The sequence below is a fragment of the Pelodiscus sinensis genome, chromosome 31 (assembly GCF_049634645.1).
Source record: "Pelodiscus sinensis isolate JC-2024 chromosome 31, ASM4963464v1, whole genome shotgun sequence".
NCBI classification, from domain to species: Eukaryota; Metazoa; Chordata; order Testudines; family Trionychidae; genus Pelodiscus; species Pelodiscus sinensis.
In genome coordinates this window covers 2860871-2932228 of record NC_134741.1, presented here as the reverse complement: position 1 = coordinate 2932228, position 71358 = coordinate 2860871, and the positions used below count along the sequence as shown (strand labels likewise).

At 48.1% G+C, this 71358-nt stretch overlaps 4 pseudogenes; all 4 read right to left on the bottom strand.

The window, feature by feature from the left end:
• Nucleotides 1-61594: 61594 nt before the first annotated feature.
• Nucleotides 61595-61767, bottom strand: LOC142821702 (U2 spliceosomal RNA; annotated as a pseudogene).
• A 1960-nt stretch (nt 61768-63727) lies between these two features.
• LOC142821699 (U2 spliceosomal RNA) lies at nt 63728-63901 on the bottom strand (annotated as a pseudogene).
• A 4-nt stretch (nt 63902-63905) lies between these two features.
• LOC142821705 (U2 spliceosomal RNA) lies at nt 63906-64047 on the bottom strand (annotated as a pseudogene).
• A 1195-nt stretch (nt 64048-65242) lies between these two features.
• On the bottom strand, nt 65243-66965 carry LOC142821470 (uncharacterized protein T26G10.4-like; annotated as a pseudogene).
• Between the last annotated feature and the right edge of the window lie 4393 nt (nt 66966-71358).

The window sequence follows — 71358 nt, the reverse complement described above, 5'->3', positions numbered from 1 at the left end:
TGAGGGATCATGGAGGTAAGGTACCGCCAATACCGGATATCATTTTTCTCCATGTACGACATTCCCAGCTATAACGTCTAGTTCAACAGCCTTGCTTCCTCTTCGAGAACATGTGGCAGGTTTTTCACACATTTCAGAGGCAGTACAAGACATGGACTCCAAAAGCGTCTCAGAAGCACGAGTGCCACGTTGTCTTAGCTGTTTCTAGCTAGGCACAAGTGGTTTCTGTCCCATAGCGGTAACTCCCATCCAGATTGCTGGAATTCTCGCAAAGAGGCATCATGGAGGTCTGGTGCAAACTTTCCTGTTAGCGCCAATGACGGATATCATTTTTCTTCATGTACGACAGTCCCAGCCATATCATCTAGTTCAAGAGCCTTGTTTCCTCCTCAAGAACATGTGGCTGGATTTTCACACATTTCTAAGGTAGTAAAAGCCATGGACTCCAAAAGCGTCTCAGAAGCAAGAGTGCCACGGTGTCTTAAGTGTTTCTAGCTAGGCACAAGTGGTTCTGTCCCACAGCGGTAACTACCGTCCAGTTTGCTGGAATTCTCGCAATGCGGGATTATGGAGCTCAGCTAGGGCAAATGCCGGTAGCGTTTTTCTGCATGTAGGACGGTCCCAGCAAAATCATCTACTGCAGCACCCTTGTTTCCGCCTCGAGAACATGTGGCAGGTTTTTCACACATTCCTGAGGCAGTACAAGGCATGGACTCTAAAAGAGTCTAAGAGGCAAGAGTGCTGCGGTGCCTTAAGCGTTTCTAGCTGGGCACAAGTGGTTTCTGTGTCGTAGCGGTAACTACCTTTCAGTTTGCTGGAATTCTCGCAATGAGGGATCATGGAGGTAAGGTACCGCCAATACCGGATATCATTTTTCTCCATGTACGACATTCCCAGCTATAACGTCTAGTTCAACAGCCTTGCTTCCTCTTCGAGAACATGTGGCAGGTTTTTCACATATTTCAGAGGCAGTAAAAGACATGGACTCCAAAAGCCTCTCAAAAGCAAGAGTGCCACGGTGTCTTAGGTGTTTCTTGCTAGGCACAAGTGGTTTCTGTCCCATAGCGGTAACTACCTTTCAGTTTGTTGGAATTCTCGCAATGAGGGATCATGGAGGTATGGTGCAAACTTTCCTATTAGCGCCAATGACGGATATAATTTTTCTTGATGTACGACCGTCCCAGCCATATCATCTAGTTCAAGAGCCTTGTTTCCTCCTCAAGAACATGTGGCAGGTTTTTCACACATTTCTGAGGTAGTAAAAGCCATGGACTCCAAAAGCGTCTAAGAAAGAAGAGTGCTGCGGTGCCTTAAGTGTTTCAAGCTGGGCACAAGTGGTTTCTGTCCCATAGCGGTAACTAACGTCCAGTTTGCTGGAATTCTCGCAAGGCGGGATCATGGAGGTCAGGTAGGGCCAATGCCGGTAGCGTTTTTCTGCATGTAGGACGGTCCCAGCAAAATCATCTACTGCAGCACCCTTGTTTCCGCCTCGAGAACATGTGGCAGGTTTTTCACACATTTCTGAGGCAGTACAAGACATGGACTCAAAAAGCGTCTCAGAAGCACGCGTGCCACGTTGTCGTAGCGATTTCTAGCTAGGCACAAGTGGTTTCTGTCCCATAGCGGTAACTAACGTCCAGTTTGTTGGAATTCTCGCAATGAGGGATCATGGAGGTAAGGTACTACCACTACCGGATATCATTTTTCTCCATGTACGACATTCCCAGCTATATCGTCTAGTTCAACAGCCTTGCTTCCTCTTCGAGAACATGTGGCAGGTTTTTCACACATTTCAGAGGCAGTAAAAGACACGGACTCCAAAAGCGTCTCAGAAGCAAGAGTGCCACGGTGCCTTAGGTGTTTCTAGCTAGGCACAAGTGGTTTCTGTCCTATAGCGGTAACTACCTTTCAGTTTGCTGGAATTCTCGCAATGAGGGATCATGGAGGTCAGGTAGGGCCAATGCCGGTAGCGTTTTTCTGCATGTAGGACGGTCCCAGCAAAATCTTCTACTGCAGCACCCTTGTTTCCGCCTCGAGAACATGTGGCATGTTTTTCACACATCTCTGAGGCAGTACAAGACATGGACTCAAAAGCACGAGTGCCACGTTATCTTAGCGGTTTCTAGCTAGGCACAAGTGGTTTCTGTCCTATAGTGGTAACTACCGTCCAGTTTGCTGGAATTCTCGCAATGAGGGATCATGGAGGTTAGGTAGGGAGAATGCCGGTAGCGTTTTTCTGCATGTAGGACGGTCCCAGCAAAATCTTCTACTGCAGCACCCTTGTTTCCGCCTCGAGAACATGTGGCAAGTTTTTCACACATTTCTGAGGCAGTACAAGACATGGACTCAAAAAGCGTCTCAGAAGCACGCGTGCCACGTTGTCTTAGCGGTTTCTAGCTAGGCACAAGTGGTTTCTGTCCCATAGCGGTAACTACCTTTCAGTTTGATGCAGTTCTCGCAATGAGGGATCATGGAGGTAAGGTACCGCCAATAACGGATATCATTTTTCTCAATGTACGACATTCCCAGCTATATCGTCTAGTTCAACAGCCTTGCTTCCTCTTCGAGAACATGTGGCAGGTTTTTCTCACATTGTTGAGGCAGTGTAGGACATGGACTCAAAAAGCGTCTCAGAAGCAAGATTGCCACTGTGTCTTAGGTGTTTCTAGCAAGGAACAAGTGGTTTCTGTCCCATAGCGGTAACTACCGTCCAGTTTGCTGGAATTCTCGCAATGAGGGATCATGGAGGTCAGGTAGGGCCAATGCCGGTAGCGTTTTTCTGCATGTAGGACGGTCCCAGCGAAATCTTCTACTTCAGCACCCTTCTTTCAGCCTCGAGAATATGTGGAAGGTTTCTCACACATTTATGAGGCAGTACAGGACATGGACTCAAAAAGCGTCTCAGAAGCAAGAGTGCCACGTTGTCTTAGCGGTTTCTAGCTAGGCACAAGTGCTTTCTGTCCCATAGCGGTAACTACCTTTCAGTTTGCTGGAATTCTCGCAATGAGGGATCATGGAGGTAAGGTACCGCCAATACCCTATATCATTTTTTCCATGTAACACATTCCCAGCCATATCGTCTAGTTCAATAGCCTTGCTTCCTCTTCGATAACATGTGGCAGGTATTTCACACATTTCAGAGGCAGTAAAAGAAATGGACGCCAAAAGCGTCTCAGTAGCAAGAGTGCTACAGTGCCTAAAGTGTTTCAAGCTGGGCACAAGTGGTTTCTGTCCTATAGCGGTAAGTACCGTCCAGTTTGCTGGAATTCTCGCAATGAGGGCTCATGGAGGTTAGGTAGGGAGAATGCCGGTAGCGTTTTTCTGCATGTAGGACGGTCCCAGCAAAATCTTCTACTGCAGCACCCTTGTTTCCGCCTCGAGAACATGTGGCAGGTTTTTCACACATTTCTGAGGCAGTACAAGACATGGACTCAAAAAGCGTCTCTGAAGCACGAGTGCCACGTTGTCTTAGCGGTTTCTAGCTAGGCACAAGTGGTTTCTGTCTCATAGCGGTAACTACCTTTCAGTTTGCTGGAATTCTAGCAATGAGGGATCATGGAGGTCAGGTAGGGCCAATGCCGGTAGCGTTTTTCTGCATGTAGGACGGTCCCAGCAAAATCATCTACTGCAGCACCCTTGTTTCCGCCTCGAGAACATGTGGCAGGTTTTTCACACATTTCTGAGGCAGTACAAGACATGGACTCAAAAGCACGAGTGCCACGTTATCTTAGCGGTTTCTAGCTAGGCACAAGTGGTTTCTGTCCTATAGCGGTAACTACCGTCCAGTTTGCTGGAATTCTCGCAATGAGGGATCATGGAGGTTAGGTAGGGAGAATGTCGGTAGCGTTTTTCTGCATGTAGGACGGTCCCAGCAAAATCTTCTACTGCAGCACCCTTGTTTCCGCCTCGAGAACATATGGCAGGTTTTTCACACATTTCTGAGGCAGTACAAGACATGGACTCAAAAAGCGTCTCAGAAGCACGAGTGCCACGTTGTCTTCGCGGTTTCTAGCTAGGCACAAGTGGTTTCTGTCCCATAGCGGTAACTACCTTTCAGTTTGCTGGAATTCTAGCAATGAGGGATCATGGAGGTCAGGTAGGGCCAATGCCGGTAGCGATTTTCTGCATGTAGGACGGTCCCAGCAAAATCATCTACTGCAGCACCCTTGTTTCCGCCTCGAGAACATGTGGCAGGTTTTTCACACATTTCTGAGGCAGTACAAGACATGGACTCAAAAAGCGTCTCAGAAGCACGCGTGCCACGTTGTCTTTGCGGTTTCTAGCTAGGCACAAGTGGTTTCTGTCCCATAGCGGTAACTACCTTTCAGTTTGATGCAGTTCTCGCAATGAGGGATCATGGAGGTAAGGTACCGCCAATAACGGATATCATTTTTCTCAATGTACGACATTCCCAGCTATATCGTCTAGTTCAACAGCCTTGCTTCCTCTTCGAGAACATGTGGCAGGTTTTTCTCACATTGTTGAGGCAGTGTAGGACATGGACTCAAAAAGCGTCTCAGAAGGAAGATTGCCACTCTGTCTTAGGTGTTTCTAGCAAGGAACAAGTGGTTTCTGTCCTATAGCGGTAACTACCGTCCAGTTTGCTGGAATTCTCGCAATGAGGGATCATGGAGGTTAGGTAGGGAGAATGTCGGTAGCGTTTTTCTGCATGTAGGACGGTCCCAGCAAAATCTTCTACTGCAGCACCCTTGTTTCCGCCTCGAGAACATATGGCAGGTTTTTCACACATTTCTGAGGCAGTACAAGACATGGACTCAAAAAGCGTCTCAGAAGCACGAGTGCCAGGTTGTCTTCGCGGTTTCTAGCTAGGCACAAGTGGTTTCTGTCCCATAGCGGTAACTACCTTTCAGTTTGCTGGAATTCTAGCAATGAGGGATCATGGAGGTCAGGTAGGGCCAATGCCGGTAGCGTTTTTCTGCATGTAGGACGGTCCCAGCAAAATCTTCTACTGCAGCACCCTTGTTTCCGCCTCGAGAACATGTGGCAGGTTTTTCACACATTTCTGAGGCAGTACAAGACATGGACTCAAAAAGCGTCTCAGAAGCACGCGTGCCACGTTGTCTTAGCGGTTTCTAGCTAGGCACAAGTGGTTTCTGTCCCATAGCGGTAACTACCTTTCAGTTTGACGCAGTTCTCGCAATGAGGGATCATGGAGGTAAGGTACCGCCAATAACGGATATCATTTTTCTCAATGTACGACATTCCCAGCTATATCGTCTAGTTCAACAGCCTTGCTTCCTCTTCGAGAACATGTGGCAGGTTTTTCTCACATTGTTGAGGCAGTGTAGGACATGGACTCAAAAAGCGTCTCAGAAGCAAGATTGCCACGGTGTCTTAGGTGTTTCTAGCAAGGAACAAGTGGTTTCTGTCCCATAGCGGTAACTACCGTCCAGTTTGCTGGAATTCTCGCAATGAGGGATCATGGAGGTCAGGTAGGGCCAATGCCGGTAGCGTTTTTCTGCATGTAGGACGGTCCCAGCGAAATCTTCTACTTCAGCACCCTTCTTTCAGCCTCGAGAATATGTGGAAGGTTTCTCACACATTTATGAGGCAGTACAAGACATGGACTCAAAAAGCGTCTCAGAAGCACGCGTGCCACGTTGTCTTAGCGGTTTCTAGCTAGGCACAAGTGCTTTCTGTCCCATAGCGGTAACTACCTTTCAGTTTGCTGGAATTCTCGCAATGAGGGATCATGGAGGTAAGGTACCGCCAATACCCTATATCATTTTTCTCCATGTAACACATTCCCAGCCACATCGTCTAGTTCAACAGCCTTGCTTCCTCTTCGAGAACATGTGGCAGGTATTTCACACATTTCAGAGGCAGTAAAAGAAATGGACGCCAAAAGCGTCTCAGTAGCAAGAGTGCTACAGTGCCTAAAGTGTTTCAAGCTGGGCACAAGTGGTTTCTGTCCTATAGCGGTAAGTACCGTCCAGTTTGCTGGAATTCTCGCAATGAGGGCTCATGGAGGTTAGGTAGGGAGAATGCCGGTAGCGTTTTTCTGCATGTAGGACGGTCCCAGCAAAATCTTCTACTGCAGCACCCTTGTTTCCGCCTCGAGAACATGTGGCAGGTTTTTCACACATTTCTGAGGCAGTACAAGACATGGACTCAAAAGCACGAGTGCCACGTTATCTTAGCGGTTTCTAGCTAGGCACAAGTGGTTTCTGTCCTATAGCGGTAACTACCGTCCAGTTTGCTGGAATTCTCGCAATGAGGGATCATGGAGGTTAGGTAGGGAGAATGTCGGTAGCGTTTTTCTGCATGTAGGACGGTCCCAGCAAAATCTTCTACTGCAGCACCCTTGTTTCCGCCTCGAGAACATATGGCAGGTTTTTCACACATTTCTGAGGCAGTACAAGACATGGACTCAAAAAGCGTCTCAGAAGCACGAGTGCCACGTTGTCTTCGCGGTTTCTAGCTAGGCACAAGTGGTTTCTGTCCCATAGCGGTAACTACCTTTCAGTTTGCTGGAATTCTAGCAATGAGGGATCATGGAGGTAAGGTACCGCCAATACCCTATATCATTTTTCTCCATGTAACACATTCCCAGCCATATCGTCTAGTTCAATAGCCTTGCTTCCTCTTCGATAACATGTGGCAGGTATTTCACACATTTTCAGAGGCAGTAAAAGAAATGGACGCCAAAAGCGTCTCAGTACCAAGAGTGCTACAGTGCCTAAAGTGTTTCAAGCTGGGCACAAGTGGTTTCTGTCCTATAGCGGTAAGTACCGTCCAGTTTGCTGGAATTCTCGCAATGAGGGCTCATGGAGGTTAGGTAGGGAGAATGCCGGTAGCGTTTTTCTGCATGTAGGACGGTCCCAGCAAAATCATCTACCGCAGCACCCTTGTTTCCGCCTCGAGAACATGTGGCAGGTTTTTCACACATTTCTGAGGCAGTACAAGACATGGACTCAAAAAGCGTCTCAGAAGCACGAGTGCCACGTTGTCTTAGCGGTTTCTAGCTAGGCACAAGTGGTTTCTGTCCCATAGCGGTAACTACCTTTCAGTTTGCTGGAATTCTCGCAATGAGGGATCATGGAGGTCAGGTAGGGCCAATGCCGGTAGCGTTTTTCTGCATGTAGGACGGTCCCAGCAAAATCTTCTACTGCAGCACCCTTGTTTCCGCCTCGACAACATGTGGCAGGTTTTTCACACATCTCTGAGGCAGTACAAGACATGGACTCAAAAGCACGAGTGCCACGTTATCTTAGCGGTTTCTAGCTAGGCACAAGTGGTTTCTGTCCTATAGCGGTAACTACCGTCCAGTTTGCTGGAATTCTCGCAATGAGGGATCATGGAGGTTAGGTAGGGAGAATGCCGGTAGCGTTTTTCTGCATGTAGGACGGTCCCAGCAAAATCTTCTACTGCAGCACCTTTGTTTCCGCCTCCAGAACATGGGGCAGGTTTTTCACACATTTCTGAGGCAGTACAAGACATGGACTCAAAAAGCGTCTCAGAAGCACGAGTGCCACGTTGTCTTCCCGGTTTCTAGCTAGGCACAAGTGGTTTCTTTCCCATAGCGGTAACTACCTTTCAGTTTGCTGGAATTCTCGCAATGAGGGATCATGGAGGTCAGGTAGGGCCAATGCCGGTAGCGTTTTTCTTCATGTACGACAGTCCCAGCCATATCATCTAGTTCAAGAGCCTTGTTTCCCCCTCAAGAACATGTGGCAGGTTTTTCACACATTTCTGAGGCAGTAAAAGGCATGGACTCTAAAAGCGTCTAAGAGGCAAGAGTGCTACGGTGCCTTAAAGTGTTTCAAGCTAGGCACAAGTGCTTTCCGTCCTATAGCGGTAACTACCTTTCAGTTTGCTGGAATTCTCGCAATGAGGCATCATGGAGGTAAGGTACCGCCAATACCTGATATCATTTTTCTCCATGTACGACAGTCCCAGCCACATCGTCTAGTTCAACAGCCTTGCTTCCTCTTCGAGAACATGTGGCAGGTTTTTCACACATTCCTGAGGCAGTACAAGGCATGGACTCTAAAAGAGTCTAAGAAGCAAGAGTGCTGCGGTGCCTTAAGCGTTTCTAGCTGGGCACAAGTGGTTTCTGTGTCGTAGCGGTAACTACCTTTCAGTTTGCTGGAATTCTCGCAATGAGGGATCATGGAGGTAAGGTACCGCCAATACCGGATATCATTTTTCTCCATGTACGACATTCCCAGCTATAACGTCTAGTTCAACAGCCTTGCTTCCTCTTCGAGAACATGTGGCAGGTTTTTCACATATTTCAGAGGCAGTAAAAGACATGGACTCCAAAAGCCTCTCAAAAGCAAGAGTGCCACGGTGTCTTAGGTGTTTCTTGCTAGGCACAAGTGGTTTCTGTCCCATAGCGGTAACTACCATCCAGATTGCTGGAATTCTCGCAAAGAGGCATCATGGAGGTCTGGTGCAAACTTTCCTGTTAGCGCCAATGACGGATATAATTTTTCTTCATGTACGACAGTCCCAGCCATATCATCTAGTTCAAGAGCCTTGTTTCCTCCTCAAGAACATGTGGCAGGTTTTTCACAAATTTCTGAGGTAGTAAAAGCCATGGACTCCAAAAGCGTCTAAGAAGCAAGAGTGCTGCGGTGCCTTAAGTGTTTCAAGCTGGGCACAAGTGGTTTCTGTCCCATAGCGGTAACTAACGTCCAGTTTGCTGGAATTCTCGCAAGGCGGGATCATGGAGGTCAGGTAGGGCCAATGCCGGTAGCGTTTTTCTGCATGTAGGACGTTCCCAGCAAAATCATCTACTGCAGCACCCTTGTTTCCGCCTCGAGAACATGTGGCAGGTTTTTCACACATTTCTGAGGCAGTACAAGACATGGACTCAAAAAGCGTCTCAGAAGCACGAGTGCCACGTTGTCTTAGCGATTTCTAGCTAGGCACAAGTGGTTTCTGTCCCATAGCGGTAACTAACGTCCAGTTTGTTGGAATTCTCGCAATGAGGGATCATGGAGGTAAGGTACCACCAATACCGGATATCATTTTTCTCCATGTACGACATTCCCAGCCATATCGTCTAGTTCAACAGCCTTGCTTCCTCTTCGAGAACATGTGGCAGGTTTTTCACACATTTCAGAGGCAGTAAAAGACACGGACTCCAAAAGCGTCTCAGAAGCAAGAGTGCCACGGTGCCTGAGGTGTTTCTAGCTAGGCACAAGTGGTTTCTGTCCTATAGCGGTAACTACCTTTCAGTTTGCTGGAATTCTCGCAATGAGGGATCATGGAGGTCAGGTAGGGCCAATGCCGGTAGCGTTTTTCTGCATGTAGGACGGTCCCAGCAAAATCTTCTACTGCAGCACCCTTGTTTCCGCCTCGACAACATGTGGCAGGTTTTTCACACATCTCTGAGGCAGTACAAGACATGGACTCAAAAGCACGAGTGCCACGTTATCTTAGCGGTTTCTAGCTAGGCACAAGTGGTTTCTGTCCTATTGTGGTAACTACCGTCCAGTTTGCTGGAATTCTCGCAATGAGGGATCATGGAGGTTAGGTAGGGAGAATGCCGGTAGCGTTTTTCTGCATGTAGGACGGTCCCAGCAAAATCTTCTACTGCAGCACCCTTGTTTCCGCCTCGAGAACATGTGGCAGGTTTTTCACACATTTCTGAGGCAGTACAAGACATGGACTCAAAAAGCGTCTCAGAAGCACGAGTGCCACGTTGTCTTCCCGGTTTCTAGCTAGGCACAAGTGGTTTCTTTCCCATAGCGGTAACTACCTTTCAGTTTGCTGGAATTCTCGCAATGAGGGATCATGGAGGTCAGGTAGGGCCAATGCCGGTAGCGTTTTTCTTCATGTACGACATCCCAGCCATATCATCTAGTTCAAGAGCCTTGTTTCCCCCTCAAGAACATGTGGCAGGTTTTTCACACATTTCTGAGGCAGTAAAAGGCATGGACTCTAAAAGCGTCTAAGAGGCAAGAGTGCTACGGTGCCTTAAAGTGTTTCAAGCTAGGCACAAGTGCTTTCCGTCCTATAGCGGTAACTACCTTTCAGTTTGCTGGAATTCTCGCAATGAGGCATCATGGAGGTAAGGTACCGCCAATACCTGATATCATTTTTCTCCATGTACGACAGTCCCAGCCACATCGTCTAGTTCAACAGCCTTGCTTCCTCTTCGAGAACATGTGGCAGGTTTTTCACACATTCCTGAGGCAGTACAAGGCATGGACTCCAAAAGAGTCTAAGAAGCAAGAGTGCTGCGGTGCCTTAAGCGTTTCTAGCTGGGCACAAGTGGTTTCTGTGTCGTAGCGGTAACTACCTTTCAGTTTGCTGGAATTCTCGCAATGAGGGATCATGGAGGTAAGGTACCGCCAATACCGGATATCATTTTTCTCCATGTACGACATTCCCAGCTATAACGTCTAGTTCAACAGCCTTGCTTCCTCTTCGAGAACATGTGGCAGGTTTTTCACACATTTCAGAGGCAGTACAAGACATGGACTCCAAAAGCGTCTCAGAAGCACGAGTGCCACGTTGTCTTAGCTGTTTCTAGCTAGGCACAAGTGGTTTCTGTCCCATAGCGGTAACTCCCATCCAGATTGCTGGAATTCTCGCAAAGAGGCATCATGGAGGTCTGGTGCAAACTTTCCTGTTAGCGCCAATGACGGATATCATTTTTCTTCATGTACGACAGTCCCAGCCATATCATCTAGTTCAAGAGCCTTGTTTCCTCCTCAAGAACATGTGGCTGGATTTTCACACATTTCTAAGGTAGTAAAAGCCATGGACTCCAAAAGCGTCTCAGAAGCAAGAGTGCCACGGTGTCTTAAGTGTTTCTAGCTAGGCACAAGTGGTTCTGTCCCACAGCGGTAACTACCGTCCAGTTTGCTGGAATTCTCGCAATGCGGGATTATGGAGCTCAGCTAGGGCAAATGCCGGTAGCGTTTTTCTGCATGTAGGACGGTCCCAGCAAAATCATCTACTGCAGCACCCTTGTTTCCGCCTCGAGAACATGTGGCAGGTTTTTCACACATTCCTGAGGCAGTACAAGGCATGGACTCTAAAAGAGTCTAAGAGGCAAGAGTGCTGCGGTGCCTTAAGCGTTTCTAGCTGGGCACAAGTGGTTTCTGTGTCGTAGCGGTAACTACCTTTCAGTTTGCTGGAATTCTCGCAATGAGGGATCATGGAGGTAAGGTACCGCCAATACCGGATATCATTTTTCTCCATGTACGACATTCCCAGCTATAACGTCTAGTTCAACAGCCTTGCTTCCTCTTCGAGAACATGTGGCAGGTTTTTCACATATTTCAGAGGCAGTAAAAGACATGGACTCCAAAAGCCTCTCAAAAGCAAGAGTGCCACGGTGTCTTAGGTGTTTCTTGCTAGGCACAAGTGGTTTCTGTCCCATAGCGGTAACTACCTTTCAGTTTGTTGGAATTCTCGCAATGAGGGATCATGGAGGTATGGTGCAAACTTTCCTATTAGCGCCAATGACGGATATAATTTTTCTTGATGTACGACCGTCCCAGCCATATCATCTAGTTCAAGAGCCTTGTTTCCTCCTCAAGAACATGTGGCAGGTTTTTCACACATTTCTGAGGTAGTAAAAGCCATGGACTCCAAAAGCGTCTAAGAAAGAAGAGTGCTGCGGTGCCTTAAGTGTTTCAAGCTGGGCACAAGTGGTTTCTGTCCCATAGCGGTAACTAACGTCCAGTTTGCTGGAATTCTCGCAAGGCGGGATCATGGAGGTCAGGTAGGGCCAATGCCGGTAGCGTTTTTCTGCATGTAGGACGGTCCCAGCAAAATCATCTACTGCAGCACCCTTGTTTCCGCCTCGAGAACATGTGGCAGGTTTTTCACACATTTCTGAGGCAGTACAAGACATGGACTCAAAAAGCGTCTCAGAAGCACGCGTGCCACGTTGTCGTAGCGATTTCTAGCTAGGCACAAGTGGTTTCTGTCCCATAGCGGTAACTAACGTCCAGTTTGTTGGAATTCTCGCAATGAGGGATCATGGAGGTAAGGTACTACCACTACCGGATATCATTTTTCTCCATGTACGACATTCCCAGCTATATCGTCTAGTTCAACAGCCTTGCTTCCTCTTCGAGAACATGTGGCAGGTTTTTCACACATTTCAGAGGCAGTAAAAGACACGGACTCCAAAAGCGTCTCAGAAGCAAGAGTGCCACGGTGCCTTAGGTGTTTCTAGCTAGGCACAAGTGGTTTCTGTCCTATAGCGGTAACTACCTTTCAGTTTGCTGGAATTCTCGCAATGAGGGATCATGGAGGTCAGGTAGGGCCAATGCCGGTAGCGTTTTTCTGCATGTAGGACGGTCCCAGCAAAATCTTCTACTGCAGCACCCTTGTTTCCGCCTCGAGAACATGTGGCATGTTTTTCACACATCTCTGAGGCAGTACAAGACATGGACTCAAAAGCACGAGTGCCACGTTATCTTAGCGGTTTCTAGCTAGGCACAAGTGGTTTCTGTCCTATAGTGGTAACTACCGTCCAGTTTGCTGGAATTCTCGCAATGAGGGATCATGGAGGTTAGGTAGGGAGAATGCCGGTAGCGTTTTTCTGCATGTAGGACGGTCCCAGCAAAATCTTCTACTGCAGCACCCTTGTTTCCGCCTCGAGAACATGTGGCAAGTTTTTCACACATTTCTGAGGCAGTACAAGACATGGACTCAAAAAGCGTCTCAGAAGCACGCGTGCCACGTTGTCTTAGCGGTTTCTAGCTAGGCACAAGTGGTTTCTGTCCCATAGCGGTAACTACCTTTCAGTTTGATGCAGTTCTCGCAATGAGGGATCATGGAGGTAAGGTACCGCCAATAACGGATATCATTTTTCTCAATGTACGACATTCCCAGCTATATCGTCTAGTTCAACAGCCTTGCTTCCTCTTCGAGAACATGTGGCAGGTTTTTCTCACATTGTTGAGGCAGTGTAGGACATGGACTCAAAAAGCGTCTCAGAAGCAAGATTGCCACTGTGTCTTAGGTGTTTCTAGCAAGGAACAAGTGGTTTCTGTCCCATAGCGGTAACTACCGTCCAGTTTGCTGGAATTCTCGCAATGAGGGATCATGGAGGTCAGGTAGGGCCAATGCCGGTAGCGTTTTTCTGCATGTAGGACGGTCCCAGCGAAATCTTCTACTTCAGCACCCTTCTTTCAGCCTCGAGAATATGTGGAAGGTTTCTCACACATTTATGAGGCAGTACAGGACATGGACTCAAAAAGCGTCTCAGAAGCAAGAGTGCCACGTTGTCTTAGCGGTTTCTAGCTAGGCACAAGTGCTTTCTGTCCCATAGCGGTAACTACCTTTCAGTTTGCTGGAATTCTCGCAATGAGGGATCATGGAGGTAAGGTACCGCCAATACCCTATATCATTTTTTCCATGTAACACATTCCCAGCCATATCGTCTAGTTCAATAGCCTTGCTTCCTCTTCGATAACATGTGGCAGGTATTTCACACATTTCAGAGGCAGTAAAAGAAATGGACGCCAAAAGCGTCTCAGTAGCAAGAGTGCTACAGTGCCTAAAGTGTTTCAAGCTGGGCACAAGTGGTTTCTGTCCTATAGCGGTAAGTACCGTCCAGTTTGCTGGAATTCTCGCAATGAGGGCTCATGGAGGTTAGGTAGGGAGAATGCCGGTAGCGTTTTTCTGCATGTAGGACGGTCCCAGCAAAATCTTCTACTGCAGCACCCTTGTTTCCGCCTCGAGAACATGTGGCAGGTTTTTCACACATTTCTGAGGCAGTACAAGACATGGACTCAAAAAGCGTCTCTGAAGCACGAGTGCCACGTTGTCTTAGCGGTTTCTAGCTAGGCACAAGTGGTTTCTGTCTCATAGCGGTAACTACCTTTCAGTTTGCTGGAATTCTAGCAATGAGGGATCATGGAGGTCAGGTAGGGCCAATGCCGGTAGCGTTTTTCTGCATGTAGGACGGTCCCAGCAAAATCATCTACTGCAGCACCCTTGTTTCCGCCTCGAGAACATGTGGCAGGTTTTTCACACATTTCTGAGGCAGTACAAGACATGGACTCAAAAGCACGAGTGCCACGTTATCTTAGCGGTTTCTAGCTAGGCACAAGTGGTTTCTGTCCTATAGCGGTAACTACCGTCCAGTTTGCTGGAATTCTCGCAATGAGGGATCATGGAGGTTAGGTAGGGAGAATGTCGGTAGCGTTTTTCTGCATGTAGGACGGTCCCAGCAAAATCTTCTACTGCAGCACCCTTGTTTCCGCCTCGAGAACATATGGCAGGTTTTTCACACATTTCTGAGGCAGTACAAGACATGGACTCAAAAAGCGTCTCAGAAGCACGAGTGCCACGTTGTCTTCGCGGTTTCTAGCTAGGCACAAGTGGTTTCTGTCCCATAGCGGTAACTACCTTTCAGTTTGCTGGAATTCTAGCAATGAGGGATCATGGAGGTCAGGTAGGGCCAATGCCGGTAGCGATTTTCTGCATGTAGGACGGTCCCAGCAAAATCATCTACTGCAGCACCCTTGTTTCCGCCTCGAGAACATGTGGCAGGTTTTTCACACATTTCTGAGGCAGTACAAGACATGGACTCAAAAAGCGTCTCAGAAGCACGCGTGCCACGTTGTCTTTGCGGTTTCTAGCTAGGCACAAGTGGTTTCTGTCCCATAGCGGTAACTACCTTTCAGTTTGATGCAGTTCTCGCAATGAGGGATCATGGAGGTAAGGTACCGCCAATAACGGATATCATTTTTCTCAATGTACGACATTCCCAGCTATATCGTCTAGTTCAACAGCCTTGCTTCCTCTTCGAGAACATGTGGCAGGTTTTTCTCACATTGTTGAGGCAGTGTAGGACATGGACTCAAAAAGCGTCTCAGAAGGAAGATTGCCACTCTGTCTTAGGTGTTTCTAGCAAGGAACAAGTGGTTTCTGTCCTATAGCGGTAACTACCGTCCAGTTTGCTGGAATTCTCGCAATGAGGGATCATGGAGGTTAGGTAGGGAGAATGTCGGTAGCGTTTTTCTGCATGTAGGACGGTCCCAGCAAAATCTTCTACTGCAGCACCCTTGTTTCCGCCTCGAGAACATATGGCAGGTTTTTCACACATTTCTGAGGCAGTACAAGACATGGACTCAAAAAGCGTCTCAGAAGCACGAGTGCCAGGTTGTCTTCGCGGTTTCTAGCTAGGCACAAGTGGTTTCTGTCCCATAGCGGTAACTACCTTTCAGTTTGCTGGAATTCTAGCAATGAGGGATCATGGAGGTCAGGTAGGGCCAATGCCGGTAGCGTTTTTCTGCATGTAGGACGGTCCCAGCAAAATCATCTACTGCAGCACCCTTGTTTCCGCCTCGAGAACATGTGGCAGGTTTTTCACACATTTCTGAGGCAGTACAAGACATGGACTCAAAAGCACGAGTGCCACGTTATCTTAGCGGTTTCTAGCTAGGCACAAGTGTTTTCTGTCCCATAGCGGTAACTACCTTTCAGTTTGCTGGAATTCTCGCAATGAGGGATCATGGAGGTCAGGTAGGGCCAATGCCGGTAGCGTTTTTCTTCATGTACGACAGTCCCAACCATATCATCTAGTTCAAGAGCCTTGTTTCCCCCTCAAGAACATGTGGCAGGTTTTTCACACATTCCTGAGGCAGTACAAGGCATGGACTCTAAAAGAGTCTAAGAAGCAAGAGTGCTGCGGTGCCTTAAGCGTTTCTAGCTGGGCACAAGTGGTTTCTGTGCCGTAGCGGTAACTACCTTTCAGTTTTCTGGAATTCTCGCAATGAGGGATCATGGAGGTAAGGTACCGCCAATACCGGATATCATTTTTCTCCATGTACGACATTCCCAGCTATAACGTCTAGTTCAACAGCCTTGCTTCCTCTTCGAGAACATGTGGCAGGTTTTTCACATATTTCAGAGGCAGTAAAAGACATGGACTCCAAAAGCCTCTCAAAAGCAAGAGTGCCACGGTGTCTTAGGTGTTTCTTGCTAGGCACAAGTGGTTTCTGTCCCATAGCGGTAACTACCTTTCAGTTTGCTGGAATTCTCGCAATGAGGGATCATGGAAGTAAGGTACCGCCAATACCCTATATCATTGTTCTCCATGTAACACATTCCCAGCCATATCGTCTAGTTCAATAGCCTTGCTTCCTCTTCGATAACATGTGGCAGGTATTTCACACATTTCAGAGGCAGTAAAAGAAATGGACGCCAAAAGCGTCTCAGTAGCAAGAGTGCTACAGTGCCTAAAGTGTTTCAAGCTGGGCACAAGTGGTTTCTGTCCCATAGCGGTAACTACCTTTCAGGTTGCTGGAATCTTAGCAATGAGGGATCATGGAGGTCAGGTAGGGCCAATGCCGGTAGCGTTTTTCTGCATGTAGGACGGTCCCAGCAAAATCATCTACTGCAGCACCCTTGTTTCCGCCTCGAGAACATGTGGCAGGTTTTTCACACATTTCTGAGGCAGTACAAGACATGGACTCAAAAAGCGTCTCTGAAGCACGAGTGCCACGTTGTCTTAGCGGTTTCTAGGTAGGCACAAGTGGTTTCTGTCCCATAGCGGTAACTACCTTTCAGTTTGCTGGAATTCTCGCAATGAGGGATCATGGAGGTCAGGTAGGGCCAATGCCGGTAGCGTTTTTCTGCCTGTAGGACGGTCCCAGCAAAATCATCTACTGCAGCACCCTTGTTTTTGCCTCGAGAACATGTGGCAGGTTTTTCACACATTTCTGAGGCAGTACAAGACATGGACTCAAAAGCACGAGTGCCACGTTATCTTAGCAGTTTCTAGCTAGGCACAAGTGGTTTCTCTCCTATAGCGGTAACTACCGTCCAGTTTGCTGGAATTCTCGCAATGAGGGATCATGGAGGTTAGGTAGGGAGAATGCCGGTAGCGTTTTTCTGCATGTAGGACGGTCCCAGCAAAATCTTCTACTGCAGCACCCTTGTTTCCGCCTCGAGAACATGTGGCAGGTTTTTCACACATTTCTGAGGCAGTACAAGACATGGACTCAAAAAGCGTCTCAGAAGCAAGAGTGCCACGTTATCTTAGCGGTTTCTAGCTAGGCACAAGTGGTTTCTCTCCTATAGCGGTAACTACCGTCCAGTTTGCTGGAATTCTCGCAATGAGGGATCATGGAGGTTAGGTAGGGAGAATGTCGGTAGCGTTTTTCTGCATGTAGGACGGTCCCAGCAAAATGTTCTACTGCAGCACCCTTGTTTCCGCCTCGAGAACATGTGGCAGGTTTTTCACACATTTCTGAGGCAGTACAAGACATGGACTCAAAAAGCGTCTCAGAAGCACGAGTGCCACGTTGTCTTCGCGGTTTCTAGCTAGGCACAAGTAGTTTCTGTCCCATAGCGGTAACTACCTTTCAGTTTGCTGGAATTCTCGCAATGAGGGATCATGGAGGTCAGGTAGGGCCAATGCCGGTAGCGTTTTTCTGCATGTAGGACAGTCCCAACAAAATCATCTACTGCAGCACCCTTGTTTCCGCCTCGAGAACATGTGGCAGGTTTTTCACACATCTCTGAGGCAGTACAAGACATGGACTCAAAAGCACGAGTGCCACGTTATCTTAGCGGTTTCTAGCTAGGCACAAGTGGTTTCTGTCCTATAGCGGTAACTACCGTCCAGTTTGCTGGAATTCTCGCAATGAGGGATCATGGAGGTTAGGTAGGGAGAATGCCGGTAGCGTTTTTCTGCATGTAGGACGGTGCCAGCAAAATCTTCTACTGCAGCACCCTTGTTTCCGCCTCGAGAACATGTGGCAGGGTTTTCACACATTTCTGAGGCAGTACAAGACATGGACTCAAAAAGCGTCTCAGAAGCACGCGTGCCACGTTGTCTTAGCGGTTTATAGCTAGGCACAAGTGGTTTCTGTCCCATAGCAGTAACTACCTTTCAGTTTGCTGGAATTCTCGCAATGAGGGATCATGGAGGTAGGCTACCGCCAATACCAGATATCATTTTTCTCAATGTACGACATTCCCAGCTATATCGTCTAGTTCAGCAGCCTTGCTTCCTCTTCGAGAACATCTGGCAGGTTTTTCTCACATTTCAGAGGCAGTACAAGACATGGACTCCAAAAGCGTCTCAGAAGCACGAGTGCCACGTTGTCTTAGCTGTTTCTAGCTAGGCACAAGTGGTTTCTGTCCCATAGCGGTAACTCCCATCCAGATTGCTGGAATTCTCGCAAAGAGGCATCATGGAGGTCTGGTGCAAACTTTCCTGTTAGCGCCAATGACGGATATCATTTTTCTTCATGTACGACAGTCCCAGCCATATCATCTAGTTCAAGAGCCTTGTTTCCTCCTCAAGAACATGTGGCAGGATTTTCACACATTTCTAAGGTAGTAAAAGCCATGGACTCCAAAAGCGTCTCAGAAGCAAGAGTGCCACGGTGTCTTAAGTGTTTCTAGCTAGGCACAAGTGGTTCTGTCCCACAGCGGTAACTACCGTCCAGTTTGCTGGAATTCTCGCAATGCGGGATTATGGAGGTCAGCTAGGGCAAATGCCGGTAGCGTTTTTCTGCATGTAGGACGGTCCCAGCAAAATCATCTACTGCAGCACCCTTGTTTCCGCCTCGAGAACATGTGGCAGGTTTTTCACACATTCCTGAGGCAGTACAAGGCATGGACTCTAAAAGAGTCTAAGAGGCAAGAGTGCTGCGGTGCCTTAAGCGTTTCTAGCTGGGCACAAGTGGTTTCTGTGCCGTAGCGGTAACTACCTTTCAGTTTGCTGGAATTCTCGCAATGAGGGATCATGGAGGTAAGGTACCGCCAATACCGGATATCATTTTTCTCCATGTACGACATTCCCAGCTATAACGTCTAGTTCAACAGCCTTGCTTCCTCTTCGAGAACATGTGGCAGGTTTTTCACATATTTCAGAGGCAGTAAAAGACATGGACTCCAAAAGCCTCTCAAAAGCAAGAGTGCCACGGTGTCTTAGGTGTTTCTTGCTAGGCACAAGTGGTTTCTGTCCCATAGCGGTAACTACCTTTAAGTTTGTTGGAATTCTCGCAATGAGGGATCATGGAGGTATGGTGCAAACTTTCCTGTTAGCGCCAATGACGGATATAATTTTTCTTGATGTACGACCGTCCCAGCCATATCATCTAGTTCAAGAGCCTTGTTTCCTCCTCAAGAACATGTGGCAGGTTTTTCACACATTTCTGAGGTAGTAAAAGCCATGGACTCCAAAAGCGTCTAAGAAAGAAGAGTGCTGCGGTGCCTTAAGTGTTTCAAGCTGGGCACAAGTGGTTTCTGTCCCATAGCGGTAACTAACGTCCAGTTTGCTGGAATTCTCGCAAGGCGGGATCATGGAGGTCAGGTAGGGCCAATGCCGGTAGCGTTTTTCTGCATGTAGGACGGTCCCAGCAAAATCATCTACTGCAGAACCCTTGTTTCCGCCTCGAGAACATGTGGCAGGTTTTTCACACATTTCTGAGGCAGTACAAGACATGGACTCAAAAAGCGTCTCAGAAGCACGCGTGCCACGTTGTCGTAGCGATTTCTAGCTAGGCACAAGTGGTTTCTGTCCCATAGCGGTAACTAACGTCCAGTTTGTTGGAATTCTCGCAATGAGGGATCATGGAGGTAAGGTACTACCAATACCGGATATCATTTTTCTCCATGTACGACATTCCCAGCCATATCGTCTAATTCAACAGCCTTGCTTCCTCTTCGAGAACATGTGGCAGGTTTTTCACACATTTCAGAAGCAGTAAAAGACACGGACTCCAAAAGCGTCTCAGAAGCAAGAGTGCCACGGTGCCTTAGGTGTTTCTAGCTAGGCACAAGTGGTTTCTGTCCTATAGCGGTAACTACCTTTCAGTTTGCTGGAATTCTCGCAATGAGGGATCATGGAGGTCAGGTAGGGCCAATGCCGGTAGCGTTTTTCTGCATGTAGGACGGTCCCAGCAAAATCTTCTACTGCAGCACCCTTGTTTCCGCCTCGAGAACATGTGGCATGTTTTTCACACATCTCTGAGGCAGTACAAGACATGGACTCAAAAGCACGAGTGCCACGTTATCTTAGCGGTTTCTAGCTAGGCACAAGTGGTTTCTGTCCTATAGTGGTAACTACCGTCCAGTTTGCTGGAATTCTCGCAATGAGGGATCATGGAGGTTAGGTAGGGAGAATGCCGGTAGCGTTTTTCTGCATGTAGGACGGTCCCAGCAAAATCTTCTACTGCAGCACCCTTGTTTCCGCCTCGAGAACATGTGGCAAGTTTTTCACACATTTCTGAGGCAGTACAAGACATGGACTCAAAAAGCGTCTCAGAAGCACGCGTGCCACGTTGTCTTAGCGGTTTCTAGCTAGGCACAAGTGGTTTCTGTCCCATAGCGGTAACTACCTTTCAGTTTGATGCAGTTCTCGCAATGAGGGATCATGGAGGTAAGGTACCGCCAATAACGGATATCATTTTTCTCAATGTACGACATTCCCAGCTATATCGTCTAGTTCAACAGCCTTGCTTCCTCTTCGAGAACATGTGGCAGGTTTTTCTCACATTGTTGAGGCAGTGTAGGACATGGACTCAAAAAGCGTCTCAGAAGCAAGATTGCCACTGTGTCTTAGGTGTTTCTAGCAAGGAACAAGTGGTTTCTGTCCCATAGCGGTAACTACCGTCCAGTTTGCTGGAATTCTCGCAATGAGGGATCATGGAGGTCAGGTAGGGCCAATGCCGGTAGCGTTTTTCTGCATGTAGGACGGTCCCAGCGAAATCTTCTACTTCAGCACCCTTCTTTCAGCCTCGAGAATATGTGGAAGGTTTCTCACACATTTATGAGGCAGTACAGGACATGGACTCAAAAAGCGTCTCAGAAGCAAGAGTGCCACGTTGTCTTAGCGGTTTCTAGCTAGGCACAAGTGCTTTCTGTCCCATAGCGGTAACTACCTTTCAGTTTGCTGGAATTCTCGCAATGAGGGATCATGGAGGTAAGGTACCGCCAATACCCTATATCATTTTTTCCATGTAACACATTCCCAGCCATATCGTCTAGTTCAATAGCCTTGCTTCCTCTTCGATAACATGTGGCAGGTATTTCACACATTTCAGAGGCAGTAAAAGAAATGGACGCCAAAAGCGTCTCAGTAGCAAGAGTGCTACAGTGCCTAAAGTGTTTCAAGCTGGGCACAAGTGGTTTCTGTCCTATAGCGGTAAGTACCGTCCAGTTTGCTGGAATTCTCGCAATGAGGGCTCATGGAGGTTAGGTAGGGAGAATGCCGGTAGCGTTTTTCTGCATGTAGGACGGTCCCAGCAAAATCTTCTACTGCAGCACCCTTGTTTCCGCCTCGAGAACATGTGGCAGGTTTTTCACACATTTCTGAGGCAGTACAAGACATGGACTCAAAAAGCGTCTCTGAAGCACGAGTGCCACGTTGTCTTAGCGGTTTCTAGCTAGGCACAAGTGGTTTCTGTCTCATAGCGGTAACTACCTTTCAGTTTGCTGGAATTCTAGCAATGAGGGATCATGGAGGTCAGGTAGGGCCAATGCCGGTAGCGTTTTTCTGCATGTAGGACGGTCCCAGCAAAATCATCTACTGCAGCACCCTTGTTTCCGCCTCGAGAACATGTGGCAGGTTTTTCACACATTTCTGAGGCAGTACAAGACATGGACTCAAAAGCACGAGTGCCACGTTATCTTAGCGGTTTCTAGCTAGGCACAAGTGGTTTCTGTCCTATAGCGGTAACTACCGTCCAGTTTGCTGGAATTCTCGCAATGAGGGATCATGGAGGTTAGGTAGGGAGAATGTCGGTAGCGTTTTTCTGCATGTAGGACGGTCCCAGCAAAATCTTCTACTGCAGCACCCTTGTTTCCGCCTCGAGAACATATGGCAGGTTTTTCACACATTTCTGAGGCAGTACAAGACATGGACTCAAAAAGCGTCTCAGAAGCACGAGTGCCACGTTGTCTTCGCGGTTTCTAGCTAGGCACAAGTGGTTTCTGTCCCATAGCGGTAACTACCTTTCAGTTTGCTGGAATTCTAGCAATGAGGGATCATGGAGGTCAGGTAGGGCCAATGCCGGTAGCGATTTTCTGCATGTAGGACGGTCCCAGCAAAATCATCTACTGCAGCACCCTTGTTTCCGCCTCGAGAACATGTGGCAGGTTTTTCACACATTTCTGAGGCAGTACAAGACATGGACTCAAAAAGCGTCTCAGAAGCACGCGTGCCACGTTGTCTTTGCGGTTTCTAGCTAGGCACAAGTGGTTTCTGTCCCATAGCGGTAACTACCTTTCAGTTTGATGCAGTTCTCGCAATGAGGGATCATGGAGGTAAGGTACCGCCAATAACGGATATCATTTTTCTCAATGTACGACATTCCCAGCTATATCGTCTAGTTCAACAGCCTTGCTTCCTCTTCGAGAACATGTGGCAGGTTTTTCTCACATTGTTGAGGCAGTGTAGGACATGGACTCAAAAAGCGTCTCAGAAGGAAGATTGCCACTCTGTCTTAGGTGTTTCTAGCAAGGAACAAGTGGTTTCTGTCCTATAGCGGTAACTACCGTCCAGTTTGCTGGAATTCTCGCAATGAGGGATCATGGAGGTTAGGTAGGGAGAATGTCGGTAGCGTTTTTCTGCATGTAGGACGGTCCCAGCAAAATCTTCTACTGCAGCACCCTTGTTTCCGCCTCGAGAACATATGGCAGGTTTTTCACACATTTCTGAGGCAGTACAAGACATGGACTCAAAAAGCGTCTCAGAAGCACGAGTGCCAGGTTGTCTTCGCGGTTTCTAGCTAGGCACAAGTGGTTTCTGTCCCATAGCGGTAACTACCTTTCAGTTTGCTGGAATTCTAGCAATGAGGGATCATGGAGGTCAGGTAGGGCCAATGCCGGTAGCGTTTTTCTGCATGTAGGACGGTCCCAGCAAAATCATCTACTGCAGCACCCTTGTTTCCGCCTCGAGAACATGGGGCAGGTTTTTCACACATTTCTGAGGCAGTACAAGACATGGACTCAAAAGCACGAGTGCCACGTTATCTTAGCGGTTTCTAGCTAGGCACAAGTGTTTTCTGTCCCATAGCGGTAACTACCTTTCAGTTTGCTGGAATTCTCGCAATGAGGGATCATGGAGGTCAGGTAGGGCCAATGCCGGTAGCGTTTTTCTTCATGTACGACAGTCCCAACCATATCATCTAGTTCAAGAGCCTTGTTTCCCCCTCAAGAACATGTGGCAGGTTTTTCACACATTCCTGAGGCAGTACAAGGCATGGACTCTAAAAGAGTCTAAGAAGCAAGAGTGCTGCGGTGCCTTAAGCGTTTCTAGCTGGGCACAAGTGGTTTCTGTGCCGTAGCGGTAACTACCTTTCAGTTTTCTGGAATTCTCGCAATGAGGGATCATGGAGGTAAGGTACCGCCAATACCGGATATCATTTTTCTCCATGTACGACATTCCCAGCTATAACGTCTAGTTCAACAGCCTTGCTTCCTCTTCGAGAACATGTGGCAGGTTTTTCACATATTTCAGAGGCAGTAAAAGACATGGACTCCAAAAGCCTCTCAAAAGCAAGAGTGCCACGGTGTCTTAGGTGTTTCTTGCTAGGCACAAGTGGTTTCTGTCCCATAGCGGTAACTACCTTTCAGTTTGCTGGAATTCTCGCAATGAGGGATCATGGAAGTAAGGTACCGCCAATACCCTATATCATTGTTCTCCATGTAACACATTCCCAGCCATATCGTCTAGTTCAATAGCCTTGCTTCCTCTTCGATAACATGTGGCAGGTATTTCACACATTTCAGAGGCAGTAAAAGAAATGGACGCCAAAAGCGTCTCAGTAGCAAGAGTGCTACAGTGCCTAAAGTGTTTCAAGCTGGGCACAAGTGGTTTCTGTCCCATAGCGGTAACTACCTTTCAGGTTGCTGGAATCTTAGCAATGAGGGATCATGGAGGTCAGGTAGGGCCAATGCCGGTAGCGTTTTTCTGCATGTAGGACGGTCCCAGCAAAATCATCTACTGCAGCACCCTTGTTTCCGCCTCGAGAACATGTGGCAGGTTTTTCACACATTTCTGAGGCAGTACAAGACATGGACTCAAAAAGCGTCTCTGAAGCACGAGTGCCACGTTGTCTTAGCGGTTTCTAGGTAGGCACAAGTGGTTTCTGTCCCATAGCGGTAACTACCTTTCAGTTTGCTGGAATTCTCGCAATGAGGGATCATGGAGGTCAGGTAGGGCCAATGCCGGTAGCGTTTTTCTGCCTGTAGGACGGTCCCAGCAAAATCATCTACTGCAGCACCCTTGTTTTTGCCTCGAGAACATGTGGCAGGTTTTTCACACATTTCTGAGGCAGTACAAGACATGGACTCAAAAGCACGAGTGCCACGTTATCTTAGCAGTTTCTAGCTAGGCACAAGTGGTTTCTCTCCTATAGCGGTAACTACCGTCCAGTTTGCTGGAATTCTCGCAATGAGGGATCATGGAGGTTAGGTAGGGAGAATGCCGGTAGCGTTTTTCTGCATGTAGGACGGTCCCAGCAAAATCTTCTACTGCAGCACCCTTGTTTCCGCCTCGAGAACATGTGGCAGGTTTTTCACACATTTCTGAGGCAGTACAAGACATGGACTCAAAAAGCGTCTCAGAAGCAAGAGTGCCACGTTATCTTAGCGGTTTCTAGCTAGGCACAAGTGGTTTCTCTCCTATAGCGGTAACTACCGTCCAGTTTGCTGGAATTCTCGCAATGAGGGATCATGGAGGTTAGGTAGGGAGAATGTCGGTAGCGTTTTTCTGCATGTAGGACGGTCCCAGCAAAATGTTCTACTGCAGCACCCTTGTTTCCGCCTCGAGAACATGTGGCAGGTTTTTCACACATTTCTGAGGCAGTACAAGACATGGACTCAAAAAGCGTCTCAGAAGCACGAGTGCCACGTTGTCTTCGCGGTTTCTAGCTAGGCACAAGTAGTTTCTGTCCCATAGCGGTAACTACCTTTCAGTTTGCTGGAATTCTCGCAATGAGGGATCATGGAGGTCAGGTAGGGCCAATGCCGGTAGCGTTTTTCTGCATGTAGGACAGTCCCAACAAAATCATCTACTGCAGCACCCTTGTTTCCGCCTCGAGAACATGTGGCAGGTTTTTCACACATCTCTGAGGCAGTACAAGACATGGACTCAAAAGCACGAGTGCCACGTTATCTTAGCGGTTTCTAGCTAGGCACAAGTGGTTTCTGTCCTATAGCGGTAACTACCGTCCAGTTTGCTGGAATTCTCGCAATGAGGGATCATGGAGGTTAGGTAGGGAGAATGCCGGTAGCGTTTTTCTGCATGTAGGACGGTGCCAGCAAAATCTTCTACTGCAGCACCCTTGTTTCCGCCTCGAGAACATGTGGCAGGGTTTTCACACATTTCTGAGGCAGTACAAGACATGGACTCAAAAAGCGTCTCAGAAGCACGCGTGCCACGTTGTCTTAGCGGTTTATAGCTAGGCACAAGTGGTTTCTGTCCCATAGCAGTAACTACCTTTCAGTTTGCTGGAATTCTCGCAATGAGGGATCATGGAGGTAGGCTACCGCCAATACCAGATATCATTTTTCTCAATGTACGACATTCCCAGCTATATCGTCTAGTTCAGCAGCCTTGCTTCCTCTTCGAGAACATCTGGCAGGTTTTTCTCACATTTCAGAGGCAGTACAAGACATGGACTCCAAAAGCGTCTCAGAAGCACGAGTGCCACGTTGTCTTAGCTGTTTCTAGCTAGGCACAAGTGGTTTCTGTCCCATAGCGGTAACTCCCATCCAGATTGCTGGAATTCTCGCAAAGAGGCATCATGGAGGTCTGGTGCAAACTTTCCTGTTAGCGCCAATGACGGATATCATTTTTCTTCATGTACGACAGTCCCAGCCATATCATCTAGTTCAAGAGCCTTGTTTCCTCCTCAAGAACATGTGGCAGGATTTTCACACATTTCTAAGGTAGTAAAAGCCATGGACTCCAAAAGCGTCTCAGAAGCAAGAGTGCCACGGTGTCTTAAGTGTTTCTAGCTAGGCACAAGTGGTTCTGTCCCACAGCGGTAACTACCGTCCAGTTTGCTGGAATTCTCGCAATGCGGGATTATGGAGGTCAGCTAGGGCAAATGCCGGTAGCGTTTTTCTGCATGTAGGACGGTCCCAGCAAAATCATCTACTGCAGCACCCTTGTTTCCGCCTCGAGAACATGTGGCAGGTTTTTCACACATTCCTGAGGCAGTACAAGGCATGGACTCTAAAAGAGTCTAAGAGGCAAGAGTGCTGCGGTGCCTTAAGCGTTTCTAGCTGGGCACAAGTGGTTTCTGTGCCGTAGCGGTAACTACCTTTCAGTTTGCTGGAATTCTCGCAATGAGGGATCATGGAGGTAAGGTACCGCCAATACCGGATATCATTTTTCTCCATGTACGACATTCCCAGCTATAACGTCTAGTTCAACAGCCTTGCTTCCTCTTCGAGAACATGTGGCAGGTTTTTCACATATTTCAGAGGCAGTAAAAGACATGGACTCCAAAAGCCTCTCAAAAGCAAGAGTGCCACGGTGTCTTAGGTGTTTCTTGCTAGGCACAAGTGGTTTCTGTCCCATAGCGGTAACTACCTTTAAGTTTGTTGGAATTCTCGCAATGAGGGATCATGGAGGTATGGTGCAAACTTTCCTGTTAGCGCCAATGACGGATATAATTTTTCTTGATGTACGACCGTCCCAGCCATATCATCTAGTTCAAGAGCCTTGTTTCCTCCTCAAGAACATGTGGCAGGTTTTTCACACATTTCTGAGGTAGTAAAAGCCATGGACTCCAAAAGCGTCTAAGAAAGAAGAGTGCTGCGGTGCCTTAAGTGTTTCAAGCTGGGCACAAGTGGTTTCTGTCCCATAGCGGTAACTAACGTCCAGTTTGCTGGAATTCTCGCAAGGCGGGATCATGGAGGTCAGGTAGGGCCAATGCCGGTAGCGTTTTTCTGCATGTAGGACGGTCCCAGCAAAATCATCTACTGCAGAACCCTTGTTTCCGCCTCGAGAACATGTGGCAGGTTTTTCACACATTTCTGAGGCAGTACAAGACATGGACTCAAAAAGCGTCTCAGAAGCACGCGTGCCACGTTGTCGTAGCGATTTCTAGCTAGGCACAAGTGGTTTCTGTCCCATAGCGGTAACTAACGTCCAGTTTGTTGGAATTCTCGCAATGAGGGATCATGGAGGTAAGGTACTACCAATACCGGATATCATTTTTCTCCATGTACGACATTCCCAGCCATATCGTCTAATTCAACAGCCTTGCTTCCTCTTCGAGAACATGTGGCAGGTTTTTCACACATTTCAGAAGCAGTAAAAGACACGGACTCCAAAAGCGTCTCAGAAGCAAGAGTGCCACGGTGCCTTAGGTGTTTCTAGCTAGGCACAAGTGGTTTCTGTCCTATAGCGGTAACTACCTTTCAGTTTGCTGGAATTCTCGCAATGAGGGATCATGGAGGTCAGGTAGGGCCAATGCCGGTAGCGTTTTTCTGCATGTAGGACGGTCCCAGCAAAATCTTCTACTGCAGCACCCTTGTTTCCGCCTCGAGAACATGTGGCATGTTTTTCACACATCTCTGAGGCAGTACAAGACATGGACTCAAAAGCACGAGTGCCACGTTATCTTAGCGGTTTCTAGCTAGGCACAAGTGGTTTCTGTCCTATAGTGGTAACTACCGTCCAGTTTGCTGGAATTCTCGCAATGAGGGATCATGGAGGTTAGGTAGGGAGAATGCCGGTAGCGTTTTTCTGCATGTAGGACGGTCCCAGCAAAATCTTCTACTGCAGCACCCTTGTTTCCGCCTCGAGAACATGTGGCAAGTTTTTCACACATTTCTGAGGCAGTACAAGACATGGACTCAAAAAGCGTCTCAGAAGCACGAGTGCCAGGTTGTCTTCGCGGTTTCTAGCTAGGCACAAGTGGTTTCTGTCCCATAGCGGTAACTACCTTTCAGTTTGCTGGAATTCTAGCAATGAGGGATCATGGAGGTCAGGTAGGGCCAATGCCGGTAGCGTTTTTCTGCATGTAGGACGGTCCCAGCAAAATCATCTACTGCAGCACCCTTGTTTCCGCCTCGAGAACATGTGGCAGGTTTTTCACACATTTCTGAGGCAGTACAAGACATGGACTCAAAAGCACGAGTGCCACGTTATCTTAGCGGTTTCTAGCTAGGCACAAGTGTTTTCTGTCCCATAGTGGTAACTACCTTTCAGTTTGCTGGAATTCTCGCAATGAGGGATCATGGAGGTCAGGTAGGGCCAATGCCGGTAGCGTTTTTCTTCATGTACGACAGTCCCAACCATATCATCTAGTTCAAGAGCCTTGTTTCCCCCTCAAGAACATGTGGCAGGTTTTTCACACATTCCTGAGGCAGTACAAGGCATGGACTCTAAAAGAGTCTAAGAAGCAAGAGTGCTGCGGTGCCTTAAGCGTTTCTAGCTGGGCACAAGTGGTTTCTGTGCCGTAGCGGTAACTACCTTTCAGTTTTCTGGAATTCTCGCAATGAGGGATCATGGAGGTAAGGTACCGCCAATACCGGATATCATTTTTCTCCATGTACGACATTCCCAGCTATAACGTCTAGTTCAACAGCCTTGCTTCCTCTTCGAGAACATGTGGCAGGTTTTTCACATATTTCAGAGGCAGTAAAAGACATGGACTCCAAAAGCCTCTCAAAAGCAAGAGTGCCACGGTGTCTTAGGTGTTTCTTGCTAGGCACAAGTGGTTTCTGTCCCATAGCGGTAACTACCTTTCAGTTTGCTGGAATTCTCGCAATGAGGGATCATGGAGGTAAGGTACCGCCAATACCCTATATCATTGTTCTCCATGTAACACATTCCCAGCCATATCGTCTAGTTCAATAGCCTTGCTTCCTCTTCGATAACATGTGGCAGGTATTTCACACATTTCAGAGGCAGTAAAAGAAATGGACGCCAAAAGCGTCTCAGTAGCAAGAGTGCTACAGTGCCTAAAGTGTTTCAAGCTGGGCACAAGTGGTTTCTGTCCCATAGCGGTAACTACCTTTCAGGTTGCTGGAATCTTAGCAATGAGGGATCATGGAGGTCAGGTAGGGCCAATGCCGGTAGCGTTTTTCTGCATGTAGGACGGTCCCAGCAAAATCATCTACTGCAGCACCCTTGTTTCCGCCTCGAGAACATGTGGCAGGTTTTTCACACATTTCTGAGGCAGTACAAGACATGGACTCAAAAAGCGTCTCTGAAGCACGAGTGCCACGTTGTCTTAGCGGTTTCTAGGTAGGCACAAGTGGTTTCTGTCCCATAGCGGTAACTACCTTTCAGTTTGCTGGAATTCTCGCAATGAGGGATCATGGAGGTCAGGTAGGGCCAATGCCGGTAGCGTTTTTCTGCCTGTAGGACGGTCCCAGCAAAATCATCTACTGCAGCACCCTTGTTTTTGCCTTGAGAACATGTGGCAGGTTTTTCACACATTTCTGAGGCAGTACAAGACATGGACTCAAAAGCACGAGTGCCACGTTATCTTAGCAGTTTCTAGCTAGGCACAAGTGGTTTCTCTCCTATAGCGGTAACTACCGTCCAGTTTGCTGGAATTCTCGCAATGAGGGATCATGGAGGTTAGGTAGGGAGAATGCCGGTAGCGTTTTTCTGCATGTAGGACGGTCCCAGCAAAATCTTCTACTGCAGCACCCTTGTTTCCGCCTCGAGAACATGTGGCAGGTTTTTCACACATTTCTGAGGCAGTACAAGACATGGACTCAAAAAGCGTCTCAGAAGCAAGAGTGCCACGTTATCTTAGCGGTTTCTAGCTAGGCACAAGTGGTTTCTCTCCTATAGCGGTAACTACCGTCCAGTTTGCTGGAATTCTCGCAATGAGGGATCATGGAGGTTAGGTAGGGAGAATGTCGGTAGCGTTTTTCTGCATGTAGGACGGTCCCAGCAAAATGTTCTACTGCAGCACCCTTGTTTCCGCCTCGAGAACATGTGGCAGGTTTTTCACACATTTCTGAGGCAGTACAAGACATGGACTCAAAAAGCGTCTCAGAAGCACGAGTGCCACGTTGTCTTCGCGGTTTCTAGCTAGGCACAAGTAGTTTCTGTCCCATAGCGGTAACTACCTTTCAGTTTGCTGGAATTCTCGCAATGAGGGATCATGGAGGTCAGGTAGGGCCAATGCCGGTAGCGTTTTTCTGCATGTAGGACAGTCCCAACAAAATCATCTACTGCAGCACCCTTGTTTCCGCCTCGAGAACATGTGGCAGGTTTTTCACACATCTCTGAGGCAGTACAAGACATGGACTCAAAAGCACGAGTGCCACGTTATCTTAGCGGTTTCTAGCTAGGCACAAGTGGTTTCTGTCCTATAGCGGTAACTACCGTCCAGTTTGCTGGAATTCTCGCAATGAGGGATCATGGAGGTTAGGTAGGGAGAATGCCGGTAGCGTTTTTCTGCATGTAGGACGGTGCCAGCAAAATCTTCTACTGCAGCACCCTTGTTTCCGCCTCGAGAACATGTGGCAGGGTTTTCACACATTTCTGAGGCAGTACAAGACATGGACTCAAAAAGCGTCTCAGAAGCACGCGTGCCACGTTGTCTTAGCGGTTTATAGCTAGGCACAAGTGGTTTCTGTCCCATAGCAGTAACTACCTTTCAGTTTGCTGGAATTCTCGCAATGAGGGATCATGGAGGTAGGCTACCGCCAATACCAGATATCATTTTTCTCAATGTACGACATTCCCAGCTATATCGTCTAGTTCAGCAGCCTTGCTTCCTCTTCGAGAACATCTGGCAGGTTTTTCTCACATTTCAGAGGCAGTACAAGACATGGACTCCAAAAGCGTCTCAGAAGCACGAGTGCCACGTTGTCTTAGCTGTTTCTAGCTAGGCACAAGTGGTTTCTGTCCCATAGCGGTAACTCCCATCCAGATTGCTGGAATTCTCGCAAAGAGGCATCATGGAGGTCTGGTGCAAACTTTCCTGTTAGCGCCAATGACGGATATCATTTTTCTTCATGTACGACAGTCCCAGCCATATCATCTAGTTCAAGAGCCTTGTTTCCTCCTCAAGAACATGTGGCAGGATTTTCACACATTTCTAAGGTAGTAAAAGCCATGGACTCCAAAAGCGTCTCAGAAGCAAGAGTGCCACGGTGTCTTAAGTGTTTCTAGCTAGGCACAAGTGGTTCTGTCCCACAGCGGTAACTACCGTCCAGTTTGCTGGAATTCTCGCAATGCGGGATTATGGAGGTCAGCTAGGGCAAATGCCGGTAGCGTTTTTCTGCATGTAGGACGGTCCCAGCAAAATCATCTACTGCAGCACCCTTGTTTCCGCCTCGAGAACATGTGGCAGGTTTTTCACACATTCCTGAGGCAGTACAAGGCATGGACTCTAAAAGAGTGTAAGAGGCAAGAGTGCTGCGGTGCCTTAAGCGTTTCTAGCTGGGCACAAGTGGTTTCTGTGCCGTAGCGGTAACTACCTTTCAGTTTGCTGGAATTCTCGCAATGAGGGATCATGGAGGTAAGGTACCGCCAATACCGGATATCATTTTTCTCCATGTACGACATTCCCAGCTATAACGTCTAGTTCAACAGCCTTGCTTCCTCTTCGAGAACATGTGGCAGGTTTTTCACATATTTCAGAGGCAGTAAAAGACATGGACTCCAAAAGCCTCTCAAAAGCAAGAGTGCCACGGTGTCTTAGGTGTTTCTTGCTAGGCACAAGTGGTTTCTGTCCCATAGCGGTAACTACCTTTAAGTTTGTTGGAATTCTCGCAATGAGGGATCATGGAGGTATGGTGCAAACTTTCCTGTTAGCGCCAATGACGGATATAATTTTTCTTGATGTACGACCGTCCCAGCCATATCATCTAGTTCAAGAGCCTTGTTTCCTCCTCAAGAACATGTGGCAGGTTTTTCACACATTTCTGAGGTAGTAAAAGCCATGGACTCCAAAAGCGTCTAAGAAAGAAGAGTGCTGCGGTGCCTTAAGTGTTTCAAGCTGGGCACAAGTGGTTTCTGTCCCATAGCGGTAACTAACGTCCAGTTTGCTGGAATTCTCGCAAGGCGGGATCATGGAGGTCAGGTAGGGCCAATGCCGGTAGCGTTTTTCTGCATGTAGGACGGTCCCAGCAAAATCATCTACTGCAGAACCCTTGTTTCTGCCTCGAGAACATGTGGCAGGTTTTTCACACATTTCTGAGGCAGTACAAGACATGGACTCAAAAAGCGTCTCTGAAGCACGAGTGCCACGTTGTCGTAGCGATTTCTAGCTAGGCACAAGTGGTTTCTGTCCCATAGCGGTAACTAACGTCCAGTTTGTTGGAATTCTCGCAATGAGGGATCATGGAGGTAAGGTACTACCAATACCGGATATCATTTTTCTCCATGTACGACATTCCCAGCCATATCGTCTAATTCAACAGCCTTGCTTCCTCTTCGAGAACATGTGGCAGGTTTTTCACACATTTCAGAGGCAGTAAAAGACACGGACTCCAAAAGCGTCTCAGAAGCAAGAGTGCCACGGTGCCTTAGGTGTTTCTAGCTAGGCACAAGTGGTTTCTGTCCTATAGCGGTAACTAACGTCCAGTTTGCTGGAATTCTCGCAATGAGGGCTCATGGAGGTTAGGTAGGGAGAATGCCGGTAGCGTTTTTCTGCATGTAGGACGGTCCCAGCAAAATCTTCTACTGCAGCACCCTTGTTTCCGCCTCGAGAACATGTGGCAGGTTTTTCACACATTTCTGAGGCAGTACAAGACATGGACTCAAAAAGCGTCTCTGAAGCACGAGTGCCACGTTGTCTTAGCGGTTTCTAGCTAGGCACAAGTGGTTTCTGTCTCATAGCGGTAACTACCTTTCAGTTTGCTGGAATTCTAGCAATGAGGGATCATGGAGGTCAGGTAGGGCCAATGCCGGTAGCGTTTTTCTGCATGTAGGACGGTCCCAGCAAAATCTTCTACTGCAGCACCCTTGTTTCCGCCTCGAGAACATGTGGCAGGTTTTTCACACATTTCTGAGGCAGTACAAGACATGGACTCAAAAGCACGAGTGCCACGTTATCTTAGCGGTTTCTAGCTAGGCACAAGTGGTTTCTGTCCTATAGCGGTAACTACCGTCCAGTTTGCTGGTATTCTCACAATGAGGGATCATGGAGGTTAGGTAGGGAGAATGTCGGTAGCGTTTTTCTGCATGTAGGACGGTCCCAGCAAAATCTTCTACTGCAGCACCCTTGTTTCCGCCTCGAGAACATATGGCAGGTTTTTCACACATTTCTGAGGCAGTACAAGACATGGACTCAAAAAGCGTCTCAGAAGCACGAGTGCCACGTTGTCTTCGCGGTTTCTAGCTAGGCACAAGTGGTTTCTGTCCCATAGCGGTAACTACCTTTCAGTTTGCTGGAATTCTCGCAATGAGGGATCATGGAGGTCAGGTAGGGCCAATGCCGGTAGCGTTTTTGTGCATGTAGGACGGTCCCAGCAAAATCATCTACTGCAGCACCCTTGTTTCCGCCTCGAGAACATGTGGCAGGTTTTTCACACATTTCTGAGGCAGTTCAAGACATGGACTCAAAAGCACGAGTGCCACGTTATCTTAGCGGTTTCTAGCTAGGCACAAGTGTTTTCTGTCCCATAGCGGTAACTACCTTTCAGTTTGCTGGAATTCTCGCAATGAGGGATCATGGAGGTCAGGTAGGGCCAATGCCGGTAGCGTTTTTCTTCATGTACGACAGTCCCAGCCATATCATCTAGTTCAAGAGCCTTGTTTCCCCCTCAAGAACATGTGGCAGGTTTTTCACACATTCCTGAGGCCGTACAAGGCATGGACTCTAAAAGAGTCTAAGAAGCAAGAGTGCTGCGATGCCTTAAGCGTTTCTAGCTGGGCACAAGTGGTTTCTGTGCCGTAGCGGTAACTACCTTTCAGTTTGCTGGAATTCTCGCAATGAGGGATCATGGAGGTAAGGTACCGCCAATACCGGATATCATTTTTCTCCATGTACGACATTCCCAGCTATAACGTCTAGTTCAACAGCCTTGCTTCCTCTTCGAGAACATGTGGCAGGTTTTTCACATATTTCAGAGGCAGTAAAAGACATGGACTCCAAAAGCCTCTCAAAAGCAAGAGTGCCACGGTGTCTTCGCGGTTTCTAGCTAGGCACAAGTGGTTTCTTTCCCATAGCGGTAACTACCTTTCAGTTTGCTGGAATTCTCGCAATGAGGGATCATGGAGGTCAGGTAGGGCCAATGCCGGTAGCGTTTTTCTTCATGTACGACAGTCCCAGCCATATCATCTAGTTCAAGAGCCTTGTTTCCCCCTCAAGAACATGTGGCAGGTTTTTCACACATTTCTGAGGCAGTAAAAGGCATGGACTCTAAAAGCGTCTAAGAGGCAAGTGTGCTACGGTGCCTTAAAGTGTTTCAAGCTAGGCACAAGTGCTTTCCGTCCTATAGCGGTAACTACCTTTCAGTTTGCTGGAATTCTCGCAATGAGGCATCATGGAGGTAAGGTACCGCCAATACCCGATATCATTTTTGTCCATGTACGACAGTCCCAGCCACATCGTCTAGTTCAACAGCCTTGCTTCCTCTTCGAGAACATGTGGCAGGTTTTTCACACATTCCTGAGGCAGTACAAGGCATGGACTCTAAAAGAGTCTAAGAAGCAAGAGTGCTGCGGTGCCTTAAGCGTTTCTAACTGGGCACAAGTGGTTTCTGTGCCGTAGCGGTAACTACCTTTCAGTTTGCTGGAATTCTCGCAATGAGGGATCATGGAGGTAAGGTACCGCCAATACCGGATATCATTTTTCTCCATGTACGACATTCCCAGCTATAACGTCTAGTTCAACAGCCTTGCTTCCTCTTCGAGAACATGTGGCAGGTTTCTCACATCTTTCAGAGGCAGTAAAAGACATGGACTCCAAAAGCCTCTCAAAAGCAAGAGTGCCATGGTGTCTTAGGTGTTTCTTGCTAGGCACAAGTGGTTTCTCTCCCATAGCGGTAACTACCTTTCAGTTTGTTGGAATTCTCGCAATGAGGGATCATGGAGGTATGGTGCAAACTTTCCTGTTAGCGCCAATGACGGATATAATTTTTCTGGATGTACGACAGTCCCAGCCATATCATCTAGTTCAAGAGCCTTGTTTCCTCCTCAAGAACATGTGGCAGGTTTTTCACACATTTCTGAGGCAGTAAAAGCCATGGACTCCAAAAGAGTCTAAGAAGCAAGAGTGCTGCGGTGCCTTAAGTGTTTCAAGCTGGGCACAAGTGGTTTCTGTCCCATAGCGGTAACTAACGTCCAGTTTACTGGAATTCTCGCAAGGCGGGATCATGGAGGTCAGGTAGGGCCAATGCCGGTAGCGTTTTTCTGCATGTAGGACGGTCCCAGCAAAATCATCTACTGCAGCACCCTTGTTTCCGCCTCGAGAACATGTGGCAGGTTTTTCACACATTTCTGAGGCAGTACAAGACATGGACTCAAAAAGCGTCTCAGAAGCACGAGTGCCACGTTGTCTTAGCGATTTCTAGCTAGGCACAAGTGGTTTCTGTCCCATAGCGGTAACTAACGTCCAGTTTGTTGGAATTCTCGCAATGAGGGATCATGGAGGTAAGTTACCACCAATACCGGATATCATTTTTCTCCATGTACGACATTCCCAGGCATATCGTCTAGTTCAACAGCCTTGCTTCCTCTTCGAGAACATGTGGCAGGTTTTTCACACATTTCAGAGGCAGTACAAGACATGGACTCAAAAAGCGTCTCAGAAGCACGAGTGCCACGTTGTCTTCGCGGTTTCTAGCTAGGCACAAGTGGTTTCTGTCCCATAGCGGTAACTAACGTCCAGTTTGTTGGAATTCTCGCAATGAGGGATCATGGAGGTAAGGTACCACCAATACCGGATATCATTTTTCTCCATGTACGACATTCCCAGCCATATCGTCTAGTTCAACAGCCTTGCTTCCTCTTCGAGAACATGTGGCAGGTTTTTCACACATTTCAGAGGCAGTAAAAGACACGGACTCCAAAAGCGTCTCAGAAGCAAGAGTGCCACGGTGCCTTAGGTGTTTCTAGCTAGGCACAAGTGGTTTCTGTCCTATAGCGGTAACTACCTTTCAGTTTGCTGGAATTCTCGCAATGAGGGATCATGGAGGTCAGGTAGGGCCAATGCCGGTAGCGTTTTTCTGCATGTAGGACGGTCCCAGCAAAATCTTCTACTGCAGCACCCTTGTTTCCGCCTCGAGAACATGTGGCATGTTTTTCACACATCTCTGAGGCAGTACAAGACATGGACTCAAAAGCACGAGTGCCACGTTATCTTAGCGGTTTCTAGCTAGGCACAAGTGGTTTCTGTCCTATAGTGGTAACTACCGTCCAGTTTGCTGGAATTCTCGCAATGAGGGATCATGGAGGTTAGGTAGGGAGAATGCCGGTAGCGTTTTTCTGCATGTAGCAAAATCTTCCCAGCAAAATCTTCTACTGCAGCACCCTTGTTTCCGCCTCGAGAACATGTGGCAGGTTTTTCACACATTTCTGAGGCAGTACAAGACATGGACTCAAAAAGCGTCTCAGAAGCACGCGTGCCACGTTGTCTTAGCGGTTTCTAGCTAGGCACAAGTGGTTTCTGTCCCATAGCGGTAACTACCTTTCAGTTTGATGCAATTCTCGCAATGAGGGATCATGGAGGTAAGGTACCGCCAATAACGGATATCATTTTTCTCAATGTACGACATTCCCAGCTATATCGTCTAGTTCAAAAGCCTTGCTTCCTCTTCGAGAACATGTGGCAGGTTTTTCTCACATTGTTGAGGCAGTGTAGGACATGGACTCAAAAAGCGTCTCAGAAGCAAGATTGCCACTGTGTCTTAGGTGTTTCTAGCAAGGAACAAGTGGTTTCTGTCCCATAGCGGTAACTACCGTCCAGTTTGCTGGAATTCTCGCAATGAGGGATCATGGAGGTCAGGTAGGGCCAATGCCGGTAGCGTTTTTCTGCATGTAGGACGGTCCCAGCGAAATCTTCTACTTCAGCACCCTTCTTTCAGCCTCGAGAATATGTGGAAGGTTTCTCACACATTTATGAGGCAGTACAAGACATGGACTCAAAAAGCGTCTCAGAAGCAAGAGTGCCACGTTGTCTTAGCGGTTTCTAGCTAGGCACAAGTGCTTTCTGTCCCATAGCGGTAACTACCTTTCAGTTTGCTGGAATTCTCGCAATGAGGGATCATGGAGGTAAGGTACCGCCAATACCCTATAACATTTTTCTCCATGTAACACATTCCCAGCCATATCGTCTAGTTCAATAGCCTTGCTTCCTCTTCGATAACATGTGGCAGGTATTTCACACATTTCAGAGGCAGTAAAAGAAATGGACGCCAAAAGCGTCTCAGTAGCAAGAGTGCTACAGTGCCTAAAGTGTTTCAAGCTGGGCACAAGTGGTTTCTGTCCTATAGCGGTAAGTACCGTCCAGTTTGCTGGAATTCTCGCAATGAGGGCTCATGGAGGTTAGGTAGGGAGAATGCCGGTAGCGTTTTTCTGCATGTAGGACGGTCCCAGCAAAATCTTCTACTGCAGCACCCTTGTTTCCGCCTCGAGAACATGTGGCAGGTTTTTCACACATTTCTGAGGCAGTACAAGACATGGACTCAAAAAGCGTCTCTGAAGCACGAGTGCCACGTTGTCTTAGCGGTTTCTAGCTAGGCACAAGTGGTTTCTGTCCCATAGCGGTAACTACCTTTCAGTTTGCTGGAATTCTAGCAATGAGGGATCATGGAGGTCAGGTAGGGCCAATGCCGGTAGCGTTTTTCTGCATGTAGGACGGTCCCAGCAAAATCATCTACTGCAGCACCCTTGTTTCCGCCTCGAGAACATGTGGCAGGTTTTTCACACATTTCTGAGGCAGTACAAGACATGGACTCAAAAAGCGTCTCAGAAGCACGAGTGCCACGTTGTCTTAGCGGTTTCTAGCTAGGCACAAGTGGTTTCTGTCCCATAGCGGTAACTACCTTTCAGTTTGCTGGAATTCTCGCAATGAGGGATCATGGAGGTCAGGTAGGGCCAGTGCCGGTAGCGTTTTTCTGCATGTAGGACGGTCCCAGCAAAATCATCTACTGCAGCACCCATGTTTTTGCCTCGAGAACATGTGGCAGGTTTTTCACACATTTCTGAGGCAGTACAAGACATGGACTCAAAAGCACGAGTGCCACGTTATCTTAGCGGTTTCTAGCTAGGCACAAGTGGTTTCTGTCCTATAGCGGTAACTACCGTCCAGTTTGCTGGAATTCTCGCAATGAGGGATCATGGAGGTTAGGTAGGGAGAATGTCGGTAGCGTTTTTCTGCATGTAGGACGGTCCCAGCAAAATCTTCAACTGCAGCACCCTTGTTTCCGCCTCGAGAACATGTGGCAGGTTTTTCACACATTTCTGAGGCAGTAGAAGACATGGACTCAAAAAGCGTCTCAGAAGCACGAGTGCCACGTTGTCTTCGCGGTTTCTAGCTAGGCACAAGTGGTTTTTTCCCATAGTGGTAACTACCTTTCAATTTGCTGGAATTCTCGCAATGAGGGATCATGGAGGTCAGGTAGGGCCAATGCCGGTAGCGTTTTTCTTCATGTACGACAGTCCCAGCCATATCATCTAGTTCAAGAGCCTTGTTTCCCCCTCAAGAACATGTGGCAGGTTTTTCACACATTTCTGAGGCAGTAAAAGGCATGGACTCTAAAAGCGTCTAAGAGGCAAGAGTGCTACGGTGCCTTAAAGTGTTTCAAGCTAGGCACAAGTGCTTTCCGTCCTATAGCGGTAACTACCTTTCAGTTTGCTGGAATTCTCGCAATGAGGCATCATGGAGGTAAGGTACCGCCAATACCCGATATCATTTTTCTCCATGTACGACAGTCCCAGCCACATCGTGTAGTTCAACAGCCTTGCTTCCTCTTCGAGAACATGTGGCAGGTTTTTCACACATTCCTGAGGCAGTACAAGGCATGGACTCTAAAAGAGTCTAAGAAGCAAGAGTGCTGCGGTGCCTTAAGCGTTTCTAGCTGGGCACAAGTGGTTTCTCTGCCGTAGCGGTAAATACCTTTCAGTTTGCTGGAATTCTCGCAATGAGGGATCATGGAGGTAAGGTACCGCCAATACCGGATATCATTTTTCTCCATGTACGACATTCCCAGCTATAACGTCTAGTTCAACAGCCTTGCTTCCTCTTCGAGAACATGTGGCAGGTTTTTCACATCTTTCAGAGGCAGTAAAAGACATGGACTCCAAAAGCCTCTCAAAAGCAAGAGTGCCACGGTGTCTTAGGTGTTTCTTGCTAGGCACAAGTGGTTTCTGTCCCATAGCGGTAACTACCTTTCAGTTTGTTGGAATTCTCGTAATGAGGGATCATGGAGGTATGGTGCAAACTTTCCTGTTAGCGCCAATGACGGATATAATTTTTCTTGATGTACGACCGTCCCAGCCATATCATCTCGTTCAAGAGCCTTGTTTCCTCCTCAAGAACATGTGGCAGGTTTTTCACACATTTCTGAGGGAGTAAAAGCCATGGACTCCAAAAGCGTCTAAGAAAGAAGAGTGCTGCGGTGCCTTAAGTGTTTCAAGCTGGGCACAAGTGGTTTCTGTCCCATAGCGGTAACTAACGTCCAGTTTGCTGGAATTCTCGCAAGGCGGGATCATGGAGGTCAGGTAGGGCCAATGCCGGTAGCGTTTTTCTGCATGTAGGACGGTCCCAGCAAAATCATCTACTGCAGCACCCTTGTTTCCGCCTCGAGAACATGTGGCAGGTTTTTCACACATTTCTGAGGCAGTACAAGACATGGACTCAAAAAGCGTCTCAGAAGCACGAGTGCCACGTTGTCTTAGCGGTTTCTAGCTAGGCACAAGTGGTTTCTGTCCCATAGCGGTAACTACCTTTCAGTTTGCTGGAATTCTCGCAATGAGGGATCATGGAGGTCAGGTAGGGCCAATGCCGGTAGCGTTTTTCTGCATGTAGGACGGTCCCAGCAAAATCATCTACTGCAGCACCCTTGTTTTTGCCTCGAGAACATGTGGCAGGTTTTTCACACATTTCTGAGGCAGTACAAGACATGGACTCAAAAGCACGAGTGCCACGTTATCTTAGCGGTTTCTAGCTAGGCACAAGTGGTTTCTGTCCTATAGCGGTAACTACCGTCCAGTTTGCTGGAATTCTCGCAATGAGGGATCATGGAGGTTAGGTAGGGAGAATGTCGGTAGCGTTTTTCTGCATGTAGGACGGTCCCAGCAAAATCTTCAACTGCAGCACCCTTGTTTCCGCCTCGAGAACATGTGGCAGGTTTTTCACACATTTCTGAGGCAGTACAAGACATGGACTCAATAAGCGTCTCAGAAGCACGAGTGCCACGTTGTCTTCGCGGTTTCTAGCTAGGCACAAGTGGTTTCTTTCCCATAGCGGTAACTACCTTTCAGTTTGCTGGAATTCTCGCAATGAGGGATCATGGAGGTCAGGTAGGGCCAATGCCGGTAGCGTTTTTCTTCATGTACGACAGTCCCAGCCATATCATCTAGTTCAAGAGCCTTGTTTCCCCCTCAAGAACATGTGGCAGGTTTTTCACACATTTCTGAGGCAGTAAAAGGCATGGACTCTAAAAGCGTCTAAGAGGCAAGAGTGCTACGGTGCCTTAAAGTGTTTCAAGCTAGGCACAAGTGCTTTCCGTCCTATAGCGGTAACTACCATTCAGTTTGCTGGAATTCTCGCAATGAGGCATCATGGAGGTAAGGTACCGCCAATACCAGATATCATTTTTCTCCATGTACGACATTCCCAGCTATAACGTCTAGTTCAACAGCCTTGCTTCCTCTTCGAGAACATGTGGCAGGTTTTTCACATATTTCAGAGGCAGTAAAAGACATGGACTCCAAAAGCCTCTCAAAAGCAAGAGTGCCACGGTGTCTTAGGTGTTTCTTGCTAGGCACAAGTGGTTTCTGTCCCATAGCGGTAACTACCTTTCAGTTTGTTGGAATTCTCGCAATGAGGGATCATGGAGGTATGGTGCAAACTTTCCTGTTAGCGCCAATGACGGATATAATTTTTCTGGATGTACGACAGTCCCAGCCATATCATCTAGTTCAAGAGCCTTGTTTCCTCCTCAAGAACATGTGGCAGGTTTTTCACACATTTCTGAGGTAGTAAAAGCCATGGACTCCAAAAGCGTCTAAGAAGCGAGAGTGCTGCGGTGCCTTAAGAGTTTCAAGCTGGGCACAAGTGGTTTCTGTCCCATAGCGGTAACTAACGTCCAGTTTGCTGGAATTCTCGCAAGGCGGGATCACGGAGGTCAGGTAGGGCCAATGCCGGTAGCGTTTTTCTGCATGTAGGACGGTCCCAGCAAAATCATCTACTGGAGCACCCTTGTTTCCGCCTCGAGAACATGTGGCAGGTTTTTCACACATTTCTGAGGCAGTACAAGACATGGACTCAAAAAGCGTCTCAGAAGCACGAGTGCCACGTTGTCTTCGCGGTTTCTAGCTAGGCACAAGTGGTTTCTGTCCCATAGCGGTAACTATATTACAGTTTGCTGGAATTCTCGCAATGAGGGATCATGGAGGTAAGGTAGCGGGAATACCGGATATCATTTCTCTCCATGTACGACATTCCCAGCTATATCGTCTAGTTCAACAGCCTTGCTTCCTCTTCGAGAACATGTGGCAGGTTTTTCACACTTTTCAGAGGCAGTACAAGACATGGACTCCAAAAGCGTCTCAGAAGCACGAGTGCCACGGTGTCTTAGGTATTTCTAGCTAGGCACAAGTGGTTTCTGTCCCAAAGCGGTAACTAACGTCCAGTTTGCTGGAATTCTCGCAATGAGGGATGATGGAGGTAAGGTACCACCAATTCCGGATATCATTTTTCTCCATGTACGACATTCCCAGCCATATCGTCTAGTTCAACAGCCTTGCTTCCTCTTCGAGAACATGTGGCAGGTTTTTCACACATTTCAGAGGCAGTAAAAGACACGGACTCCAAAAGCGTCTCAGCAGCAAGAGTGCCACGGTGCCTTAGGTGTTTCTAGCTAGGCACAAGTGGTTTCTGTCCTATAGCGGTAACTACCGTCCATTTTCCTGGAATTCTCGCAATGAGGGATCATGGAGGTTAGGTAGGGAGAATGCCGGTAGCGTTTTTCTGCATGCAGGACGGTCCCAGCAAAATCTTCTACTACAGCACCCTTGTTTCCGCCTCGAGAACATGTGGCAGGTTTTTCACACATTTCTGAGGCAGTACAAGACATGGACTCAAAAAGCGTCTCAGAAGCACGAGTGCCACGTTGTCTTAGCGATTTCTAGCTAGGCACAAGTGGTTTCTGTCCCATAGCGGTAACTATATTACAGTTTGCTGGAATTCTCGCAATGAGGGATCATGGAGGTAAGGTACCGCCAATACCCTATATCATTTTTCTCCATGTAACACATTCCCAGCCATATCGTCTAGTTCAACAGCCTTGCTTCCTCTTCGAGAACATGTGGCAGGTTTTTCACACATTTCAGAGGCAGTACAAGACATGGACTCCAAAAGCGTCTCAGAAGCACGAGTGCCACGTTGTCTTAGCTGTTTCTAGCTAGGCACAAGTGGTTTCTGTCCCATAGCTGTAACTAACGTCCAGTTTGCTAGAATTCTCGCAATGAGGGATCATGGAGGTAAGGTACCACCAATACCGGATATCATTTTTCTCCATGTACGACATTCCCAGCCATATCGTCTAGTTCAACAGCCTTGCTTCCTCTTCGAGAACATGTGGCAGGTTTTTCACACATTTCTGAGGCAGTACAAGACACGGACTCCAAAAGCGTCTCAGAAGCAAGAGTGCCACGGTGCCTTAGGTGTTTCTAGCTAGGCACAAATGGTTTCTGTCCTATAGCGGTAACTACCGTCCAGTTTGCTGGAATTCTCGCAATGAGGGCTCATGGAGGTCAGGTAGGGCCAATGCCGGTAGCGTTTTTCTGCATGTAGGACGGTCCCAGCAAAATCTTCTACTGCAGCACCCTTGTTTCCGCCTCGAGAACATGTGGCAGGTTTTTCACACATTTCTGAGGCAGTACAAGACATGGACTCAAAAAGCGTCTCAGAAGCACGAGTGCCACGTTGTCTTCGCGGTTTCTAGCTAGGCACAAGTGGTTTCTGTCCCATAGCGGTAACTACCTTTCAGTTTGCTGGAATTCTCGCAATGAGGGATCATGGAGGTCAGGTAGGGCCAATGCCGGTAGCGTTTTTCTGCATGTAGGACGGTCCCAGCAAAATCATCTACTGCAGCACCCTTGTTTCCGCCTCGAGAATATGTGGCAGGTTTTTCACACATTTCTGAGGCAGTACAAGACATGGACTCAAAAGCACGAGTGCCACGTTATCTTAGCGGTTTCTAGCTAGGCACAAGTGGTTTCTGTCCCATAGCGGTAACTACCTTTCAGTTTGCTGGAATTCTCGCAATGAGGGATCATGGAGGTCAGGTAGGGCCAATGCCGGTAGCGTTTTTCTTCATGTACGACAGTCCCAGCCATATCATCTAGTTTAAGATCCTTGTTTCCCCCTCAAGAACATGTGGCAGGTTTTTCACACATTTCTGAGGCAGTAAAAGGCATGGACTCTAAAAGCGTCTAAGAGGCAAGAGTGCTACGGTGCCTTAAAGTGTTTCAAGCTAGGCACAAGTGCTTTCCGTCCCATAGAGGTAACTACCTTTCAGTTTGCTGGAATTCTCGCAATGAGGCATCATGGAGGTAAGGTACCGCCAATACCCGATATCATTTTTCTCCATATACGACAGTCCCAGCCACATCGTCTAGTTCAACAGCCTTGCTTCCTCTTCGAGAACATGTGGCAGGTTTTTCACACATTCCTGAGGCAGTACAAGGCATGGACTCTAAAAGAGTCTAAGAAGCAAGAGTGCTGCGGTGCCTTAAGCGTTTGAAGCTGGGCACAAGTGGTTTCTGTGCCATAGCGGTAACTACCTTTCAGTTTGCTGGAATTCTCGCAATGAGGGATCATGGAGGTAAGGTACCGCCAATACCGGATATCATTTTTCTCCATGTACGACATTCCCAGCTATAACGTCTAGTTCAACAGCCTTGCTTCCTCTTCGAGAACATGTGGCAGGTTTTTCACATATTTCAGAGGCAGTAAAAGACATGGACTCCAAAAGCCTCTCAAAAGCAAGAGTGCCACGGTGTCTTAGGTGTTTCTTGCTAGGCACAAGTGGTTTCTGTCCCATAGCGGTAACTACCTTTCAGTTTGTTGGAATTCTCGCAATGAGGGATCATGGAGGTATGGTGCAAACTTTCCTGTTAGCGCCAATGACGGATATAATTTTTCTTGATGTACGACCGTCCCAGCCATATCATCTAGTTCAAGAGCCTTGTTTCCTCCTCAAGAACATGTGGCAGGTTTTTCACACATTTCTGAGGTAGTAAAAGACATGGACTCCAAAAGCGTCTAAGAAGCAAGAGTGCTGCGGTGCCTTAAATGTTTCAAGCTGGGCACAAGTGGTTTCTGTCCCATAGCGGTAACTAACGTCCAGTTTGCTGGAATTCTCGCAAGGCGGGATCATGGAGGTCAGGTAGGGCCAATGCCGGTAGCGTTTTTCTGCATGTAGGACGGTCCCAGCAAAATCATCTACTGCAGCACCCTTGTTTCCGCCTCGAGAACATGTGGCAGGTTTTTCACACATTTCTGAGGCAGTACAAGACATGGACTCAAAAAGCGTCTCAGAAGCACGAGTGCCACGTTGTCTTAGCGATTTCTAGCTAGGCACAAGTGGTTTCTGTCCCATAGCGGTAACTATATTACAGTTTGCTGGAATTCTCGCAATGAGGGATCATGGAGGTAAGGTAGCGGGAATACCGGATATCATTTCTCTCCATGTACGACATTCCCAGCTATAGCGTCTAGTTCAACAGCCTTGCTTCCTCTTCGAGAACATGTGGCAGGTTTTTCACACATTTCAGAGGCAGTAAAAGACACGGACTCCAAAAGCGTCTCAGGAGCAAGAGTGCCACGGTGCCTTAGGTGTTTCTAGCTAGGCACAAGTGGTTTCTCTCCTATAGCGGTAACTACCTTTCAGTTTGCTGGAATTCTCGCAATGAGGGATCATGGACGTCAGGTAGGGCCAATGCCGGTAGCATTTTTCTGCATGTAGGACAGTCCCAGCAAAATCTTCTACTGCAGCACCCTTGTTTCCGCCTCGAGAACATGTGGCAGGTTTTTCACACATTTCTGAGGCAGTACAAGACATGGACTCAAAAAGCGTCTCAGAAGCACGAGTGCCACGTTGTCTTCGCGGTTTCTAGCTAGGAGCAAGTGGTTTCTGTCCCATAGCGGTAACTACCTTTCAGTTTGCTGGAATTCTCGCAATGAGGGATCATGGAGGTCAGGTAGGGCCAATGCCGGTAGCGTTTTTCTGCATGTAGGATGGTCCCAGCAAAATCATCTACTGCAGCACCCTTGTTTCCGCCTCGAGAACATGTGGCAGGTTTTTCACACATTTCTGAGGCAGTACAAGACATGGACTCAAAAGCACGAGTGCCACGTTATCTTAGCGGTTTCTAGCTAGGCACAAGTGGTTTCTGTCCCATAGCGGTAACTACCTTTCAGTTTGCTGGAATTCTCGCAATGAGGGATCATGGAGGTCAGGTAGGGCCAATGCCGGTAGCGTTTTTCTTCATGTACGACAGTCCCAGCCATATCATCTATTTCAAGAGCCTTGATTCCCCCTCAAGAACATGTGGCAGGTTTTTCACACATTTCTGAGGCAGTAAAAGGCATGGACTCTAAAAGCGTCTAAGAGGCAAGAGTGCTACGGTGCCTTAAAGTTTTTCAAGCTAGGCACAAGTGCTTTCCGTCCCATAGCGGTAACTACCTTTCAGTTTGCTGGAATTCTCGCAATGAGGCATCATGGAGGTAAGGTACCGCCAATACCCGATATCATTTTTCTCCATGTACGACAGTCCCAGCCACATCGTCTAATTCAACAGCCTTGCTTCCTCTTCGAGAACATGTGGCAGGTTTTTCACATATTTCAGAGGCAGTAAAAGACATGGACTCCAAAAGCCTCTCAAAAGCAAGAGTGCCACGGTGTCTTAGGTGTTTCTTGCTAGGCACAAGTGGTTTCTGTCCCATAGCGGTAACTACCTTTCAGTTTGTTGGAATTCTCGCAATGAGGGATCATGGAGGTATGGTGCAAACTTTCCTGTTAGCGCCAATGACGGATATAATTTTTCTTGATGTACGACCGTCCCAGCCATATCATCTCGTTCAAGAGCCTTGTTTCCTCCTCAAGAACATGTGGCAGGTTTTTCACACATTTCTGAGGGAGTAAAAGCCATGGACTCCAAAAGCGTCTAAGAAAGAAGAGTGCTGCGGTGCCTTAAGTGTTTCAAGCTGGGCACAAGTGGTTTCTGTCCCATAGCGGTAACTAACGTCCAGTTTGCTGGAATTCTCGCAAGGCGGGATCATGGAGGTCAGGTAGGGCCAATGCCGGTAGCGTTTTTCTGCATGTAGGACGGTCCCAGCAAAATCATCTACTGCAGCACCCTTGTTTCCGCCTAGAGAACATGTGGCAGGTTTTTCACACATTTCTGAGGCAGTACAAGACACGGACTCCAAAAGCGTCTCAGAAGCACGAGTGCCACGTTGTCTTAGCGGTTTCTAGCTAGGCACAAGTGGTTTCTGTCCCATAGCGGTAACTACCTTTCAGTTTGCTGGAATTCTCGCAATGAGGGATCATGGAGGTCAGGTAGGGCCAATGCCGGTAGCGTTTTTCTGCATGTAGGACGGTCCCAGCAAAATCATCTACTGCAGCACCCTTGTTTTTGCCTCGAGAACATGTGGCAGGTTTTTCACACATTTCTGAGGCAGTACAAGACATGGACTCAAAAAGCGTCTCAGAAGCACGAGTGCCACGTTATCTTAGCGGTTTCTAGCTAGGCACAAGTGGTTTCTTTCCCATAGCGGTAACTACCTTTCAGTTTGCTGGAATTCTCGCAATGAGGGATCATGGAGGTCAGGTAGGGCCAATGCCGGTAGCGTTTTTCTTCATGTACGACAGTCCCAGCCATATCATCTAGTTCAAGAGCCTTGTTTCCCCCTCAAGAACATGTGGCAGGTTTTTCACACATTTCTGAGGCAGTAAAAGGCATGGACTCTAAAAGCGTCTAAGAGGCAAGAGTGCTACGGTGCCTTAAAGTGTTTCAAGCTAGGCACAAGTGCTTTCCGTCCTATAGCGGTAACTACCTTTCAGTTTGCTGGAATTCTCGCAATGAGGCATCATGGAGGTAAGGTACCGCCAATACTGGATATCATTTTTCTCCATGTACGACATTCCCAGCTATAACGTCTAGTTCAACAGCCTTGCTTCCTCTTCGAGAACATGTGGCAGGTTTTTCACATATTTCAGAGGCAGTAAAACACATGGACTCCAAAAGCCTCTCAAAAGCAAGAGTGCCACGGTGTCTTAGGTGTTTCTTGCTAGGCACAAGTGGTTTCTGTCCCATAGCGGTAACTACCTTTCAGTTTGTTGGAATTCTCGCAATGAGGGATCATGGAGGTATGGTGCAAACTTTCCTGTTAGCGCCAATGACGGATATAATTTTTCTTGATGTACGACCGTCCCAGCCATATCATCTAGTTCAAGAGCCTTGTTTCCTCCTCAAGAACATGTGGCAGGTTTTTCACACATTTCTGAGGTAGTAAAAGACATGGACTCCAAAAGCGTCTAAGAAGCAAGAGTGCTGCGGTGCCTTAAGTGTTTCAAGCTGGGCACAAGTGGTTTCTGTCCCATAGCGGTAACTAACATCCATTTTGCTGGAATTCTCACAAGGCGGGATCATGGAGGTCAGGTAGGGCCAATGCCGGTAGCGTTTTTCTGCATGTAGGACGGTCCCAGCAAAATCATCTACTGCAGCACCCTTGTTTCCGCCTCGAGAACATGTGGCAGGTTTTTCACACATTTCTGAGGCAGTACAAGACATGGACTCAAAAAGCGTCTCAGAAGCACGAGTGCCACGTTGTCTTAGCGATTTCTAGCTAGGCACAAGTGGTTTCTGTCCCATAGCGGTAACTATATTACAGTTTGCTGGAATTCTCGCAATGAGGGATCATGGAGGTAAGGTAGCGGGAATACCGGATATCATTTCTCTCCATGTACGACATTCCCAGCTATAGCGTCTAGTTCAACAGCCTTGCTTCCTCTTCGAGAACATGTGGCAGGTTTTTCACACATTTCAGAGGCAGTAAAAGACACGGACTCCAAAAGCGTCTCAGGAGCAAGAGTGCCACGGTGCCTTAGGTGTTTTTAGCTAGGCACAAGTGGTTTCTCTCCTATAGCGGTAACTACCTTTCAGTTTGCTGGAATTCTCGCAATGAGGGATCATGGAGGTCAGGTAGGGCCAATGCCGGTAGCGTTTTTCTGCATGTAGGACGGTCCCAGCAAAATCATCTACTGCAGCACCCTTGTTTCCGCCTCGAGAACATGTGGCAGGTTTTTCACACATTTCTGAGGCAGTACAAGACATGGACTCAAAAAGCGTCTCAGAAGCACGAGTGCCACGTTGTCTTAGCGATTTCTAGCTAGGCACAAGTGGTTTCTGTCCCATAGCGGTAACTATATTACAGTTTGCTGGAATTCTCGCAATGAGGTGTCATGGAGGTAAGGTAGCGGGAATACCGGATATCATTTCTCTCCATGTACGACATTCCCAGCTATAGCGTCTAGTTCAACAGCCTTGCTTCCTCTTCGAGAACATGTGGCAGGTTTTTCACACATTTCAGAGGCAGTAAAAGACACGGACTCCAAAAGCGTCTCAGGAGCAAGAGTGCCACGGTGCCTTAGGTGTTTCTAGCTAGGCACAAGTGGTTTCTCTCCTATAGCGGTAACTACCTTTCAGTTTGCTGGAATTCTCGCAATGAGGGATCATGGAGCTCAGGTAGGGCCAATGCCGGTAGCGTTTTTCTTCATGTACGACAGTCCCAGCCATATCATCTAGTTCAAGAGCCTTGTTTCCCCCTCAAGAACATGTGGCAGGTTTTTCACACATTTCTGAGTCAGTAAAAGGCATGGACTCTAAAAGCGTCTAAGAGGCAAGAGTGCTACGGTGCCTTAAAGTGTCTCAAGCTAGGCACAAGTGCTTTCCGTCCCATAGCGGTAACTACCTTTCAGTTTGCTGGAATTCTCGCAATGAGGCATCATGGAGGTAAGGTACCGCCAATACCCGATATCATTTTTCTCCATGTACGACAGTCCCAGCCACATCGTCTAGTTCAACAGCCTTGCTTCCTCTTCGAGAACATGTGGCAGGTTTTTCACATATTTCAGAGGCAGTAAAAGACATGGACTCCAAAAGCCTCTCAAAAGCAAGAGTGCCACGGTGTCTTAGGTGTTTCTTGCTAGGCACAAGTGGTTTCTGTCCCATAGCGGTAACTACCTTTCAGTTTGTTGGAATTCTCGCAATGAGGGATCATGGAGGTATGGTGCAAACTTTCCTGTTAGCGCCAATGACGGATATAATTTTTCTTGATGTACGACCGTCCCAGCCATATCATCTCGTTCAAGAGCCTTGTTTCCTCCTCAAGAACATGTGGCAGGTTTTTCACACATTTCTGAGGGAGTAAAAGCCATGGACTCCAAAAGCGTCTAAGAAAGAAGAGTGCTGCGGTGCCTTAAGTGTTTCAAGCTGGGCACAAGTGGTTTCTGTCCCATAGCGGTAACTAACGTCCAGTTTGCTGGAATTCTCGCAAGGCGGGATCATGGAGGTCAGGTAGGGCCAATGCCGGTAGCGTTTTTCTGCATGTAGGACGGTCCCAGCAAAATCATCTACTGCAGCACCCTTGTTTCCGCCTAGAGAACATGTGGCAGGTTTTTCACACATTTCTGAGGCAGTACAAGACATGGACTCAAAAAGCGTCTCAGAAGCACGAGTGCCACGTTGTCTTAGCGATTTCTAGCTAGGCACAAGTGGTTTCTGTCCCATAGCGGTAACTACCTTTCAGTTTGCTGGAATTCTCGCAATGAGGGATCATGGAGGTCAGGTAGGGCCAATGCCGGTAGCGTTTTTCTGCATGTAGGACGGTCCCAGCAAAATCATCTACTGCAGCACCCTTGTTTTTGCCTCGAGAACATGTGGCAGGTTTTTCACACATTTCTGAGGCAGTACAAGACATGGACTCAAAAGCACGAGTGCCACGTTATCTTAGCGGTTTCTAGCTAGGCACAAGTGGTTTCTGTCCTATAGCGGTAACTACCGTCCAGTTTGCTGGAATTCTCGCAATGAGGGATCATGGAGGTTAGGTAGGGAGAATGTCGGTAGCGTTTTTCTGCATGTAGGACGGTCCCAGCAAAATCTTCAACTGCAGCACCCTTGTTTCCGCCTCGAGAACATGTGGCAGGTTTTTCACACATTTCTGAGGCAGTACAAGACATGGACTCAAAAAGCGTCTCAGAAGCACGAGTGCCACGTTGTCTTCGCGGTTTCTAGCTAGGCACAAGTGGTTTCTTTCCCATAGCGGTAACTACCTTTCAGTTTGCTGGAATTCTCGCAATGAGGGATCATGGAGGTCAGGTAGGGCCAATGCCGGTAGCGTTTTTCCTCATGTACGACAGTCCCAGCCATATCATCTAGTTCAAGAGCCTTGTTTCCCCCTCAAGAACATGTGGCAGGTTTTTCACACATTTCTGAGGCAGTAAAAGGCATGGACTCTAAAAGCGTCTAAGAGGCAAGAGTGCTACGGTGCCTTAAAGTGTTTCAAGCTAGGCACAAGTGCTTTCCGTCCTATAGCGGTAACTACCTTTCAGTTTGCTGGAATTCTCGCAATGAGGCATCATGGAGGTAAGGTACCGCCAATACCCGATATCATTTTTCTCCATGTACGACATTCCCAGCTATAACGTCTAGTTCAACAGCCTTGCTTCCTCTTCGAGAACATGTGGCAGGTTTTTCACATATTTCAGAGGCAGTAAAAGACATGGACTCCAAAAGCCTCTCAAAAGCAAGAGTGCCACCTTGTCTTAGGTGTTTCTTGCTAGGCACAAGTGGTTTCTGTCCCATAGCGGTAACTACCTTTCAGTTTGTTGGAATTCTCGCAATGAGGGATCATGGAGGTATGGTGCAAACTTTCCTGTTAGCGCCAATGACGGATATAATTTTTCTGGATGTACGACAGTCCCAGCCATATCATCTAGTTCAAGAGCCTTGTTTCCTCCTCAAGAACATGTGGCAGGTTTTTCACACATTTCTGAGGTAGTAAAAGCCATGGACTCCAAAAGCGTCTAAGAAGCAAGAGTGCTGCGGTGCCTTAAGAGTTTCAAGCTGGGCACAAGTGGTTTCTGTCCGATAGCGGTAACTAACGTCCAGTTTGCTGGAATTCTCGCAAGGCGGGATCATGGAGGTAAGGTACCGCCAATACCCGATATCATTTTTCTCCATGTACGACAGTCCCAGCCACATCGTCTAGTTCAACAGCCTTGCTTCCTCTTCGAGAACATGTGGCAGGTTTTTCACACATTCCTGAGGCAGTACAAGGCATGGACTCTTAAAGAGTCTAAGAAGCAAGAGTGCTGCGGTGCCTTAAGCGTTTCTAGCTGGGCACAAGTGGTTTCTGTGCCCTAGCGGTAACTACCTTTCAGTTTGCTGGAATTCTCGCAATGAGGGATCATGGAGGTAAGGTACCGCCAATACCGGATATCATTTTTCTCCATGTACGACATTCCCAGCTATAACGTCTAGTTCAACAGCCTTGCTTCCTCTTCGAGAACATGTGGCAGGTTTTTCACATATTTCAGAGGCAGTAAAAGACATGGACTCCAAAAGCCTCTCAAAAGCAAGAGTGCCACGGTGTCTTAGGTGTTTCTTGCTAGGCACAAGTGGTTTCTGTCCCATAGCGGTAACTACCTTTCAGTTTGTTGGAATTCTCGCAATGAGGGATCATGGAGGTATGGTGCAAACTTTCCTGTTAGCGCCAATGACGGATATAATTTTTCTTGATGTACGACCGTCCCAGCCATATCATCTAGTTCAAGAGCCTTGTTTCCTCCTCAAGAACATGTGGCAGGTTTTTCACACATTTCTGAGGTAGTAAAAGCCATGGACTCCAAAAGCGTCTAAGAAGCAAGAGTGCTGCGGTGCCTTAAGTGTTTCAAGCTGGGCACAAGTGGTTTCTGTCCCATAGCGGTAACTAACGTCCAGTTTGCTGGAATTCTCGCAAGGCGGGATCATGGAGGTCAGGTAGGGCCAATGCCGGTAGCGTTTTTCTGCATGTAGGACGGTCCCAGCAAAATCATCTACTGCAGCACCCTTGTTTCCGCCTCGAGAACATGTGGCAGGTTTTTCACACATTTCTGAGGCAGTACAAGACATGGACTCAAAAAGCGTCTCAGAAGCACGAGTGCCACGTTGTCTTAGCGATTTCTAGCTAGGCACAAGTGGTTTCTGTCCCATAGCGGTAACTATATTACAGTTTGCTGGAATTCTCGCAATGAGGGATCATGGAGGTAAGGTAGCGGGAATACCGGATATCATTTCTCTCCATGTACGACATTCCCAGCTATAGCGTCTAGTTCAACGGCCTTGCTTCCTCTTCGAGAACATGTGGCAGGTTTTTCACACATTTCAGAGGCAGTAAAAGAGACGGACTCCAAAAGCGTCTCAGGAGCAAGAGTGCCACGGTGCCTTAGGTGTTTCTAGCTAGGCACAAGTGGTTTCTGTCCTATAGCGGTAACTACCTTTCAGTTTGCTGGAATTCTCGCAATGAGGGATCATGGAGGTCAGGTAGGGCCAATGCCGGTAGCGTTTTTCTGCATGTAGGACGGTCCCAGCAAAATCTTCTACTGCAGCACCCTTGTTTCCGCCTCGAGAACATGTGGCAGGTTTTTCACACATCTCTGAGGCAGTAGAAGACATGGACTCAAAAGCACGAGTGCCACGTTATCTTAGCGGTTTCTAGCTAGGCACAAGTGGTTTCTGTCCTATAGCGGTAACTACCGTCCAGTTTGCTGGAATTCTCGCAATGAGGGATCATGGAGGTTAGGTAGGGAGAATGCCGGTAGCGTTTTTCTGCATGTAGGACAGTCCCAGCAAAATCTTCTACTGCAGCACCCTTGTTTCCGCCTCGAGAACATGTGGCAGGTTTTTCACACATTTCTGAGGCAGTACAAGACATGGACTCAAAAAGCGTCTCAGAAGCACGCGTGCCACGTTGTCTTAGCGGTTTCTAGCTAGGCACAAGTGGTTTCTGTCCCATAGCGGTAACTACCTTTCAGTTTGATGCAATTCTCGCAATGAGGGATCATGGAGGTAAGGTACCGCCAATAACGGATATCATTTTTCTCAATGTACGACATTCCCAGCTATGTCATCTAGTTCAACAGCCTTGCTTCCTCTTCGAGAACCTGTGGCAGGTTTTTCTCACATTGTTGAGGCAGTGTAGGACATGGACTCAAAAAGCGTCTCAGAAGCAAGATTGCCACTGTGTCTTAGGTGTTTCTAGCAAGGAACAAGTGGTTTCTGTCCCATAGCGGTAACTACCGTCCAGTTTGCTGGAATTCTCGCAATGCGGGATCATGGAGGTCATGTAGGGCCAATGCCGGTAGCATTTTTCTGCATGTAGGACGGTCCCAGCAAAATCTTCTACTTCAGCACCCTTCTTTCAGCCTCGAGAATATGTGGAAGGTTTCTCACACATTTATGAGGCAGTACAAGACATGGACTCAAAAGCACGAGTTCCACGTTATCTTAGCGGTTTCTAGCTAGGCACAAGTGGTTTCTGTCCCATAGCGGTTACTAACGTCCATTTTGCTGGAATTGTCGCAAGGCGGGATCATGGAGGTCAGGTAGGGCCAATGCCGGTAGCGTTTTTCTGCATGTAGGACGGTCCCAGCAAAATCATCTACTGCAGCACCCTTGTTTCCGCCTCGAGAACATGTGGCAGGTTTTTCACACATTTCTGAGGCAGTACAAGACATGGACTCAAAAAGCGTCTCAGAAGCACGAGTGCCACATTGTCCTAGCGATTTCTAGCTAGGCACAAGTGGTTTCTGTACCATAGCGGTAACTATATTACAGTTTGCTGGAATTCACGCAATGAGGGATCATGGAGGTAAGGTACCACCTATACCGGATATCATTTTTCTCCATGTACGACATTCCCAGCTATATCGTCTAGTTCAACAGCCTTGCTTCCTCTTCGAGAACATGTGGCAGGTTTTTCACACATTTCAGAGGCAGAAAAAGACACGGACTCCAAAAGCGTCTCAGAAGCAAGAGTGCCACGGTGCCTTAGGTGTTTCTAGCTAGGCACAAGTGGTTTCTGTCCCATAGCGGTTACTAACGTCCAGTTTGCTGGAATTGTCGCAAGGCGGGATCATGTAGGTCAGGTAGGGCCAATGCCGGTAGCGTTTTTCTGCATGTAGGACGGTCCCAGCAAAATCATCTACTGCAGCACCCTTGTTTCCGCCTCGAGAACATGTGGCCGGTTTTTCACACATTTCTGAGGCAGTACAAGACATGGACTCAAAAAGCGTCTCAGAAGCACGAGTGCCACATTGTCTTCGCGGTTTCTAGCTAGGCACAAGTGGTTTCTGTCCCATAGCGGTAACTACCTTTCAGTTTGCTGGAATTCTCGCAATGAGGGATCATGGAGGTCAGGTAGGGCCAATGCCGGTAGCGTTTTTCTGCATGTAGGACGGTCCCAGCAAAATCATCTGCTGCAGCACCCTTGTTTCAGCCTCGAGAACATGTGGCAGGTTTTTCACACATTTCTGAGGCAGTACAAGACATGGACTCAAAAGCACGAGTGCCACGTTATCTTAGTGGTTTCTAGCTAGGCACAAGTGGTTTCTGTCCCATAGCGGTAACTACCATCCAGATTGCTGGAATTCTCGCAAAGAGGCATCATGGAGGTCTGGTGCAAACTTTCCTGTTAGCGCCAATGACGGATATAATTTTTCTTCATGTACGACAGTCCCAGCCATATCATCTAGTTCAAGAGCCTTGTTTCCTCCTCAAGAACATGTGGCAGTTTTTTCACACATTTCTGAGGCAGTAAAAGGCATGGACTCTAAAAGCGTCTAAGAAGCAAGAGTGCTACGGTGCCTTAAGAGTTTCAAGCTAGGCACAAGTGCTTTCTGTCCCATAGCGGTAACTACCTTTCAGTTTGCTGGAATTCTCGCAATGAGGGATCATGGAGGTAAGGTACCGCCAATACCCGATATCATTTTTCCCCATGTACGACAGTCCCAGCCATATCATCTAGTTCAAGAGCCTTGTTTCCTCCTCAAGAACATGTGGCAGGTTTTTCACACATTCCTGAGGCAGTACAAGGCATGGACTCTAAAAGCGTCTAAGAAGCAAGAGTGCTGCGGTGCCTTAAGTGTTTCAAGCTGGGCAGAAGTGGTTTCTGTCCCATAGCCGTAACTAACGTCCAGTTTGCTGGAATTCTCGCAAGGCGGGATCATGGAGGTCAGGTAGAGCCAATTCCGGTAGCGTTTTTCTGCATGTAGGACGGTCCCAGCAAAATCATCTACTGCAGCACCCTTGTTTCCGCCTCGAGAACATGTGGCAGGTTTTTCACACATTTCTGAGGCAGTACAAGACATGGACTCAAAAAGCGTCTCAGAAGCACGAGTGCCACGTTGTCTTAGCGATTTCTAGCTAGGCACAAGTGGTTTCTGTCCCATAGCGGTAACTATATTACAGTTTGCTGGAATTCTCGCAATGAGGGATCATGGAGGTAAGGTACCGCCAATACCGGATATCATTTTTCTCCATGTACGACATTCCCAGCTATATCGTCTAGTTCAACAGCCTTGCTTCCTCTTCGAGAACATGTGGCAGGTTTTTCACACATTTCAGAGGCAGTACAAGACAGGGACTCCAAAAGCGTCTCAGAAGCACGAGTGCCACGGTGTCTTAGCTGTTTCTAGCTAGGCACAAGTGGTTTCTGTCCCATAGCTGTAACTAACGTCCAGTTTGCTAGAATTCTCGCAATGAGGGATCATGGAGGTAAGGTACCACCAATACCGGATATCATTTTTCTCCATGTACGACATTCCCAGCCATATCGTCTAGTTCAACAGCCTTGCTTCCTCTTCGAGAATATGTGGCAGGTTTTTCACACATTTCTGAGGCAGTACAAGACATGGACTCCAAAAGCGTCTCAGAAGCAAGAGTGCCACGGTGCCTTAGGTGTTTCTAGCTAGGCACAAGTGGTTTCTGTCCTATAGCGGTAACTACCGTCCAGTTTGCTGGAATTCTCGCAATGAGGGCTCATGGAGGTCAGGTAGGGCCAATGCTGGTAGCGTTTTTCTGCATGTAGGACGGTCCCAGCAAAATCTTCTACTGCAGCACCCTTGTTTCCGCCTCGAGAACATGTGGCAGGTTTTTCACACATTTCTGAGGCAGTACAAGACATGGACTCAAAAAGCGTCTCAGAAGCACGAGTGCCACGTTGTCTTCGCGGTTTCTAGCTAGGCACAAGTGGTTTCTGTCCCATAGCGGTAACTACCTTTCAGTTTGCTGGAATTCTCGCAATGAGGGATCATGGAGGTCAGGTAGGGCCAATGCCGGTAGCGTTTTTCTGCATGTAGGACGGTCCCAGCAAAATCATCTACTGCAGCACCCTTGTTTCCGCCTCGAGAACATGTGGCAGGTTTTTCACACATTTCTGAGGCAGTACAAGACATGGACTCAAAAAGCGTCTCAGAAGCACGAGTGCCACGTTGTCTTAGCGGTTTCTAGCTAGGCACAAGTGGTTTCTGTCCCATAGCGGTAACTACCTTTCAGTTTGCTGGAATTCTCGCAATGAGGGATCATGGAGGTCAGGTAGGGCCAATGCCGGTAGCGTTTTTCTGCATGTAGGACGGTCCCAGCAAAATCATCTACTGCAGCACCCTTGTTTCCGCCTCGAGAACATGTGGCAGGTTTTTCACACATTTCTGAGGCAGTACAAGACATGGACTCAAAAGCACGAGTTCCACGTTATCTTAGCGGTTTCTAGCTAGGCACAAGTGGTTTCTGTCCCATAGCGGTTACTAACGTCCAGTTTGCTGGAATTGTCGCAAGGCGGGATCATGTAGGTCAGGTAGGGCCAATGCCGGTAGCGTTTTTCTGCATGTAGGACGGTCCCAGCAAAATCATCTACTGCAGCACCCTTGTTTCCGCCTCGAGAACATGTGGCAGGTTTTTCACACATTTCTGAGGCAGTACAAGACATGGACTCAAAAAGCATCTCAGAAGCACGAGTGCCACGTTGTCTTAGCGATTTCTAGCTAGGCACAAGTGGTTTCTGTACCATAGCGGTAACTATATTACAGTTTGCTGGAATTCTCGCAATGAGGGATCATGGAGGTAAGGTACCACCAATACCGGATATCATTTTTCTCCATGTACGACATTCCCAGCTATATCGTCTAGTTCAACAGCCTTGCTTCCTCTTCGAGAACGTGTGGCAGGTTTTTCACACATTTCAGAGGCAGAAAAAGACACGGACTCCAAAAGCGTCTCAGAAGCAAGAGTGCCTCGGTGCCTTAGGTGTTTCTAGCTAGGCACAAGTGGTTTCTGTCCCATAGCGGTTACTAACGTCCAGTTTGCTGGAATTCTTGCAAGGCGGGATCATGTAGGTCAGGTAGGGCCAATGCCGGTAGCGTTTTTCTGCATGTAGGACGGTCCCAGCAAAATCATCTACTGCAGCACCCTTTTTTCCGCCTCGAGAACATGTGGCAGGTTTTTCACACATTTCTGAGGCAGTACAAGACATGGACTCAAAAAGCGTCTCAGAATCACGAGTGCCACTATGTCTTCGCGGTTTCTAGCTAGGCACAAGTGGTTTCTGTCCCATAGCGGTAACTACCTTTCAGTTTGCTGGAATTCTCGCAATGAGGGATCATGGAGGTCAGGTAGGGCCAATGCCGGTAGCGTTTTTCTGCATGTAGGACGGTCCCAGCAAAATCATCTACTGCAGCACCCTTGTTTCAGCCTCGAGAACAGGTGGCAGGTTTTTCACACATTTCTGAGGCAGTACAAGACATGGACTCAAAAGCACGAGTGCCACGTTATCTTAGTGGTTTCTAGCTAGGCACAAGTGGTTTCTGTCCCATAGCGGTAACTACCATCCAGATTGCTGGAATTCTCGCAAAGAGGCATCATGGAGGTCTGGTGCAAACTTTCCTGTTAGGGCCAATGACGGATATCATTTTTCTTCATGTACGACAGTCCCAGCCATATCATCTAGTTCAAGAGCCTTGTTTCCTCCTCAAGAACATGTGGCAGGTTTTTCACACATTCCTGAGGCAGTACAAGGCATGGACTCTAAAAGCGTCTAAGAAAGAAGAGTGCTGCGGTGCCTTAAGTGTTTCAAGCTGGGCACAAGTGGTTTCTGTCCCATAGCCGTAACTAACGTCCAGTTTGCTGGAATTCTCGCAAGGCGGGATCATGGAGGTCAGGTAGAGCCAATTCCGGTAGCGTTTTTCTGCATGTAGGACGGTCCCAGCAAAATCATCTACTGCAGCACCCTTGTTTCCGCCTCGAGAACATGTGGCAGGTTTTTCACACATTTCTGAGGCAGTACAAGACATGGACTCAAAAAGCGTCTCAGAAGCACGAGTGCCACGTTGTCTTAGCGATTTCTAGCTAGGCACAAGTGGTTTCTGTCCCATAGCGGTAACTATATTACAGTTTGCTGGAAGTCTCGCAATGAGGGATCATGGAGGTCAGGTAGGGCCAATGCCGGTAGCGTTTTTCTGCATGTAGGACGGTCCCAGCAAAATCATCTACTGCAGCACCCCTGTTTCCGCCTCGAGACCATGTGGCAGGTTTTTCAAACATTTCTGAGGCAGTACAAGACATGGACTCAAAAGCACGAGTGCCACGTTATCTTAGCGGTTTCTAGCTAGGCACAACTGGTTTCTGTCCCATAGCGGTAACTACCATCCAGTTTGCTGGAATTCTCGCATGGAGGGATCTTGGAGGTATGGTGCAAGCTTTCCTGTTAGCGCCAATGCCGGATATAATTTTTCTCCATGTACGACAGTCCCAGCCATATCGTCTAGTTCAACAGCGTTGCTTCCTCTTCGAGAACATGTGGCAGGTTTTTCACACATTTCTGAGGCAGTACAAGACATGAACTAAAGAAGCGTCTCAGAAGCACGAGTGCCACGGTGTCTTAGGTGTTTCTAGCTAGGCACAAGTGGTTTCTGTCCCATAGCGGTAACTACCGTCCAGTTTGCTGGAATTCTCGCAATGCGGGATTATGGAGGTCAGCTAGGGCAAATGCCGGTAGCGTTGTTTTGCATGTAGGACGGTCCCAGCAAAATCATCTACTGCAGCACCATTGTTTCCGCCTCGAGAACATGTGGCAGGTTTTTCACACATTGCTGAAGCAGTGCAGGACATGGACTCAAAAAGCGTCTCAGAAGCACGAGTGCCACGTTGTCTTAGCTGTTTCTAGCTAGGCACAAGTGGTTTCTGTCCCGTAGCGGTAACTACCGTCCAGTTTGCTGGAATTCTCGCAATGAGGGCTCATGGAGGTAAGGTACCGCCAATACCCGATATCATTTTTCTCCATGTACGACATTCCCAGCTATATCGTCTAGTTCAACAGCCTTGCTTCCTCTTTGAGAACATGTGGCAGGTTTTTCACATATTTCAGAGGCAGTAAAAGACATGGACTCCAAAAGCCTCTCAAAAGCAAGAGCGCCACGGTGTCTTAGGTGTTTCTTGCTAGGCACAAGTGGTTTCTGTCCTATAGCGGTACTACCATCCAGTTTGCTGGAATTCTCGCAATGAGGCATCATGGAGGACTGGTGCAAACTTTCCTGTTAGCGCCAATGCCGGATAAATTTTTCCCCATGTACGACAGTCCCAGCCATATCATCTAGTTCAAGAGCCTTGTTTCCTCCTCAAGAACATGTGGCAGGTTTTTCACACATTCCTGAGGCAGTACAAGGCATGGACTCTAAAAGCGTCTAAGAAGCAAGAGTGCTGCGGTGCCTTAAGTGTTTCAAGCTGGGCACAAGTGGTTTCTGTCCCATAGCGGTAACTAACGTCCAGTTTGCTGGAATTCTCGCAATGAGGGATCATGGAGGTTAGGTAGGGAGAATACCGGTAGCGTTTTTCTGCATGTAGGACGGTCCCAGCAAAATCTTCTACTGCAGCACCCTTGTTTCCGCCTCGAGAACATGTGGCAGGTTTTTCACACATTTCTGAGGCAGTACAAGACATGGACTCAAAAAGCGTCTCAGAAGCACGAGTGCCACGTTGTCTTAGCGGTTTCTAGCTAGGCACAAGTGGTTTCTGTCCCATAGCGGTAACTACCTTTCAGTTTGCTGGAATTCTCGCAATGCGGGATCATGGAGGTCAGGTAGGGCCAATGCCCTTAGCGTTTTTCTGAATGTATGACGGTCCCAGCAAAATCATCTACTGCAGCACCCTTGTTTCCGCCTCGAGAACATGTGGCAGGTTTTTCACACATTTCAGAGGCAGTACAAGACATGGACTCAAAAAGCGTCTCAGAAGCACGAGTGCCACGTTGTCTTAGCGGTTTCTAGCTAGGCACAAGTGGTTTCTCTCCCATAGCGGTAACTACCATCCAGTTTGCTGGAATTCTCGCAATGAGGGATCATGGAGGTAAGGTACCGCCAATACCGGATATCATTTTTCTCCATGTACGACATTCCCAGCCATATCGTCTAGTTCAACAGCCTTGCTTCCTCTTCGAGAACATGTGTCAGGTTTTTCACACGTTTCAGAGGCAGTAAAAGACATGGACTCCAAAAGCGTCTCAGAAGCAAGAGTGCCACGGTGTCTTAGGTGTTTCTAGCTAGGCACAAGTGGTTTCTGTCCTGTAGCGGTAACTACCATCCAGTTTGCTGGAATTCTCGCATGGAGGGATCATGGAGGTATGGTGCAAGCTTTCCTGTTAGCGCCAATGCCGGATATAATTTTTCTCCATGTACGACAGTCCCAGCCATATAATCTAGTTCAAGAGCCTTGTTTCCTCCTCGAGAACATGTGGCAGGTTTTTCACACATTTCTGAGGCAGTACAAGACATGGACTCAAAAAGCGACTCAGAAGCACGAGTGCCACGTTGTCTTAGCGGTTTCTAGCTAGGCACAAGTGGTTTCTGTCCTATAGCGGTAACTACCTTTCAGTTTGCTGGAATTCTCGCAGTGAGGGATCATGGAGGTAAGGTACCGCCAATACCGGATATCATTTTTCTCCATGTACGACATTCCCACAAGTCTCGCCCACAAGTCTCGCCAGGCTTCCGGAGCCACCTTTGGCGGCCAGGGCTCTGCAGCCGACGCTCCCGCGCCCCAGAGGCAGAAGACGCGCGCCGGCCTTCAGTCAGTCATGCACTCCCAATGTTTGCACTGATTCGTATGGGGACGCTTATTAATTTAAAAAAAAAAAAAAAAAGCGGCGGCTTGCCTCCGCTGCCTTTGCAAACAAACCCTGTGGCGGGGTCGTTTGGGGGCGTGTGCGAGTGTTTTTGCTTTCTTTTTCTTGTTGTTTGTTTTCGAGGACCTCCCCCGGAGACGGGCAGCGCAGCGCGGCCCCGACCCCGGCACACAGGCACAGACGCAGAGCAGAGATTTTTCTGGGTGGCGGGGGACTGTTATTCACATACACACTTTTTTTTTAATTATTCCCCTCTCCTTCCACAAGGGGCATTCAGGTCTATTTTTGGCACCGTACAGGGGTTCTCTGACGGGAGGTGCTCCGCTCCGGAAAGTACTGCAATACCAGGTCGATGGTGGAGTGGACGGAGCAAGCTCCTGTTCAGACCCCCTGTTCCAAAAATCCATTTAATATAAAGATCTCAGATAGAGATCATATCAGATATTAAACTGATAAGAACAGATATTTATTTGACCGGGAGAATGTTCGACGCTTCCAGGCAGGGACTGAGCGTTGGGCAATCAGGCGAAATGCCCCGCGAACGTCAGGGCACTGACTAGGGACCCGTTATGACGTCAATACAGCCTACCCACCCGGCCTCCTAGCTTTCCGCCATTTGCGCTCCCGAGAGCACGTTTACGCTAATACTACACTTGATCTTAGGCAAAAAGCCGGAAAGCGACAGCTTGCGTCGGCCATTCCCCCCTCGCCCACAAGTCTGGGCGCTACTGGGAGCGCCCGTCCGCGCCGGTCGCCAGGCTTCCGGAGCCAGCGCTCGGCGGCCAGGGCCCTGCAGCCGACGCTCCCGCGCCCCAGGGGCGGAGGGCGCGCGCCGGCCACGCTCGCCCACCGCCCCTGGGAACCCGCCCTCGGCGACCGGTGCCAGCCCTTGCTGAGGCCGCTCCCCGCAGCAGGCCGGGTTGGCTGGCCGGCGTTCATCTGCATAGCTGCTTCTGCTGCCCGGCGTCATCACGGCCGGCTGGCTGGTAGGCTGGCCTGTGTTTGCGGCGGCGGCTTTGGCGTGGCCTCGGCTGGGCAGACACTCCTTCCTTCCTTCTGCTTCAGGCCGACTGAGCACGGCAGTCTGGGAAAAGAAAAGAAAAGCAGAGCAGAGCAGACTTAGCAGCCCAGAAGAGCGGCGAGCGGGGACATACTACACTTGATCTCAGCCAAAAGGCGGAAAAAGGAGCGAGCCCAAGCCAGCCCGCATAGCCAGAAGCCTGCCCTGAAGCAGGGACGGACAGACAAACACACCTACTATATGCTACACACCATCCCAGCCAAAAGACTGAGAAGTGGGGCCAGGGCCGGGGCCCCTCTCCCTCGCCCTCTCGCCTCACGGCGCACACAGACGTACTCTTCCCCTCCCAAGACGTCCCCCAGCACCGGGGCATAGACATTTTCTAAGTCCCGCCCCCTCGCTCACCGCCCGTCGCCCGCACCCGATCACCCGCCCCGCGCTCCTCCTTCGGCCTCCCCTCCCCTCCCCTCCCTCGGAGCAGGGAGGCCCGGGTGGGGGCGGGGGACGGGCGCTGGGGGCACTCTGGGCGGCGCCCCGCTCGCCTCTTTCCTTGCTTCCTTCCTTCCCTCCCGGCAGCCTCCGCCGCCCCCGGGCTCGTCTGCATGCGGGCTCCGCCCCCTCGCTTCCCCAGCTGGCTCGCCCCGACCAGCCTCGCCTCGCCTGCAGAAGCGGCTAGTCACGTGTTTAACGGGGCTCGTCAACTGCTCCCTGACAGCCCCGCTCGCAGGTCCGACGCCCCGCCCCGCCCCGCCGGCAGGAGCGCCAGGTGTGAATGGGGCTCCTCAACAGCTCCCTGGCAAGGCCGACGCCCCGCAGACTGCTTGCCCGCAGTCTTTCTGCATCCGCCTCTGCCTCTGCTCTTCCAAGCACTCCCTCACTCCCTTGATTGATTTAAAAAATAAATTAAAATAAAATTAAAAAAAAGCGGCAGCTTGCCACCGCTGCCTTTCAAAAAACCTCTTCTCTTCTCTTCTCTTCTCTTCTCTTCTCTTCTCTTCTCTTCTCTTCTCTTCTCTTCTCTTCTCTTCTCTCACTCCTTCCTGCCTTCCTTCAGTCAGTCATGCACTCCCAATGTTTGCACTGATTCGTATGGGGACGCTTATTAATTTAAAAAAAAAAAAAAAAAAAAAGCGGCGGCTTGCCTCCGCTGCCTTTGCAAACAAACCCTGCGGCGGGGTCGTTTGGGGGCGTGTGCGAGTGTTTTTGCTTTCTTTTTCTTGTTGTTTGTTTTCCAGGACCTCCCCCGGAGACGGGCAGCGCAGCGCGGCCCCGGCCCCGGCACACAGGCACAGACGCAGAGCAGAGATTTTTCTGGGTGGCGGGGGACTGTTATTCACATACACACTTTTTTTTTAATTATTCCCCTCTCCTTCCACAAGGGGCATTCAGGTCTATTTTTGGCACCGCACAGGGGTTCTCCGACGGGAGGTGCACCGCTCCGGAAAGTACTGCAATACCAGGTCGATGGTGGAGTGGATGGAGCAAGCTCCTGTTCAGACCCCCTGTTCCAAAAATCCATTTAATATAAAGATCTCAGATAGAGATCATATCAGATATTAAACTGATAAGAACAGATATTTATTTGACCGGGAGCATGTTGGACCAGGTCGATGGTGGAGTGGACGGAGCAAGCTCCTGTTCAGACCCCCTGTTCCAAAAATCCATTTAATATAAAGATCTCAGATAGAGATCATATGAGATATTAAACTGATAAGAACAGATATTTATTTGACCGGGAGCATGTTCGACCCTTCCAGGCAGGGACCGAGCGTTGGGCAATCAGGCGAAACGCCCCGCGAACGTCAGGGCACTGACTAGGGACCCGTTATGACGTCAATACAGCCTACCCACCCGGCCTCCTAGCTTTCCGCGATTCGCGCTCCCGAGAGCACGTTTACGCTAATTCTACACTTGATCTTAGCCAAAAAGCCGGAAAGCGACAGCTTGCATCGGCCATTCCCCCCTCGCCACGCACGCCCACCGCCCCTGGGAACCCGCCCTCGGCGACCGGTGCCAGCCCTTGCTGAGGCCGCTCCCCGCGGCAGGCCGGGTTGGCTGGCCTGCGTTCATCTGCATAGCTGCTCCTTGTGCCCGGCGTCATCACGGCCGGCTGGCTGGCTGGCTGGCCTGTGTTTGCAGCGGCGGCTTTGGCGTGGCCTCGGCTGGGCAGACACTCCTTCCTTCCTTCCTTCTGCTTCAGGCCGACTGAGCACGGCAGTCTGGGAAAAGAAAAGAAAAGGAGAGCAGAGCAAAGAGCGCCTGGGCTGGCCTCCAGCCGAGCGGCAGACTTAGCAGCCCAGAATAGCGGCGAGCGGGGACATATTAAACGAGTTTTATTGAGTGAATGTTTTCAAATAAAATACAGTAAACAAGTAAACAAGTAAAATACATCTGGGGAGCTGGAGCGGGTTGCACTGCGGGGTGGATAGTACCATTGGAGTTATCATGGAGAGACAAGGGAACCTCTCCAGTCCCAGATACATACAGGAAAGGTTAAGAATTGCAGAGTGTGCAGAGAATACAGGCCTTTTAGAAGACTAAGTGTTCTTCCGTGAAAGCTGAGGGGGTTTCTAGATGAGTCTCCACAAGTGTGTAGAGGGATTGAGCAAGGGAGCTGTCGGGGGCCCTATTTGTACCAACACCTGGATTATGGAGGGATGCAGGGGAAGGCCAGGGAAGCGACAATAGCGCTCGTTGGGGCCCTGTTTAGTACGGGAGACCGTACCTATGGGTGGCAGAAAGGGGTCACGGGCAGGGCCAGAGGGCAAGGAGGCTAATAGTAGTTTAAGGGTTAGCCATAGAGGCAGGCCTTGGGCAGGTCCAGGGCCTAGGGAGCAGGGTGAGAGCAGGTTAGGGTGAAGCGTGGTGGATACGAGCATTGGCAGGACCGGGAGCAGGCCTGGCAAGGTGTACTGGAGGTGTTAGGGGGGCCGGGTGGTTAGATGTCATACTGGCGGTGATCGGTGATGTGCTCCGTATAAATGTCCCTGGACCACCTGATGACGTCGGATACCATCAGCCTGCGCATCAGACCGGCGTAGCGACGCCCGATCTCGCAGGCCTCCAGCACCGCGTCATTCTCCGGGTCCCAGGTGCCCAGAGCACCCACCAGCAGGGCATGGACTGCCACCGAGTAGCCACGGGACCGCAGGTTGTCAGCCAATTGCACGTATTTACGGAGTTTCTTTTCCCGGGCGACACGGAAGGCGGCCAGGCGGTTTTCGAAGGGCACCGTCACATCAATTAAGAGAATTTTTTTGGACTGATCGTCCGTGACAACCACGTCTGGTTGCAGGCTGCTATTAGTTCCAGGGATAGGGGAGTCCACAGTTACGGCTCCGAGGGCTGGCGGGAGAGCCTTCACGAGGCGGTTCTGAATGGCATCGTGACGCCGCCGCCAGGCCTCTGAATGCAACGTGCAGCCGCAAAGCATGTGGGGTAGTGTTTCCAGAGGGTATCCGCACCGTCTGCACCTCGTGTCCCTGGTGCCGTGGCGGATGGCGCCGTTCAGGGGGACGCAGTTGAGGCAGGCTCGATGAATGAAGCGCCAGTCAGCGAAACGGGTGAAGTTGCCAGCCCGGAGGAAGTGGTTGCTGGCTTCTTGCTTGCTGGTGACCTCGAACACCTTACCCTGGTCCGGTTTTTTAGCCATGGCATCTGTATAGTGGCGGCGGATGGTCCCTTTCAGGAGCCTCTCCAGCATAGCCCTGGTTGACGGTGGTGTGGCCTTGTGTGGTGATGCGGGGGAGCACTATGCTAAGCTCCGTACGGGCCTCGCTCCAGACCCAGCGGCAGCCAATTCTTTTTCCCAGACGGCGGGTGGCGTTGCGGGCCTGGGACCATAAGGAGGAGAGGTCACCGCCGTCCCTCCTGAAGTCCCCTTCGAGGGAACCGCTGAGGTAGGTGGCGATATCTGTAGCGGTGGGGTCCCTGGCAATCCTCGTCCTCACTACATCGTGCAGGGCGTTTTCTGCGATGGTGCGCACTCTCACATCCGGGCAGGTCAGGAGGCGGAAGGCGTGGGTAATGGAGGCCACATCGCAGAGGTCCCCCAAGCGCGGAACGTTGGCGCCTCCCTGCCGGTGGGGGATGTAGACAATGTCCGTGCAGGCCCTCTGAGGCAGGTAGAGCCACTTCCGGATAAGGACTCTAATTGCGCTGTCAGCTTTGTTCAGGGGGACCTTGGCGACGGCGGAGCCTCTCAGGGTGAAGGAGATGCAGGGGATCAGGAAAGTGTTAAGTGCGTCTATTTTCTGCCATGGTGCGAGCAGAGATTGGTCGAGCAGCTCTGCGTCCCTCAGGATTTTGTGGATGGTGTCTGTTGGAGTGGCCTCGACCCGTACTCCTGTCGGGGTACCCAGGTGTTGATAAAATTGGCCCTCTTGGAGGCAGGCCATGGACTGTTCTTGAATGGAGAAGGTGGTTGGCCTCGTGAGGGTTCTCAAGCTGCCGTCGACATGGAGGGAGGCGCATTTCCGGGTGTTAAAGCGAAGGCCCGTCCAGTCAGCGGCCCGGCCGGCGATCTGGAGCATCCGCTGCAACCCCTCCGCGCTGTCGGCGATCAGGACCAGGTCGTCGGCGTAGGCCAGGACGTCGACCCTTACGCCGTGCAGGTCCAGACCGTCCGGGCCCTGGGAGATGGCACGCAGGATGGGTTCCATGGCCAGAGTAAAAATGATTTGACTGAGGGGGCAGCCCTGTTTAACGCCACGGTGGATGTCGACGGGTGCGGTCTCTCTCTTTTGACCCTAAAAAGAAGTATTCCTCTCTCTGTGGTTTCAAATCCTTTAAAGAACCAAACCCGGTTACCGAAATGGCGTCACGAACAGGATTTGATGAGAGCAGAGGATGCCCTTTTGATGGGTTAAACAAAACAGAAGGTATAGGACCTCTCAACCACTGGTTATATCATAATAAGGATGAGAGTGAAGAAAACATGCTCAAAATAGGAGCAGTTCTAGCAATAGGGGAAGAAAATCATACATATACCCTACATGTAACATGTTCAGGGTTGAGATGCTTAATGGCTAATAATGATCTAGCGAAATGGGAGTTAAAAGATTGCAAAGTACCATTATCAGATGTAACACAAAAAACCCCATCTAAAGAAACAGATTATAAAAAACTGCAAAATATATTAGAAAGAACAGCCGATACGACAGATCCGTATCGAAATGGGGGTACCCCAGAAATATTAAAATTGCCAAGTCAAACAACTGACAAGTTGATGGGAGAGGTACTAGAGGACCTTATAAGATATGCTAGAGAAAAGAAAAAATTAACTGCCGACAAATGGGATCCAAATAAAGGGGTCCGTGTACTTTGGCACTGGTTGAAAAAAGCCGGAAATACAATAACTAAATTAGAAGGCACAGTAAATACCCTACAAGCCTTATTAAAAAAAGAAACTCAGGAGAGAGAGAAAAAGGGAAATAATGGGAAAAAAGATATAATAAAACCAACAGCCCCACCCCCTCCTTATCCTGAATCAGTCATGGAGGAAAATCAAAAGGAAGAAAGGAAAAAAGTATTAAAAAGAGGTGTATATCCATGGGATATGCTAACGGAAGGAATATGCACAGGGGAATGTAAATGTGAGAAGGAGATAGGAGAAAAGATTGAGGCTGGAGATGATTTGGTCAAAGCTCATCCGATAACACAAATAATATATAAACAGAGGGGAGGACTTCCACCTGTAGCCACTATGGAATCAAGGGAAAGATCCCGAATAGAAATGAATGACTTAATAAGTCGAACCCGAAGGAGGCAGGGAGAGAACCCAGTAGTGTGGGTAAGAAGGCTAGTAATGGAAAATATGAATGAATTAATTTCACAACCAGAGCTAACTATATTAACAGGAAATCCCGGATATTCAGGAGGGCTGATGAAAATGAGTTCAGCTATAGGGAATGAAGAATGGCCGTTAACTTTACCAGCCGCAGTAGCCTTATCAATAGCAGCTACAGGGCAGGGAGGAGCTGTACCAGAGGGTTGCATAAAAACGAAGGAAGATGTTAAAGCTGCAGCTGTTGGAATTTCCTTCCTATTTTACCAACCCACAACAGCAGCCCAAGACCAGTTAACAGCAGCACAGAGAGCTGATCCTCACCAATTTAAATATATAGGGGATCCAGGTCTGATAACAATGGACAGAGTAACAGCACAAATGGTATGGCAAGGAGTAGAAAATAAGGAAGGAAACCAAAGCCTAAAATTGTGGCTAACAGCCCTAACAGGGAGTAGTGTTTGGGGAATATTGGAAACTATAAATGATTTGGAAGTAGTACGCAAACATACCCCAACACCAACATACGAACCCCTGAGAGACACGCGTAAAACGTGCGAAAGTTTCCAAACCCCGCAGAAGGGGAAAGACCCAAACAAGGAAGAAAAAGCCATATTTGGTTTTCTGTTAGGAATTAGATACAGTTCTTTATTGTGTTAGGGGAAAAAGTGAATGCCCAAGAAGCAGAAGTAGAAGGAGTTAGAATAGGATTACAACATGCACAAGAGAGTCACCCTAACGAACCATGGGAATTAGGCATAGATAGTATGTATTGTATAAAGACACTGTTAAAAGGGAATACAGACATTGAAACACATGCAGGGTGGAGAGAAATATGGGCCATAATTAGAAATCACGTAAGTGGCACATCAGTGAAACATATCCCTAGCCATAAAGAAGGATACAATCCTGACCACAAACAACTAGATAAAGAATTGCAAGAATTTGAAGTGTTAGTAGAAAAAACCAAAGAAAAAGGAGAAGTGGATCCATTCATAAAATGGTTACATGAATGTACAGGCCACTTTGGGATACAAAAGGAAAGAGAATGGATAAGACAATATACAGGAGGAGAATCAATAATTGGAGTAAAAGAACATGAAAAAATACATAAAGCCTGTAAAATCTGTCACAATACTAAACGCATGAATCAGCTAAAATATGCCTATGGTGCATATAACCCAGAATATTATAAACCAGGAAACCACTGGCAAATAGATTTAATAGGACCATTACCAAATGCTAAACAATACCCAAAGGGAGTAATTGTAGTAGATTTGGGAAGTCGGAGTACTATGGTAATTCCTTTGAAAAAAACAAAAGCAGAACATATACTAAAAGCCTTAGAAAAAAAATGGCAACTAAGGATGGCACCTTTAAAGGTTGGCACCTAGTATTGGATACAGTTTTATTAAATGTGAATGAACATACAAGCCGATGGCCAGATATAAAACCTAAGCAGCAACCAAACTGGGAGCCCTCCTATAAGCAAGGAGAAAAAATATGGATTGTATGGCCAACGGAGGATAAGGAGAAAAGAGTGGCATTGGAAGGAACAGTAATAGAAGCTGGAAAGTTACCATTCACCTATGTAATCACAACAAAAACAAGAAAAGGATTAGCACACCATAATTGGCTAAGTAGTAGAGAATGAAATTAACAGTTACGCAAGATTATATGTTACAGGTTGTTCATCATCACTGAAAATCACGTTAATGGTGCAGGATGGACCAGCGTAGATGGTAAGTATGATCCATTACAACAAAACTGGACCTGGGTCAAAAATAACAACAATACCCAAACTAAATTAGCTAACAAACCAGCCCAGTGGCAAGTGTGTAAAATAAAATATACCACCCACTGGAAAGAAGAGGTAAATCAAACTCTAGCTATAGTTCAGGAAAATGATACCAGTTGGAATATGTCCCGCTTGTATAGTATTAAAGCTAATATGAACAATTGGGTAAACAAATCATATGATAGCACTCCCCCCAATACAATGATAAGCATACAGGCCCCAAGCCTGGGTGTATTTGGCTTTAGCTTAACACCATTATATGGCGTATGGCTTAATATTAGCAACTCAACAGAAACATGTGACCCATGGATCCAACCTACATTTGTAACAATTCCACTATCTGGAACCACAGCCTTAGCTACACCAGATAGTAATACAACCCTTCCAACATTAACAGTTGTAATACCCCCCTCAAAATTACAATCAACAGAAACAGGAGGGGTAATAATAAGATTGCAACCAGCATATGAAAATGAAGGAAGGAATATAAAATATAGCATAAATTGCACAACATGGGGGTCACGAAGAAAGAAAAGAGGAGCATGGGATATATGGGCAACCAAAAAATTATTAAGGCAATGGGAGGAGGATGTAAAACCAGATTTGTTAGCAATTGATTCATTAAGTAAAAAAATAATAGTCACCATGAAAGCTGAAACGGCAAAATTATTACATTGGGTAAATACAGCTGTAAACATATCTAATACAAATGCTGATAAAACACAAGAATGGAGTAAAAATATATCTATGTATTTAAATAATCTAAATTGTATAAGTTTGTATAGTAGTAGTAGTTTTAGAAAAAAATTATTGCAAAAAATTGAGGAAGATGAGAGAGGGATAAGTGGAAGGGCACCATTGGTAAAAATACCAAATACAGTACAAATAAGTCATGAAATAACATCCCATAGAATTAAAATAGGATGGGAAGCAATGGTGTACCAACAAGTAGGATATAAAGAAACAAGTGAAGTATGGAGAAGAGGAATGGTTACTACACCTGAGCGTTGGTGTAATAGTTCAGAAAAGTTCAGGATGTGTAAACCAGCATTGTTTAATGGACAGAAAGTTGTGTCCACATTAACGGGTAAAATTAATTGGTTACCAAACAAATGTAAAGAATACATAGGCTCTAACCAGACCCATTTAATTGTTTGTCACTGTAGTGACTCAATTTGGCAATTGTTAAGCAAAAAGATAATGCATAATAAATGTTATGTTGTACCAGTTAAAATGAATGTCACCGTACCTTTTTGTAATGTAAATGGACTATGGAACTTAACACAAATGGGATACAACTGCACTGGAAAAGGCAATAAGACTATTGAACAAAATACAGTGTTGTGGATCCGATTTTTAACAGGAGAAGTGAAAGCCATAACAAAACAAACTTTCCAAGACGCCCAAGTAATATTACGAGTGGAGCATTTCACAATACAAAAACTGGACTTACAAAAAATAGAGGTTATAA